The sequence below is a fragment of the Lygodium microphyllum genome, chromosome 11 (assembly GCF_053477565.2).
Source record: "Lygodium microphyllum isolate KBCC chromosome 11, Lygodium_microphyllum_v1.1.10, whole genome shotgun sequence".
NCBI lineage: Eukaryota > Viridiplantae > Streptophyta > Polypodiopsida > Schizaeales > Lygodiaceae > Lygodium > Lygodium microphyllum.
Genome location: NC_141145.1, coordinates 28,824,460 through 28,896,548, shown reverse-complemented (window position 1 = coordinate 28,896,548; position 72,089 = coordinate 28,824,460). Strand labels below are relative to the sequence as shown.

The 72,089-nt window shown below is 42.2% G+C and overlaps 1 protein-coding gene and 1 pseudogene across 1 annotated transcript; one reads left to right on the top strand and one right to left on the bottom strand.

Annotated features, from left to right (window-relative positions):
- Nucleotides 1–25,525: 25,525 nt before the first annotated feature.
- Nucleotides 25,526–57,525, bottom strand: LOC148028654 (putative L-ascorbate peroxidase 6, chloroplastic/mitochondrial). The gene is made up of 11 exons (XM_087687453.1): nt 57,204–57,525; nt 56,861–57,007; nt 55,354–55,474; nt 55,157–55,257; nt 54,984–55,071; nt 54,837–54,904; nt 54,648–54,734; nt 50,764–50,838; nt 50,573–50,650; nt 25,793–25,897; nt 25,526–25,679 (listed from the first exon to the last, which is right to left on the bottom strand). Exons 1-11 carry the CDS (start codon nt 57,378–57,380, stop codon nt 25,665–25,667), a joined length of 1,062 nt encoding a protein of 353 aa, XP_087543579.1. The 5' UTR covers nt 57,381–57,525; the 3' UTR covers nt 25,526–25,664.
- LOC148028655 (uncharacterized) lies at nt 28,820–44,072 on the top strand (annotated as a pseudogene).
- Nucleotides 57,526–72,089: the final 14,564 nt, after the last annotated feature.

The following is a 72,089-nucleotide window of genomic DNA, read 5'->3' as shown; positions in this document are numbered from 1 at the left end:
CAGGCTAGAGGATGAAGGGCCTTTAGCACACAATCTTAGTGTTTTACTTTCGCATGAGCCAAGCATAGAAATTTGGATTATATTCTAAATTAGCATAGCTATCCATGTCGAAAGGGCAGATGTCTACATGTGTAATGTAAGTGAGGACATCAAGCAAGGTCATGGGAGTCCACTATTCTAGCAATGTGCAGCTCCTCCTCGACAAGGATGCGATCTAAATTGGCTAATGTGTTCTTCTAGGGGTTGATTACGGATGGTAGTCAACACCCTATAGGAAGTTGGAGTTACATAGGTTGGGTCGTATTCTGATGCCTTGATTGGGCATCTCTGCTCACCGTTGGTCATTATTTGGCATCCCTCTAACTCCCATTGGAATCGAAGCGTGTACCATTTCTGCAAGAAAGAGGAATCGTTGTCAACAAGCTATTTCAATTCCTCGATTTCTTGGTCTATGGCCATGATTGTGTTCTTGTTATACGATGTAATGAGATGCTGTTTGATTGCCTATTCTCTGGATATCTTAGTGGCAATTAACTCCTCAGTTGCTTCAGAAGCCTTAACAAATACAAATTAAGAGCGAGTGTATACACTTCCATTGCTATAGGCTCTTCCAAAAGACCTAAGTCTAGTCAATCGTAGCTTTTGACCAATGTCATGAAAGTAGTGTCCAAGCATCTAAGGCAAGCAATCAAGTCATCCCCTATATTTTCAACTAAGTCTGCGTCTAAGGTTAGAATTGATCACTGCTCATAAGAGGGTCTAAGGTCGACAAATGGGCTAGGTTTGATAGAACTAGAGAGTTAAGCAACAGCTGATGGTTACTGCTTGGTTTGCTCCTAAGGTTGTGGCTTGGCCTCCTATTCAATGCATTTGGTTGGAGCTAGGGTGTCGCGCTACTAGGTACTTCTAAGGTTTGAGGGGCACTAGCATGACTAGATTTGGGTTGTTTGTTAGTAGTAGGCTACAGTTTTGGGCAATAGATTGGTTTAGGCCCTGGTGGTCTAGGCTTTGGAGGTTCTATGGACTTAGCAGCTTGATTCTCTTGTGGCTTGAGTGCCTGACTTGTCTAGATGTTTTGTGTGGTCAAGTTTGAGGGTGGCTTTTGAGGAGTGCCTTTGGCCGTCTTGGCTTTAGGTACCGAGATACGAGTGTTACCCTCATAGTAGCCTTGTGCTTGCAATAAGGTATTTGGGACCCATTGTGGCTTTTGACCATTCCTCGATATTGGTAGCTAAAGCCTTGCCCCAGGGCTTCAACTTTGGGTTCAACAGGTTGCCAGCATTGAGTCTTGGCGGGTTGTGATGAGTCACAACCCCCTCCTTAGACTCGACGATGGGTTTCTCTACCGGTGGCTTTGCAGACTTTGATGGAGTTACATAGCCCTTGCTGAAAGTTGTGACAATATTTATGTTGTGTGTAGCAAGGTGAATTCACTGGGACTCATAGTCGACATTGCAATGAGTTTTATTTTTAAATGTGCATCCTAATAGTGCTTTTGTACCCGCATCTGTAGTGTTTGGCAACACATAGAAGATCATGGGCATACTTTCAGACTCGATAGAGATGGAAACCTTGCACTTTCCCAAGAGCGCGTATGATATGCCCCCATATGGGCTGAGTTTGGCATTAGTGGGTTGTAGCTATGGTTTGCCGATTTGAAGCCAATGATTGTGAGTCAAGACATTAAAGTCGGCTCCCTTATCGATAAATGCATTGAAGGTGTGTGTTTGCTTGGCAGCGACCGTTATGCCTAGGTAAGCTCGTTCTACAACTTCCTAATCCTCGTCGTCTATCTCAGTGATAGTGGCCACTCGTACATTGGCAGGGGGTTCTAGCATCGGAGGCTCATGTATCAGGTGCGTGGGAGGGTAATACTTCTTGATGCGACCGCCATTGAAGAAGCCTATGCCATCTCCTTCCAGGGTTTCAAGTTCCACATTACCGATTCTGCTAATGGCATGGACCCTGAAAGACCCTAGCCCTCGAAACTTCATATTTTGTTTATGACCCTTAACAGAATACAAGAGTACCAAGTTGAGAGCGGAATTTAGGTGACGGGAAGTGCTTAAAAATAGCAAAAAATTATGAATATCAAGGGAAAAATATTCACCGTCAAAGGCGGCGGCTCGATCCAGGACGATTTTAAGCATAAGCAGTCGACGGGCGCCCAAGTGACACCTCCGGATTTTTAGTAATTTTTCTGTCAGTCAAGACAGGATGTGGGAGCTGCAGGCCTGTCCGGGATGCCGAGAGGGATGCCCAGAAATTTACAGCACGTCAATCGGAGCTCGTATGCGGAAGTTGGCCCGAAACTGGCCGGGGTGCCCAAAAAGGGGGCCAAATTTGAAATTCCAAAGGGTGTGAAGAGGGGGGGGGTGACCTTTGGCACCCCCCCTCTCAAAAAAAACGTGATGTAGGGGCGCGGGAGGGGGGGGGGGGAGGGGGGCTGTTTTCAGCCGCCGAAAAAAACGCGCCCCTCCCCCTCCCCCCAAATCGACATGATAGCTTGCAAGTAAGCTATGAAACAAATCACAGCAGGCCGCTACATTGTTCTCACGCTCCGCATCGCTCTGTTCCGCGCAGACAATGGCAGCCTGTAGAGGGAGAGAGAAAATCATTCTTTCTCTCTCCTCCCTCTCTCTCTTCTAAAGGCAAGTTCATGTGGGAAGAAGGAGGAAGAAGAAAGAATGATGGAGGCTTGTCCGGCATGGATCGGATTGCTCCACGAGCTGGAAATGGTGATTGGTGATTGTGCTGGACATGAAGTGCTGCTGATTTCCAAATTTGCAGCCATGGACATGAAACCCGAAACACGCAAATAAGCGGTAATTTAAAATTTTCAAAGGAAATTTGAGATTCTATAGCTTTCGATTGATGAAATGTTGTTCATGTGGGCTAAAAATTGTTTATGTTGCTGTTTTCTATGAGTTCTTGCTGGTCATAATAAAAAAAATCAGAAGAATATGCATCTTGTGGTTCAAAATAATACATTAAAACACGAAAAACATGAAAAATCAAGGGAAATTGAGGGTTTTTGGCATAAAAAAGGGAAAGTAAATAGGAACATCAACTAAACTTTCATTTTTCTGCAAGAAGGAACTAAGGGCCACAGCCCATAACCTGTTTTGAATTTTCAGTAATTAAATAATGTAAGAAAATAAGGAAAAATACAAGAAAAGGGTGAAAAAACCCTAAAAAATAGGGAAAAAATGCATTTTGGATTCCGAAAAATAAGGATAAATAAGAGCAATGGTTGCGAATGTTTGTGGGGACTGAAGCATGAGGATTTGCCTCAGTTCAACCCCACCTTCTTGTTCTAGTGTGTCTTTTTTCGTTTTTTCACATAAAATGATGTCAAAATACCCTATAAGCCTATCCAACGATGCACTATTTAAACGGGGAAGGGTAGAGGAGTTGAAATATGTCTAAATGCCGTGTGAGATTATGGGAAAGTTGCTGATTTCTATGCATAGCATTTAGGACGGATGATAATTAAAATTAAGAGCTTAGTAGCACGAGGATCACCTCAGTGCTAGGCCCATGCAACGAAGCACGAACGGTAGTTGGAAACCATTAAAAGAAGGTTTTTGCACTTGTGCACGATACTGTTTTGCTAAATGCTTGAGCACTAGGCATCCACCAAATGCATAGAGCATGAAAAGAATTCAGAAAGTATCAGTGATCAGCTCCTGGACATGCATTGCAATTGGTTTATTAGAACATGACCTACGATGAGAGGCAGTGAGGTACCCATGCTGTAGGTAGACGCAAGTCCTAAAGGGGAAATCAAGTGAGGAAAACAGTACATTCCTGGACACGCTTATTTGGTACCTTGAGCGACGTTTGTGCGAAATATTTAGATGTTGAGCGACGCACTGAGGGGCCAATCCCCAAGGTGTAGGAGAGTCGCAGAGGGTTGACGGCATTCAGCCGTAGGAGGAACCCCATGTGTATGTAATTCGAGCCTTTTGGCTATGTAAAAGAGACTCCCTTTGAGGAGTAATATTGGGTTAGGATCAGTTGGACTACAACGTATTACAAACGCAATGTTTAGGAAGGCAGAGATTTTGATAGACGCTCCTGGCTGCGAGGCCGAGGGGTTGTCTTGTGCGTAGTGACAAGGCCTGGTTAGTGCATAAGCCAGTGCCGGCCCGTTTTTAGGTCCATCAGTGGTGCGTCTGCCGGGAGCCGCTTAAAAGTGGCGGTTCTCGAATCCTGGTTGTTTAGGGACCAACTAGCAGTTTATGCCAAAGGATACTGAGATTGATCCGTTATTTAGTGATAAGCATCGTCTAGCAGAAATCCAAAAGCAAGAAAGAGACGAAAGAGCTAGGCGACATGCTGAAATTTTTAGGAGATATTCTCCTAAGCGTAGCGGTGCTGAACCCTTACGAGGGAGTGGATCTAGTGGTCTTAGTACCACAAGCAGTAAGTTAGGAGAAGGTGGAAGCTCTAGTGCTCCCCTTCCTTCTATAAGCCAGTCCACGTCAAGTACAGGAGGTGTAACCCCACCGTCCCCTATTCCTAGTGCAAATCCAATCCTTGTCATGGCGCAGCCTATTGCAATTCCAGCAGGAACGACGGATTTGCCGGCTCTAGGTTACCCGCTACCCATTTTTAATGGGCTAGTTGAGGAAGATGCGGAACTCCACATTAGGGAGTTTCAAAAGCTGATGTTTAACTGTCGCATCCAAGAAGAAGGGCATTTAATGATGTTCTTCAATATGACTCTCAAAGGAAGAGCCGCCATATGGTATCATGGTTTAGAAGCCGGAACCATATTGAATATTGATGCATTTTATGGAGCTTTTCGAAGGGAGTTTGCCCCTGAAAGGGGTGGGCAATATTGGTTGCGTGTACTCAACGTGACCCGCCAAGAACCACACGAGGATATTCGTGCTTATGCGAAGAAGATAAAAGAGGTTTTCCGTAAGTTGGACACCTCTATTCCTATCCCCGCAGCTTCCCAATTGCAATATTTCCTACATGGTTTGGACTTTAATATCCAATTGCAGTTGAGTAGTGTTCCCTTGGGGGATATAGATACTGCCATTACACGAGCACAAGAGGTGGAATCCCGACTACAAACAGCCTATGCTTCTCGAGGCAATTCGAATATGGATTTAGTATTGGGAAATAATGTGGCAATGGCCAATGGCAGTAGTGGTCAAGGGATGGCAATGGCTAACCCTAATGGGAGAGGGAACATGATGCAGAATGTGCCTTTATTACGAGCTCCCCCTAGCATATCGATGCCTATGGGCAGTCAAATGGCTCCAAGTGGTGGAGGCCAGGCGGTCAATTCTAACACCATGCCTGTGGCTCAACAACCAGTGCCTAATCGAATTGTTAGGCCGATGGAACGACATGGTAATGACCAAGGCTATGAGTCGAGTTCTTCTAATGTTCTTGGCGAGGTTAAGGACATGATGAAGCATTATACCGACATGATTATGGAGCAGTATCAGCAAACAGCCGTTGATGTCAACTTCCTTAAAAAACAACAAAATTTGATAGGAAGTAGATACCCAGAGGAGGGTGCACCTTCGAGGTTTAGTTGCAAATGGTGTGGTGGGCAGCACTATCCAAGGAATTGCCCAAATGTTAAGTGTGACATCTGTGGGAAATCCGGCCATTTAGCAGCTACTTGCTGGAGTAAGATCAGTTCCCTCAAGCGAGGAAGTCGGCAACCAGGGCATGTTAATCATCGTGCCCAAGGAAATGATTCCCAGCGAGAGGACGGGCCTAAACAAATACTTCAACGACCAAAGACTACAGTGGAGGAGCTACCAAGTGGTAGTGGGGTTAGTTTGATTGAGGCTATACGTGTTAACGATGTTGAAACCTCTAATTTGCGAGCTGTACTTACAAGAGGTCAAAATGGTAGAGAAGCTGACAAGGATAACCCTGCCGATGGAAACCCTAAACAAGGCGACAAAGGAATGCAAGTTTTGGATCCTGCCTTGGAAGGGGGACCTTTGAAGCCCGTAGAAAGTAAAGCCGATAAGGAACCACCAAAGAAGAAGGTGAAAGTTAAAAAGGAGGCAATAAAACGGGTTCAGCGACCTAAAGAGCGGATGGTTTGGCGTGAAAAGCGAGCTCTATCAAACTATCATGAATTCGATTTGGCGAGCTCTCTTTGCGAAGTCAAGCCGGATGTGAATCTTTTACAGCTTATTAAGATTTCCCCAGGAGTACGCAAGGAATTTAGAAAGATCCTACGTACCGGGTATATCGTTGAACCTTTGGGTATTGCGCGAGTTGGTTATGACTGGTTCGAGCATGCTGAGAAGCATTGCCCAAAGGTTGCAGCCTATATCGATGGGATATTAGTAGATTATGCCATTGTCGACACGGGATCATCGGTTAACATTATGAGTTCTGAACTGATGGAAAGGTTGGGTCTTGTGATCCAGAAAGATACCTCCACAATTCTCAGAATGGCAGATGATAGTTTGAGACAGCCGGAAGGCTGCATTACTAAGGTCCATGTCACTGTTGCAAATGTAGAATGCCTGTTGGACTTTAGGGTGATTCGTTTTGCAGGCCGTCCAAGTTACCAAGTATTACTCGGACGACCTTGGATCTTGCAAGCGGATTGCCAAGTAGATATACCCGCCGGTCGACTAATATTCGGCAGAGGTGCCCAGCGTGTGGTGGTTGATGCTTATCCTGAGTCCCCGCAGAGTGAGAGAGCTCCTCTATCTTCTACAGAATTGGAGACACTAGAAGATTCATCTGCCAGTGAGACATCATCGAGTGATGAGTCCAAAGAGGGATCCACCACGGAGGACATCTATCAGATCACTTTGAATGAGCCGATAGAGGGCCAAGATCGTATAAGAGATGCAGATGTTATCGAGCTAGACCTTGGTACGCCTGATGATTCGCGGCCAATCAAATTAGGTTCTATGCTCAGCTCAGCAGAAAGGGAGGACTATGTGGCCTTGATCCAGGAATTCCGTGATATCTTTGCCTGGAGTTATGATGAGTTGAGAGGCATCCCTCCTAGTCTTGCTGTTCATACAATTCCGTTGAAGGAGGGCAGTCGTCCTGTACGGCAGAAAGTAAGGCGTATGCCTTTCGAACTGAGGGACGACCTGTTTGAAGAGTTACAGAAGCTTCGAAAAGCGGGTTTGATTTTTCTTGTGCAAGACACGGAATGGTGTTCGCCGGTTGTGATAAGAAAGAAGAAGAATAATCAAATCCGATTATGTGTAGATTTTAGGGAGCTGAATAAGCAGACAGTTAAGGACTACTACCCGTTGCCATTTATTGACCAGATATTAGCGGGTAGGGAGATATATTCGTTTATGGATTGCTTTGCAGGATACAACCAAATGGCAATTGCAGAAGAGGATAGGTTGAAAACAACTTTTATCACTGTATTTGGTACTTTTGCGTACCATGTGATGGCCTTTGGTTTATGCAATGCGCCTGGTTCGTGGCAACGAACAGCAAATAAGACATTCGGTGACATATCCCCTGAAGAGTTGAAGGTGTGTATTGATGACTTAGGGGCCGCCACCGTGAGAGTGAGGCAGTTGATCATTTTGTGAAAATGCTTTGAGCGCTGTAGACAATTTTGCATCGCTCTAAACCCACGGAAGTGTGTTTTTGGAGTACCTTATGGGCTATTGCTGGGTCATGTGGTCAGTTCGGTAGGAATTGCGACAGACCCCGAGAAGGTCAAAGTTATAGTTGCCATGGGTCCACCACGCACTCCGAAGGAGGTTCATAGCTTTCTGTCTTCGGTTGGTTACTACCGTAGATTCATCAATGCCTTAGCAGAAAGAACATTGCCGCTTACAAATTTATTGTCCTTTAGCTGTTCGTTTGTATGGGGTGACCCTTGTAAGGTAGCCTTCGAGGATGTGAAACAAGAGCTAGCAAGAGCACCCGTTTTGAAAGCACCTAAAAGAGGTGAGATGTTCTATATATTTTCGACAGCCACCATGTATAGTATCAGCTGCTGTTTAGCCCAGATTTGGGAAGAGAAGTGGTACCACCCGATTGCTTTTGCTAGTCGGAAGCTGGGGGTATCCGAAATCAACTATACTTACATGGAGAAATTGTGTCTAGCGATGGTCTTTGGGACCAAGAAATTCAGGCATTATATTCTCTATGAGAAAGTCGTGCTTTATACGAAGGCGAAGGGACTTCGACTATTGATGAATAAGCTACAACCGCCCGATGGTCTAGCAAAGTGGTTAATCACTTTGCAGGAATTTGATTATGAAATCAAGAGTAAGCCACCAAGGTTGCAAGGAATCGTGGAATGTCTTGTGGACTTTGGGGAGCCGAAAGAATCTGTGGCTGAAGGTAGTGACATGGAGTTGTTATTTAAAATAGATACGGCATCTATTCCCTCCTGGTATGCTGCAATAACGCATTATTTATCAATAGGAGAGGCGGGTTCCGCATTATCTAAAGCTGAGAGAAGAAAAATTAAGCAGCAAGCGTTAAAATTTGCTTTGATCGCAGGTACATTATATCGGCAAGGGGTTGATGACATCTATCGCCGATGTGTGATGCCTGACGAAGTGCCATTCATTTTGAAAGAGTGTCATGATTCTGCTTGTGGCGGCCATTTTGCTGGACGGCTTACAGCACAAAAGGCTTTAAGAGCAGGTTATTGGTGGCCTGCCATCTTCCAGGATGCGTTTGTGTATGTTAAACGATGCGATATTTGCCAACGACATGATAGTCGAGAGAATAGGAAACGACCACTCAACCCTATTATGGCGATACTTCCATTCGAGAAGTGGGGAATAGACTTTGTGGGTCCTATTACTCCGTCATCGACTACGCAAAAGAGGTACATCATTGTCGCAACTGACTACTTCACAAAGTGGTCAGAAGCACGTGCAACAAGGAAAGATGATGCTAAAGAAACTGCTAGTTTCCTTTTAGAGCAGATAATATGCCGGTTTGGTCCGTCGAAAGAATTAGTGTCGGACCGCGGAACCCATTTCCTAAATAAGGTGATCAAAGGTTTGACAGAGTTGTGGCACATCAAGCATAACAAGACAACCCCATATAATCCGCAAGCCAATGGGCAAGTTGAAAGCACCAACAAGCAGCTTGTGGGCATCCTGTCCAAAATTGTGTCGGAAAAGAAACGGGATTGGGATAAAAAGTTATACGTGGCGGTGTGGGCTTATAATACGACTTTCAAACAAGGCATTGGCCATACCCCATTCAAGTTAGTATATGGGGAGGAGTGTGTCTTGCCTTTAGAGATTGAGCTGCCGACTATTCGGTTTGCCATCAATCATTCTTTGAGCGATGAAGATGCACTTTTTGAGCGCTTGACGACACTGGCACATTTAGATGAGCTTAAGCTGTAGAGCTTATTGCACCAAGAAGTGGCGAAGCGCCGAATGAAGCGGCTACACGACATCAAAGCCAAGAAATACATCTTCAAGAAAGGACAGCTTGTTCTGTATTATGACGCACCACGTGAATTATTTCCAGGCAAGCTAGAGCCTAAATGGGATGGGCCCTATAAGATCGTTAGAATAGGAAAGAATAATCCACAGTTTTGTTAGCTGACCTTGAGGGGATAGAATTTAAAAATAAGGTTAATCTTAATAAGATTAAACCTTATTATTTCTGATTGCACTAATACTATGACTGCCTTGCAGGTCTAGGAGAGATCGATCAAACATCTACAAGGAAATCGTGATAGGGGTTGATGGGTCGTCTGATCCCTTATTTAGAACACCCATATTTGGAACAAAGGTATCATCAGGGAAAGCTCATTTGGTGGAGCAAAGGATACAAGGTGATTGAGCAAGAAGGCGGGACATTTATTTGGGAGATCAAGGTCTTCTACCATCACTGCCTATAAATTTTGACGAGCATCCCTATTGACTTCAATGATGATGGAGGGATGGAGCCTACAGTCCACCCGTTGAATATGCTGAATTTCAATTACCATAATTACGAGTAGAGTTCAAGATGGCGGGATATGTAAACCCTGTATGGACGTACACCTTGTACTTTGATGGGGCGTCCAGGGGTGCATCCAAAAAAGGAAGTGTAGGAGTTGTCATCCAAGACCCCCGTCGACGCATTGTCATGAAGTTAGCTGCTTATCTCGGGGTGAATTTTATCAATAATATGGCAGAATACAAAGCCCTGATTATGGGTTTGAATATTGCGAAGAAGGGTGGTATCCGCTAGTTGTTGGTGAAAGGGGACTCTCAGTTGGTTTTAAATCAACTCAATGGGACGTACATGGTACGGAACCCCATCCTTTGTATGTACCATCATACTGCCATAGCCCTGCTAGACGAATTCGATAGAGTGTCTTTTCAGCTGATTCCACGGAATTGGAATCAGTTTGCCGATTCTTTGGCTAATTTTGCGTATGAAGAAGACCTCTTCTTTAATTGTGGCCCTTGTCCCGATATATCTATTGATGGTGAGACAGGACCTGGTCGTTTGTGGGGTATGCTTTCTGAACATGCCCTCTTTGGCAGACGATGGTTGATTTGGGTGATGCAGAGGGTAAGCGAGACTCATCTCCCTTTATTATCTAGGACCCATAGACTGGTTAGACGACATGTGATGCGAACACCTCTTGCGATATACGCAGGCGGGATAGGTCATAATTTAATGCACCTAGTTTAGGGCTACGAGCCCTGTTCCCCTACGAATGGTATGCTTTGATGTCTATCATGGTTGTTTCCAGGAGGATGTTATGCATAGTATTGTTTGATTTCATTAGGCCAAGAGGGCCGATTTAGTTTTGTAGTGAAGTGTTTTCATTTCATTAGGCCAAGAGGGCCATTTCCCTGTCTAGTGCAGGTGCGTTTAATTGGGTTTTTGTTTTAAGTGTTGTGCTGGACAGGTTTCGCAGTTCATGGACTTTGGTGGAGCCTGGAGGAGCCTTTGCTGTGATGGAAGCTTCTTGTGGCCAACCCAGGTGATATTTCTCCTTTACGAGTACCTTTCTTTCCTGTTATATGTGGTTTTGTACTTGTCGAGGGGATATCTTTTTGTTGGGGACTGTCAACCAAGGCATGAAGTCCCAGGTTTAGGCTACGTATGTTTGAGGGAGGTCGGAGTAGTCATTGCCTCCTGTAAAGACATTGTTAGACATTGAAAGACCTGTTTTAGAAGGAAGTCCTAGTGGCCCTGTCCTGCTAGCCTGCTAGGCAGCCGTTCTAGGAGTTCTTGTTAGTAGTGAGGCAGTTAGAGAAGTCTGCTAGAAGATAATAAAGATGATGCCCAGAAACTCTGTACATCCTAAAAGATGAATATAAATACGAAGGTGTGTAAAAAGGGATTCTAACCCCTATCCCAAGAAAAGAAAAGAAATGAAAATATATAAGCAGTTGATCATTGCCTTGCGAAGGCCTGGTAGGTTCCTGGGGACGAATCAGACCCAGGGCCGATACCTTGTCTTCCTAGGGGTGGCTTCTTGCTGGAAAAAAAATGACAAAACAAGGAAGGTTGGAGCGAAAATAAAAGTGAGCGTTAAAAAAGGATTAAGTGTCGCCTTGCGAGGGCTTGGTAGGTTCTTGGGTGCCGAGACAGGTCCTGAGGCCGATGCCCTGTTCTCCTTGGGTCACTACGCTCAGCTCCCTCCTTTTTACATGCCCAAGTATGTCAATCAAATAAAAATCCTAACAGAAGAACTATACTGAAAGGAAATATTCTTTGATCAGGCTATAGGAGACCTCGCCTTGTAGGAGCTCCTAGTTGTGTTGTCTTTAGTTGGTAAGTAGTGCAGACTACCACTTAGGGCAACCTCTTCGATAGGTTTTTTTTAGTTTGGCTGTGTTGGAGCAGTTGGGTTGTGACTCGCTTCGGATCTTCTATTAGATGATGCTAGGCCTACTCCTTGTGGATGTCCTGCCTTGGTTCTATCCAGGGGTAGGGGGAGCATTGTGCTGAGTTTTATTTTATATTTGTTTTGTATCAGTTTGATGCTTCTTTGGTTGTTTATGTGCAGATATGTTCGTGGATTCGACGGGCTGAGTCGCCCTATCACGTGGTCGCCAATGAGAGCGGAATTTAGGTGACGGGAAGTGCTTAAAAATACCAAAAAATTATGAATATCAAGGGAAAAATATTCACCGTCAAAGGCGGCGGCTCGATCCAGGACGATTTTAAGCATAAGCAGTCGACGGGCGCCCAAGTGACACCTTTGAATTTTTAGTAATTTTTCTGTCAGTCAGGACAGGATGTGGGAGCTGCATGCCTATCCGGGATGCCGAGAGGGACGCCCAGAAATTTACAACACGTCAATCGGAGCTCGTATGCAGAAGTTGGCCCGAAACCGGCCGGGGTGCCCAAAAAGGGGGCCAAATTTGAAATTCCAAAGGGTGTGAAGGGGGGGGGTGACCTTTGGCACCCCCCCTCTCAAAAAAAACGTGATGTAGGGGGGGGCGGCGGCTGTTTTCAGCCGCCGAAAAAAACGCGCCCCCCTCCCCCCAAATCGACATGATAGCTTGCAAGTAAGCTATGAAACAAATCACAGCAGGCCACTACATTGTTCTCACGCTCCGCATCACTCCATTCCGCGCAGACAATGGCAGCCTGTAGAGGGAGAGAGAAAATCAGTCTTTCTCTCTCCTCCCTCTCTCTCTTCTAAAGGCAAGTTCATGTGGGAAGAAGGAGGAAGAAGAAAGAATGATGGAGGCTTGTCCGGCATGGATCGGATTGCTCCACGGGCTGGAAATGTTGATTGGTGATTGTGCTGGACATGAAGTGCTGCTGATTTCCAAATTTGCAGCCATGGACATGAAACCCGAAACACGCAAATAAGCGGTAATTTAAAATTTTCAAAGGAAATTTGAGATTCTATAGCTTTCGATTGATGAAATGTTGTTCATGTGGGCTAAAAATTGTTTATGTTGCTGTTTTCTATGAGTTCTTGCTGGTCATAATAAAAAAAATCAGAAGAATATGCATCTTGTGGTTCAAAATAATACATTAAAACACGAAAAACATGAAAAATCAAGGGAAAATGAGGGTTTTTGGCATAAAAAAGGGAAAGTAAATAGGAACATCAACTAAACTTTCATTTTTCTGCAAGAAGGAACTAAGGGCCACAGCCCATAACCTGTTTTGAATTTTCAATAATTAAATAATGCAAGAAAATAAGGGAAAATACAAGAAAAGGGTGAAAAAATCCTAAAAAATAGGGGAAAAATGCATTTTGGGTTCCGAAAAATAAGGATAAATAAGAGCAATGGTTGTGAATGTTTGTGGGGACTGAAGCATGAGGATTTGCCTCAGTTCAACCCCACCTTCTTGTTCTAGTGTGTCTTTTTCCATTTTTTTCACATAAAATGATGTCAAAATACCCTATAAACCTATCCAACGATGCACTATTTAAACGGGGAAGGGTAGAGGAGTTGAAATATGTCTAAATGCCGTGTGAGATGATGGGAAAGTTGCTGATTTCTATGCATAGCATTTAGGACAGATGATAATTAAAATTAAGAGCTTAGTAGCACGAGGATCACCTCGGTGCTAGGCCCATGCAACGAAGCACGAACGGTAGTTGGAAACCATTAAAAGAAGGTTTTTGCACTTGTGCACGATACTGTTTTGCTAAATGCTTGAGCACTAGGCATCCACCAAATGTATAGAGCATGAAAAGAATTCAGAAAGTATCAGTGATCAGCTCCTGGACATGCATTGCAATTGGTTTATTAGAACATGACCTACGATGAGAGGCAGTGAGGTACCCATGCTGTAGGTAGATGCGGGTCCTAAAGGGGAAATCAAGTGAGGACAATGGTACATTCCTGGACACGCTTATTTGGTACCTTGAGCGACGTTTGTGCGAAATATTTAGATGTTGAGCGATGCACTGAGGGGCCAATCCCCAAGGTGTAGGAGAGTCGCAGAGGGTTGACGGCATTCAGCCGTAGGAGGAACCCCATGTGTATGTAATTCGAGCCTTTTGGCTATGTAAAAGAGACTCCCTTTGAGGAGTAATATTGAGTTAGGATCAGTTGGACTACAACGTATTACAAACGCAATGTTTAGGAAGGCAGAGATTTTAATAGACGCTCCTGGCCGCGAGGCCGAGGGGTTGTCTTGTGCGTAGTGACGAGGCCCGGTTAGTGCATGAGCCAGTGCCGGCCCGTTTTTAGGTCCATCACAAGTCTCCTTGTTTGAAATCTCATTGTTTGACATGCTTGTCTAACCAGCTTTTGTGTCTTTCCTTCTTGCATATTAGTGCGTGGGTGGCTGGGAGTCAAGTTTCTGATAGGCATTCTAGCTCAACTAGGCGCTCTGTCCATGCCTCTGTTCCATCCCATCTTTCTTGATGAGCAATTCTCAGGCTAGGAACAAAGAACTCTATAGGTAGAATTTCTTCAATTTCATAGGTCAACCTGAAGGGAGTCTGACTGACTACCATTTTATAAGCCGTACGATAGACCCACAAGGCTTCCATGAGTTATCCTAGTCGTTGCGCAAAGCAGAGACCACCTTGGTCAGGATGTTCACTAGGATTTTATTAGTAGACTCAGCTGACCACTCGCCTGAGGGTAGTATGGCGAGGAATTTCGATGGATGATTAGAAAGGTGGATAGGAGATGAGCTATCACTTCATTGATGAAGTGTGTGCCTTGGTCCCTAACAAGTTCAATGGGGTAACTAAATCATGAGATTACCTACTCCCATAAGAACTTACTAGTGGTCCTAGCATCATTCTTTCTCATAGCTCGTGCTTCTACCCACTTCGTGAGATAGTCTGTGGACAATGATGTACTTTGCTTGTGAGTATTGTGCTACAAGATTGGCCCAATGAAGTTGATTCCCCATTTCTCGAATGGTTGCCTTGCAATGATTGGACTCAACTCCATTTGGTCGCAAACTGGTACCTTGGTCCTTTTGCACTCATCACAATGCTTCACGAATTGTTTTACATCTCACAAAAGAGTATGCCACCATAGCTGAAACTACAATACCTTACGGGCTGTTGTGTCTCCGCTGAAATGCCCTCTCGCTATTTTGTCGTGTGCCTCTGCTAGTGTGTCATGTATTTCATGCTTGCACACACATCTTGCCCTAGCCAATAGAGTTGGCCTGCTATCAACTAATAAGGTTGGACTTTGAGAATGAGCTGCCTAAGTCAGCGGGCTTTTTCTATTGGTCATTTAGGAAGTCCATGCTCAAGCACTTAGACTATCCCAATAAGGTGTCAAATTAGCTTTAAACAAATCTCTTTCGCTGGATAGACTAAATAGATGTGCATCAGGTAGTTCGTCTGCAATGCCTTGCCCAACGGCTTCTCCTGTGGGGATGCGAGACATGTGGTCAGCCATATAATGATGCTTTCCTTTAAGCATGACCACGGAGAATTCGAATTCTAAAAGTAGAAGTAGCCATCGAGCTATGTGTCCTGTAGAGTAGGGTTTAGTAACAAGGTAAAGTAGGGATTGATGGTCAATAAAGAAGGTAAAGGGCATAGCCAAAAGATAATGCCGAAACTTCTTTACAACAAACACCATGGCCAAACCTTCTCTCTCCATTGTCGCATATTTCATTTCTATATCTGTGATTTGTCTGCTAGCGAAGCTCACATGATAGTCTAAGTTGTGTTCACAAGGCTGGCAGAGCACCGCTCCTACAGCGAACTTAGAAGCGTCAATGTGAACATGAAAAAATATGTATCTAATGAGTTTGACATATACTTAGCTTTAAATGGCATTCGCAAGCAACTCACATGTAGTTACACCCCACAGTAGAATGGTGTGGCTAAAAGAAAAAATAGAGTGCTTATGGAGGTTGCTCGTACCATGCTCAATGAAAAAAACATGCCACTGTACTATTGGGATGAGGCTATTATGACAGTCATGTATGTGTTGAATCGAACCCCTGCTGCAAGTATACATGACATGACTCCATACCAAAAACTCTATGGGCACAAGCCTGACATAAGTCACATGAAATTTTTTTGGCTGTATTGAATATGTTCATATCCCTGATGAAAAACATAAGAAATTGGATCCTAAAGCACACAAATGTGTGTTCATTAGTTATGCACAAGAGACGAAAGCATATAAATGTTATGATCCATCTACTAGAGAGATATTTTTCAGCAGAGATGTCATATTTGATGAAATGGCTTCATGTAGGCATCATCTACTACTGTGCCTACTACTAGGCCTTCAGACTCTGGTTCTATTATTTCACAGTAGACTGCTTCTGTCTCCAAGCATACAGGTGGTGGATCCTCTATTGTATCTCCGTGGATGGGCAGACTGAAAAGCTCTGCATCACCATCCATTAACACCACTATGTCAATGAGGGGGAGAAATGAGGTAGAAAGTAGAGAAAAGAAAAAGTTACTGATGATATTTTTGGCATGATGAATCCTTGTATGATGACTTCTGGTTATGATTCAACTGACAATCTTGATAGTGAACTTGGTATTCCATCTGTCTTTACACCTGGTGCTCGGCAGAGCAGGTATGTACCACCTCATGAAAGAGGGAAATTAAGCAGTGCACTATAGTTGAGACACTCGTAGAGGGTCAGATACCCACTGGATAGACTCACATATATAAAACATTATGCATATATGACAAAGATTATGGAGTATAAAGAACCTGCTACGTTTGTTGAGGCAGTAGTGGATAACAATTGGTGCAAAGCCATGGATGAAGAAATGGCTACATTGACTAAAAATCAAACTTGGGATCTCGTTGTATTACCTGATGGTAAGAAAACCATAGGCTGCAAATGGGTGTATAAAATCAAATGCAAGTCTGATGGTAGCATAGAGATATATAAAATCAGGTTGGTTGCAAAAAGGGTGTGCTCAGCAATATGGCTTAGATTATGAAGAAACTTTCAGCCCTGTGGCCAAGATGGCAACCATTACAACTATACTTGCAGCAGATGGATGTAAAGAATGCATTCTTGAATGGTGACTTAGAAGAGGATGTATTCATGGATCAACCTAAAGGGTATGTACACCCACATTTTCCTCATTATGTCTACAAGCTGAAGAAAGCCTTGTATAGGCTGAAATAGGCACCAAGAGCCTGGCATGCACGAATTAGTAGTTACTTGCAAAGTCTTGGTTCTATGGTTGGAAGGGCTAATCACAGTTTGTTTGCAAAAAATACAGGTAGAGGATTGGTTGTTGTAGTCATCTACGTGGATGATCTCATCATTATAGGTGATGATGACATTGGAATATAGAATGTGATGAGTATGCTAAAATCTGAATTCGACATGAAAGATCTAGGTGAGCTGAAATTTTTCTTAGGCATTGAAGTGATAAATTCAGCCAATGGACTGTGGCTAGTGGATTGTGGATAATACAGAAACATTATGCCTCGGAAATGCTAAAAAATTATAGGTGATAGAGTGTAAACCACTTAATACACCATTGGATTAGAATATCAAATTGGACATTGATACTAGAGCCGAGATTGCAGATGTCACTATGTACATGCAAATGGTTGACCATGGGTTCTTTTTTGAGAAAGATAAGGCCCTAAAGCTCACTAGCTACATTGAAGTAGATTGGGCAGGATGTCCTTATGATTGCAGATCTACTAGTGGCTATGCATTCACTCTTGGCAGTGGGATGATCAGCTGGAGTAGTAAGAAGCAACCGACTGTTGCATTATCAAGTACTGAAGTGGAATATAGAGGTGCAGCTTTGGTTGCATGTGAGATTGCTTGGTTGCTGAAATTGATGGGCGTAGATTTAGATATGTAGATAGAGGCTCCAGTGACACTATATTGCGATAACCTCAATAGTGTACTTCTGGCAACAAATCATGTTTATCATGCCATAACAAAACATATTGAAGTACACTATCATTTCATTCGTGAGATGGTACTTGCAGGAAAGGTTGAACTCCTACATATGAAGACAGATCAGTAAGTAGTAGATATCTTTACCAAGTCCTTAGGTAAAGATAAGTTCACTCACTTCAAACAACTACTTGGTGTACAGCTATTGTCTTGAGCTTGAGGGGGAGTGTTGAGACTTCAAGCTCAAGTTGCATGTATGCCAACATGACAGCTAGGTGTCCAATTGTTTCTAACATGTGTGCATCACCAAATAAGTCGGGTTATGACTTAGATGGAGTTATTAGAGCAGTGTGGTTTTGACCTGCCTAGATCAAGATATATTAGGCTGCTTCAATAGTGTGTGACTATCTGAATAAGAAGAAAGGGATCATATGACAGATGCTTGCTCTATGTTATGAGATCTCTCTCTCTCTTTGTCTCTAAACAATCGAGATTTGTTTTATGGTTTACTTTCTTCAAACCACAATTAAAACACCTCCTAAATTAAACTTTTCTAAGATTTCCTAAAACAAAATCCTCTTCATTATAACACATCCTAAAAATTTGTAACTTATAATATATATTATCAAAAGGTTTTGGAGGAGTGTCACGTGGTGGGTGCTTGGCACCCCTTCCAAAAGCTTTGCTTTATTTTATATTTTCAACTCTCTTTTTTTAAAATTAACCAAATTGCTCTCTTTTTCTCATGGTCTCATGGGTCACTTTGGCATTTTGAAAACATTAATAATTCAATTCATTCCATTTCTCTCTTGCTACATAATCATACAAAGACCAAGAGCTCTCTCTCTCTCTCTCTCTCTCTCTCTCTCTCTCTCTCTCTCTCTCTCTCTCTCTCTCTCTCTCTCTCTCTCTCTCTCTCTCTCTCTCTCTCTCTCTCTCTCTCTCTCTCTCTCTCTCTCTCTCTCTCTCTCTCTCTCTCTCTCTCTCTCTCTCTCTCTCTCTCTCTCTCTCTCTCTCTCTCTCTCTCTCTCTCTCTCTCTCTCTCTCTCTCTCTCTCAATGATTAGGCCATCCACCAAGAAATACATGTTGAGATATTGGCAATCACACCTAGCTTAGCCTCTTTGCATGGAGCAGTGTGGGCTCAGGATGCAAAATCCCATATGCTCAATGGTGGAAAGTGCAGCCTAGTCTATCCCTATAAAGCATTGTACTTGCTCTCTTTTTTAATGCAATGTCATAGTACTTTTCCATGTCCTAGATCCATGCATTCGGGCATGGCCTAGCTCATCTCAACTTTTTTCTCTGCTCTTCCAACTTTCTTCATCATTGCTCAACTCAAATCCCAGCTAAAGGTCTCATCTTCCACCTTTATCTCCACTTGACCTTTCTTGGTAGTCATAGCCAGCCTATACCTACCTTGCTTGGAGCTTTCATATCTCTCAAATCAAGCCATATCTCACTGAGATTCCTTCTAGAGATATCTTCCTCTGCTCAAGACGTTTCTTCCTACTGGCACTTCAAACCAAGACACTGATGATCATCTAGCTCAGCATTGCGTGAATTCTAGCTCGTTGCCCTGTTTGTGCCCTTGTCTGATCGTACAATTCATTCAATCCGTACACGCAACAATGTTTATCATTATCATGGGGCTTTTGAAGCTATACATCTAAACTCTCTCCCCCTCATAGGGTTTCTCAAATGGCTACCTCTGTGAGCAGCAATAAGCAAAATACCAGTCACCTATTCTTATAAATACCAATCGTTTGTTCTTGAAAACACACTGAAGGTCCTGTCACTCAAATTTGAAGGTCCCAGCATCAAATCAAGGAGGGGAAGATTTGGATTTGGAAGAACTTGAAGGATTTTTCATATTTGGAAGACTCAAGGAAGAAACATAGAGTCCATTGACACTCATTTAGTGCTCTTAGCACTTGTGTCTTTTGACACATCTCAATCAACTCTTCTACTACTCAAATCTAATAATTTTGGATTTGATTTACTATTGACTCTGCCGCTCCAGCATGGGCAAAGACTCTCCTAATTTTTGATTCAACGGAATCAAGTTTCACACCTGGCAAACCCACATCAAACTCATCCTGATGAAGAAGGGCCTATGGGCCAATATACCAATGGACAAGAAAAGAAGCCTTGAGATGCAACTCTTGCAACTACTTGGCAGAAGAATGATGACAAAGCACATGCCATCATCAAATTGGAGTTGGATAACAGCTACATCCATCATGTAGATGCCTGTGACATGTCCCATGACACTTGGGATAGATTAGATACCTTATTTGGTGCACAATCCAAATCCTCAAAGTATGGTTTACTGATTGAAGTTTTTCAACTTGATACGAAACCTAATGCATCCATGGCATCTTATTTGAACTACATGGAAAGTCTCCTAACCCATCTTGCAGGGATAAATATCAAGATAGATGAAGATATTTGTATTGGTGTGTTGTTAAAAATCATGCCTTCTAACTATAATAATGTGTGAACTACATTAATCAACATGCCTAGTCCTAAACTGGTTGACATGAAGGCCTCCCTACTAGAAGAAGAAAAGAAGATAAAATCTAAAGAAGAACCAAGCACCTCTAAAGATGAACAAATGCTATATGTCGGTAACAGGTACAAGGGCAAGAAAGATCAGCTGGTATGTGACTTCTGCAAAAGGATCAGGCACACAGAGAAATTCTGTCATGCTAGGAAGAGGTCTCAAAAGGCCTATCTAGCTGCTGTTAAAGAAGAACAAGACCATGGAGCAAAAGAAGAAGAAGAAGAAGAAGAAGAAGAAGACCACCAGGAGAAGGACAAGCCTCATCAGTCCTTCTACTCCTATTCTGATAGACTTTTTTAGCCTTGCATTGCCTACCCCTAATGCTTCTAACATAAGCTTGTAAACTTCTCATGTAACCTTGTACTATATCCTATGTACACTTTGTGATGCCCCTATTACAACCTCTGGATGTCCACCATGTTTTTGGTACCCACACTTAGCCTTTTCTGCGACATCCTTTAGTGTTTACCATGTTTGTGGTGTGCCCGCACTTTGCAGGTGGTTGCTCACTAAAGCCTCTACACACTTTGTACTTTTCTGGTTGTGATTGAGGAGGGGTGTTGAGATATTGGCAATGACACCCAACTTAGTCTCTTTGTATGGAGCAGTAGTGGGCTTAGGATGCAAAATCCCATATGCTCAATTGTGGAAAGTGCAGCCTATTCTATCCCTATAAAGCATTGTACTTGCTCTCTTTTTTAATGCAATGTCATAGTTCTTTTGTTCTTCCAGTAAAGTGTATGTGTCATTGTCAACACAAAAGATTGTGTTTATGAGTCGAAGTCTCAATCTTGGAACCTAATTTACTTGTGTGATAGTTAGTCTTAATGTCTATGTCCTCATGAGCTCACTCTTCCTCTTTCAACCTCCATAGCAATGTCCTAGATCCATGCATTTTAACAAGATGCAAGTAGTGGATAAGAGTTAGTATGCAAGTGCGCAATATGGCTATTGGGATGGCATTGTTGTGCCTTGCCTCCCAACTAAGGTAGGTGCCTACAAGCGATGAGGCTTTGGTAGGACAACATAATCTGTTTTGGGTGGCAATGGAGGTTAGATCTAAGATGTGGTGCACTAGGGGCCCATGAAGACGATGAGATCAAAAGCAACACATCTCAAAGGTTTCTTAAGGCAGTACACAAGCAGTTAGAAACGAGCAACAAAGAGAGAAAGATGTAGCCTTTATGATAGACAACACGTGAAATGCAAAGGTGGGGCAAGGTAGCACTCTAATAGGCTTAATGAGGCAATGGTCAACTAAAGGGTAGTGGTTACATGGAAGGGTGTAGAGTGGCTTCACAGCATGTGCAAATGCCTATCTAAGAGATAGTATGAATGGTGGCAACAATGGCACTTCTTGGTGGTGATAAACAAGGCAGTGTACTAGGCTAGGGAGAACCTCTCTAAGATAGGTGGCACAAACAATAGGTCGACTACAACTTTGATAGCCTTAAATGCCCCCATGCATGCTGGCCTACCCCTATGTATCCAATCACTAATACAAAGCATCTACTTGATGCCACACTGTGCGGCCTAGGTGCAAATGGTCTACTTAATTATGAATTTTCCTTTATATGTTTCACACACAATGGTGGTGTGCACTCAATGGAGCTTAATGACATCAACATATCGTTTAAGCTTACCTAATGGCACATACTTTTCTATCACTATGTTTCTAAATGAATCAATATGGGTCCAAGCATGGAGAAGGGATCATTGGGAGAACCAAAGTCATTGCCTTATAATACTTCTACATTAATACTATATATGATTTGATATGGGTTTCAATATGGATAAGGAATAATTGCAAGTTAGTTTAATAAGTTTGCTTCACTAACAACAAAACTTTACTCACAAAGTGAGCAAGCCCATGTGCAACTTGGTTGCCATGTGTAAGGAGAGCTATAGTTCTATACAAGTTTCTTGCAAGCCAAGATTAGACTTGAAATTTACATGAGTATTCATCTACAAGTAATATCACACATCCAAAGGTGCCATATATTTGTAAGAAGATTACTCTCTATACAAGTTTGCATTATGGAATTCCCCTTAAAAACAAGGATTTCCATCATATGCAAGAGCATTGCCCTTTTTTTGTGTTTTTATGCTTGAAAGAGTGTTTGAAGCAACTTGATTTTGATTTCTTGTTGCATGTAGATGCTAGTTAATTATTTCAAGTACTTTTTAGATACCACTAATATCCAGGGCTATGAACTAAGCAATGGAATATGCCAAGCATAATGTTGCTCCATCACCATAGGTGTTCAGGAGCTTAAGAGAGCTTTGGATTATAAATGCCTTAAAACAACCAAGGATAGAGATGTGATAGTTTCATGATCCCCACTACTTGACTTCAAATAGAAGACCTCAACTTCTACATGAGACTTGATGAGACCTGATGGGAGTCAAAAATCCAAGTCAAATGATCATAAATGTATTGTCAATGAGAAGTCGATGAATTTGACTTATCAAAATAAAACATTCTTGGGATCCTTGTTGTATAGATGTTGCCTTAGCTCAAAATGTTGTTCCAACATAACTAATGTATGCTTATTGTTTGCACCTAAAGACGATTTCAATGTAGTCTAGTTTAAACCATCTAAATGGTTTTGTAAGCATACATTGTTGTTCGTGCTTAATATATTGCTCCCTTATAGGTAATAATTGTGATTTGTTAATGTAAGGAGCAAGATGACATCCATCATAGAATATTCTTGGTTTACAATCAACCACCTTTATATAAAGGCATTCACTAAAGTGATGGAATGAAAGTAAACATAGTTTCTTACTTGTATATTGACAATGAGAGATCTAATAGATTTAAAATGGATTCAAAGCATCAAAGAAAAGGTTACAAAGCTATGTAGTTCAAACTTTCAAAGGTTGCCTCACCTTCATTGGCCTTGGATATCTTTGAATTTTTCATGTGTGGTACAATTGGCTAAACATGTGTAATGTCAATGTCATTTGCATCTGATGAGTACTTTGTTGATGCTTTATAGTGTTCAAGCTCTAAATACATTGAACAATCCTTATCTATAAGATAGCATTCAATGGGAAACTACTTTCTATTATGGAAACTTGTCTATTATAGTGAGGCTCATGCATAGCATAAATGAATTTTTTACCTTTGTTTGACTAATATTCTACCTTAGCTGTTTCGAAGCTCATCTTATTAATGAAAATAGAGGACATTTAGTTTATTGCATGTGTATCAAGGTTGTAAATTTGAATAAAACTTCATATATGTTTGTCTTTCCAATAGCTTGCCTTGCTACTAAAAGTATTGAATACTTAGAGACACATGATAAATCAACAATTCCAAGCTCTATGAATGTCCTCGTCTATCTCAAATGGAAGAAGAACAATTTAAAATAACCATCCCATGAAGTTACTACTACTATATTTTAGTAGTGATGTGCATGAACACACTTAGGATTGCTTATGCACTTGTTTCCCTATTTAGGAGGGCTTTTCCCCCAACCTTGTATATATACATATTCACTTTTAGAATACACTTAGTCTTCTAAATCTTCTCTATTGATCCCTCTCAATAAACTTAGAGTTGTGCTCTCTCAAGCTTCTTCTTATCCAAGCTATGTACTTGCATTCTTGCAATCCAAAATCTAACCATTGGTATCAGAGTGGGCTTCGACCTCTTGGGCAGAGTCACCAACGCCCTTCGCTTGATTTCCTCAAATTTCAATGAGGGCCTGATATTGTTAGATTTTTTATATGGCTTTATTCTAGCCTCTATTTGCACTATTGCCAATATTGCAAAAGCTATTTCATCTTTTTTTTGCGAAATTTTTGACCACTCACTTTTGCAAGTAAGATCTCTTACAATCTTCTTTATACTATGCTACATAACATAAGCTGATTTTGTGCATATTTTCTTCTATACAAGCAACTTTTGCATCAAGTACAATTAATGGCTATAATTGAAAACAATGATATATTTTGTATATTTGTTGTTGAGGATAAGCCGAACAAAACTATCTATTGTGGTCTTATATGATGCATCATATATTGACTACAAAGGGACTTTGGAACATTGTACATGGAATTGAAAGACATCCTAGTGGTGTTTCAAAAGTTACAAGTGCAACAAAAGTAACAGAAACATGTAACATAGAGAATGTTGCAAGTTTAGGTTTTACACCAACTAATGCTAGAGCACCACCACCACCTATTAAGCAAATTTGTTGGAATGGAAAGATTCAGTCTAATCCCTTGATAACATTACTTATTAGATATACCACAATCCCACGTATTTGATTCTCTAAGATAACTAAGGATGCTTGGGATACTCTTGTATATTTGTATCAAGGAAAAAATGAGGTTCATGTTGCTTATATACATAAGCAATTACAAAGTGAATATATGAATAAAGACGACTCCATGGATAGTTTTTCTGACAAAGATCAAAAGTCTTAAGGAGTTGTTAATTACAGATGAGACTTTATCAAATAGTTCATTTATGTAAATTGTTTTCCATGGTCTTCTTGATTCTTATTGGAGTTTTTCTCTACCCTTCATTTAAGGATAAAATGTGATTAGAATGCTTTTTCATTTGATAAGTTGGTTTCTGTTTTGCTACAAGAAGAACAATCTAGGCAAAACGGAACCATTATACTTGTTGCAAATCAAGCATGGGCATGGCATTTACCTATATACATGTATATCAACTCTGGTTCATCACCACATCACTCCCGAGGGGAATTTGTCACTATATTTTGGTAGTGATGTGTGTGAATACACTTACGACTGTCAAGGCACTTTTTTTCCTCTTTAAGAGGTTTTCCCCTCGACCTTGTATATATGCCTATTCACTTTTAGAGTATGCTTAGTCTTATAAATCTTCTCTATTGATCCCTCTCAATACACTGAGTTGTACTCTCTCAAGCTGCTTCTCCAAGATGTGTACTTGCATTCCTGCAACCCTAAATCCAATAGTTATTGTGGTCTTCATGGTGTCTCTATATCATATAAAGTTTCTTTGTTGACAAATAAATACATGTCTAAAGTCACGTTAGTGTGAATTAGAAAATGGTTTGATAATTTTGTAGCATAATACAACAAGATCAAGAAGGGATTTTCCTTTGAAAATAAGTTTGAAAGGGATATCATCCTTATTTTCCCTCTTATGCTTCATTATGTTTTCCCATAAAAGAGGGCCACATGGAAAGGGTAGGGGCAGAGCTCAAAGGTGAATCACGAGAAAAACATGAAATGTTACTTAAATAGAACTAAAATTTCATAAAGTGCCTTGGCATGCCATAGAGCTATCTGTTACAAGCTTAACAAGCCCCTAAAAATGGGAGTTACATGTATATTCTTTTCAAGGTCTCTCAAATGATTATTCCCTGCACAAACAAACAATTATGTAAAGATGATGTTATATGTTTAGTTTGACCAGCTTTTTGGGAAAGAAATGTATACTATCTTCCAAATGTCTGATAGTTAAGAGGGTGGAAACCTGAGGAGGTTCAAATTTTGCACCCAACTCACTAAGTTTGGCATGTGCCTCTGCATAGTCTCGGAAAAATGCTTCCTGATCTTCAGCGTACTTTCCAGCATAAATCTGATACATCCAACCACCAATCTCAAATTTTTTCACAAGTGTATACAATATTCGTAATGGATGGAGTGGCCAACACGCAAGTCCCATCTCTCTCACGACATACACAACGTTTATGGACAAGCAAAAGGGAAAATATGGTGAAACATAAGACACGTATTCACACAACTGTATGTACACACTGCAATACTCTAACAGAAATATGCACTGCCAAGAAGATGACCTCCACCTGTCTTCGTTTGCAAACCATAAGGTTGCATAAACAACCATAAGTTTGCTTTTATAAATAGCTCAGTAACCATAGAATTGTGTACAAAAAACACTTAATTCTTTACCAACAGGACCATTACCTATGAGACTCTCTAATTTGGAGTTTAACAACAGCACAGTAGAATGACTGAATAACTGAATAACAGACTTGCACCCGATCAGAGTTCCACACTACACTTAAGACTGGTTGTGCACAACATTATCTAGAACTTGCACCTCTTTAGAGCCCCACCATGATGCCAAATACACCTTCCATCATCTGCATGACTCATGGCTCTGATTCCCCAACCCCCATCATCTGCATGGCTCATGGCTCATGGCTCTGATTCCCCAAACCCACCCACCCCCCCCCCCCCCCCCCCCCCCCCCCCCTGCCCACTCTTTTGCTTGCATTCTTGCTATCCTGCTCAGGCATATGTAGCTACTCCTGCCACTTTCTTGCACGTGTCACTACCCCCAAATTTTGGATTTCATGGCTGATCTGGGACCGTTATACCTATTAGTGATCTCAAACTTCTTTGATTTGGCATTCCTGCATTTTGGGCTTCATGTGCCCTGAAATACTCCCGCAATCAGGCATGCAGTTTATATGAAAAAATCGCATCAGTTATGAGGCTTAAAACTGTCATCAATGTCAGTTGATCAGTCAAACACTGACCTGCACCAAACTGCCACAAGTCAGCAAATCACTAACCCAAAGATGCAGAAACAGGATTCTGCACCAGCAAAGTTGGTAATGCAGTGTGTCAGTTCATACCTGGTCAACTAAATTGGTGACTGGTTGAACTTGGTCAACACCTGGGCAAACAGATCAACACAAAGCTTCTAATCTATGTTCTTGCAGAGAGAGATACAAGAACAAAGGGGAAGCTGCTGCTCTGACACCAATGTGACATGCTTGGATGTTAGATTGCCATTAATGCACTAAACAAAAGTGGAAAACAGACAAAGGATGAGACAAAAAATAGACTTGCACCCTTTTTTCTGTAGGAAAAGGTGTGGCTAACTAGGTCCATATGCTCAACAGTCTAGCTGGAGTTGTTTGCAAATCAAATCATATATACAAGGCCTCTCAAGGCAGCCTAGGATGATGGGAAGAGAAGCCATGGTGGAGTATAACACCACTGGGGTTCACCATCCTGTAAAGTGAAGAGCAGGCCATGGCAACCCCAACTGTGAAGGAACTGCTGCCAATGCTCCTGTTGGTGTCAAGAGTCCCCCTAAAGCTGCTTCCAACAGCCTTTGAGAAATGACTAATGGATGAGCAAACATAGCCAAGGTGGCATACACCCAGAGGCTCTCACTGCTAAGGATGAACTGGCAATGGACCTTCCAGATATGCCACCCACCCTATGAGGCTGCCAATACTCTCCCACACCTCCAGTCATGATACAATAGGCTCCAGTACCTAGCAGCTAGGAAGAGCCTCCCAAACCCACTACTACACATGAGCCAACCTCAATAATGGAGATCAGATCATGCATCTTGGCCTCATGGAGTAGATGATAGCCTTGATCAACTGCTAGCACAAAGCCCCCCCCAGAGACACACCAAGGCACACCAGCTGTGCTACCTCATGGCCATAGACACTACTTCAAAGTCTCCACGTGCTATTGTGGGCAGGGCTATCAAACCCTGCCCTGTTGCCAACTACCATCTGGTAGGCCCTCATATGCCTCATAGGTAGTAGGAAACCCTCCTCGGTGGTCAACTACCCCATACGCATCACCAAAATACCAATCTAAAAGAGTCCATGGTGCTATGCTCTGCCTAGTGCTGCCTATTGTGTGATGGACCCCAATCCATGTTATCCTGCATCAAGATATGTCGGCCAATTCGGTTATATAAGTGAAGAAACTAATTGGTTTCTGTGATTAACGAGGCAGCCCAGCTCCAGTCTCCTAGATTGCAGTCCACCTCATCCAAGGCCTACCCTCCCAAATCCAAAGTAGCCACTTTTGGATATTTAATCTAGCAATGTTGTATGGTTCAAGTTACCACAACTTCCCTTATAGTTCTACAACTCTCCTCCTCCAAGGGATGTTTGGGAACACTAGGCACCGCTGCCCTCTAGTCAAGGCTAGTCTTCTTGATAGCAACCATCATTTTGAAGAGATTTCATCTTCTTCATCACTAATAGCTCCTAAGGACTTCGTTTCGCTCCCTCTACTATTGTCATTCCATTGCATCATCCTAGCAATACCATTATCTCTCTTCCCCCTCCACTCCTTCACAAGTTTGACACACTAATGCTATGGCTTCTCAAAGGTGGAAGCACAGACCACCGGTTGTTGATGGGGGTAAAGGCACCTGTGCCTAGCCACCCATATATTAGTTCCACTCACAGTACCCGCACACCTATACACTACAGGTGGTGGGCGCCCATCACTATCACTTTATTCTTTATTCTTTCAGTGACATTTGAATAAAGGGAAGGCTGGTCACACATTGTGACTGTTGGAGTTCCCACATCTTGTGTGTGTGTCTCTCTCTCTTGCTCTTGCTCCTACCATAGCTCTTGCTTTCACTCTGTGTTTCCACTTCAAAGCTCACTCCTTCAACTGGTATCACAGCCATCTTCCTCGAGAGCTCAAGCATGCTGACCGACCCGTAGCTTATGGAGAATACCTTCAGCTCATAGTTTTAATGGCAGCCATGGCTCAACTTGAAGTGGTATGTATTGTTGCTTGCTTACTTCCCAACTTATCAAGGCAAGTTCCGAAGCTTCATTGAGCTCCCCCTGAGCTTCCCTTGAGCCCTATTGACCCTAGTCCGTCCAGCATTGAGCCCAAGACAGTAGATGCAATTTGCGCTAATTGGGTTACCCCCATCTCTAATCAAAGTTGCTTCATCCCACCTCATCTTCAGCTCTTGCATTGCTCCAGCAACCTTGTAAACTCTTCCCTGGCATTGGTATTGTGATTCTAGGCATCATTTGAAGCTCCCAGAATCAGCCATTGATTCACAGTTTTCATGATAGTTTGCTGTCATACAGTTCAAGACAACACTTAACAATGTATTGGAATGCTATAGGATTAATTTGAGCACTCATTTGCTCAGTTTTACAGAGGTTTTTTACTGCTGTAATAAGCAGGCCTGAATGCTATTTTGTCAAAGAAACCTCATGTCTATTGCTTGTTGATGCTTCCCGAGCACTCTGGATGCTACGCTAGGGTATACCATTGATCTTCCAGGCTCGGTTATGCTTCCAGAATGCTTTTGACCTGAGATTGGAGTGTTGACTCTTGACATTGGTTGTCATTCACTGTTATGTATGGTCATTTGATGCTACAATAAGCACTTTGCAAGTTATTTAGGTCGGATACTCCCGGATATATGCTACTTGGATCTTGGATGTATGGATGCCTTCTACATGATATTTTGGGCTTTGTTTGCCCATTTGGTATTCGACTCTTGTTCCAATGGAAGCGGCTACTTGCCACTTGGATGTTACATTGAGCACTTGGTTATACAATTGAGCTTGAAGGTCTTATAGTGAAACCGTGGGACTTGGCTCTCATCATGCTTTATCTACGTAGTTGATGCTTAGTGGGCTGATCTAACATTGCTTTTAGGCCAGCACCTATCTCTATTATCTTGTTGTTAGTGATGTATGCATCTTGGTTTGCTATGTATTGAGCTTCAATTACATTGCTCAATCCGTTGTGCCTTTGGTTGGTCTCTTCTATTACCCATGAGACCTACTCTATGCATGATGGTTATGCCTATGGGATGTATCTCAATCTAACACATTGATCCGTTGACATTTCTCAAAGCCACTAGCATATTCATTCACTGCTAGTTGGAGCTATTCCTTGGCAGTTGCAGTTTGTCTTGTATCAATGATTGCCCCTCTTTAGCATTGATTTCTTGTAGTTGTATTTCATTTTCAACATGCTGTAATTGCAATTTACTGCACTATTTATGCAAGCAGTCACCTCCATTTGACAGTTCTTTGCATTGAGTTTGTGGATAGCTCCTTAGTTAGTCAGTACCCCTTGTTTTCAGCTTGATCTAGCAAAGGTTTTGGGGCTGATTTACAAGTTATTACAGCAGCATGTTTTGCCCTTTTGTGCATTTGCTTGGTCTCACTATGGCTGGTGATTCCAATGACAGTGCTATCTTTAATATTGACAAGTTTTAGATGGCACAAACTACAGCTATTGGAAGGCCCAAATCTAGCAAGTTTGCCACAAGTCCTCATTGACTTGTCATTGTTTATATGGCAAACAAACACGTAATACATATAAAAAGTCTGGTATGAAATGCATGGGTGAGCCTTTGGCTCTTGTTCATTCAAATGTATGTGGTCCCATGCCGCCCTGCAAGTCGTTAGGTGGTGCAAAGTATTTCGTTACCTTCATTGATGACTATATACATAAGGTCTAGGCATTGCTTTGGTTAAGAATCAATCCAAGTATAGGCTGAAATACCTAAGGTCAGATAATGGGGGTGAGTATATCTTTAAAGTCTTTGAGTAGTTCTGTAACAAGAGGGATATTAAGCGTCACTTAATTGCCCTGTACACCCCACCCCAAAATGGTATGGCTAAAAGCATGGATACGACAATTCATGTGCAGTTCTGTGACGAGAGGGATATTAAGCATCAGTTGATTGCCCCGTACACCCCACCCCAGAATGGTATGGCTAAGCGCATGAGTAGGATAATTCAAGAGCGAGTCCGCAATATGCTTAGCCAAGCAGGCTTACCACAGCATTTTTGGGCTAAGGCAATTACTACTACCATACACTAGTTTATGAGGAGAAAATGCATAAGCGATCTCAGCATATCGTTGAGGTACGCAAGGTGATATGTCAAAAGGAGCCTCTTGCTACTGTACAGCCAGCTAAACAACCTACAAGGTGATATTTCAGGAGGAGCCTCCTCCTACTATACATCCTGCAGCAGCAGTGGCTGATGCTCCACTGGCCCAGGTTCCTAATGCTCCACAACATGTACAGGCCCCAGAGCATGTTTTGAGGGGGTCTACTAAAGATAGACAACAGCCTGCACGGTTTGAGCCCTCTATGGATTATGTTATGGTGACACATGCCGGTGGGTCTCTTACTTATGATGAGGTTATGCACAGAGGTAATAGTCACTCTTGAGAGAGGACCATGCAATCAAAGTATGACTCACTACAGAAAAATCATATATGGGATTTGGTTTCTTTACCTAGTGGAAAGCGTGCTTTGCCATGCAAGTGGATGTACAAGTTAAAAAGTACCCCTGGACGCTCCAAGCCGGCATATAAAACCAGATTGTTTGCTAAGGAGCTTTGGTTGCTCAGCTTGACTTGGATCTTTATCAGATGGATGTCAAGACAGCTTTTTTTCATGGAGACTTGCATGATGAGATTTACATGGAGCAACCTATGGGCTTCGCAAAACCTAGCAAGAATCACCTAGTTTACAAATTGAGAAAGAGCCTTTATGGCCTTAAGCAAGCACCTAGGGAATGGTACCACAGGTTTGATGCTTTTATGCATTCACAAGGATTCCGGTAGTGATATGGATCCGTGTTTATACACGAAGAAGGCTGGTGATGGCAGCCTTATGATTTTGATCCTCTATGTGGATGATATGTTGATTGCTAGGAGCACTCATGATGAGCTAGATGCCTTGAAAGGTTAGCTCAAGAACAACTTTGAGATGAAGGACTGGGATAAGTCTCATATATTCTTAGAATGCACATTACGTGCGATCGCTCTAAGGGCCTCCTTTACTTGTCACAAAAGGAGAACATCCAAAAGGTCATTGAGTGGTTTCATCTATAAAATGTTAAGCCTATTGACTGTCCTTTACCTTCTCATGTGAAGGTTAGTCACAATTATCGGCAATTTGATAAGCGGAAGGCCAAGATGGCCAAGATCCCTCGTGCATCCACAGTGGACACTTTGATGTATGCCATGATAGTCACTCGCCTTGACATAGCATTTGCAGTATGAGTTATGGCACACTATATGGCTACACCTGGCAGACGGCATTAGGATACCGTCAAGGGTATCATGAGGTACCTAAAGGACACAACAGCTATGTGCATATGGTAGCTAAGATACAAGAGTCGTGGGGTATACTAACTCTAATTATACAGGACATGCAAATAGTAGAAAGTCCACCTCTAGCTATGTCTTCACCTTTGCAGGAGATGTTGTTTCTTGGATGTCCAGAATCCAAAAATGCACGGCCCTATCTACTAAGTAGAGTATATTGTAGCCACTGAGACTTGCAAGGAGGCTCTCTAGTTAGACTGGCAGACCTTGGTATTACTGATGAGGTCCCTACACTACATTTGGATTTTGAGTGCTATTCAATTGGCCTCCATACAAAGACAAAGCACATTGAGATGCATTACCACTTTATTAGAGAGGTCATTGAGGATAAGTCCATTGAGCTTGTTAAGATCTCAAGTAATCAAAATCCTACAGATCTGCTCACTGAAAGTCTCTCAACGAAGCATTTTGCCTTCCTTAGGAAGTTGATGGGCGTTAGATGAGATGATGTCTTTCCTCATCCTGTTGCACTTATATACATTATACTTTGTCACTTTTTTCTTGTTCTCTCCTCACTAGGAGCACATGCCTTTAAGTGAGAGGTTATTAGGGGTAAAGGCGCCTATACCTATCTGCCTGTATATTAGTTACACTAACAATACCCACACCGTGTATTAGTTACCTGCACACCTGTACACTGCAGGTGGCAAGCGCCCACCATCACTATCACTTTATTCTTTATTTTTTCAGTAAAATTGAATAAAGCAAAGGTCGATCACACATTATGACTATTGGAGTTTCCACATCTCTTTTTTTTTTTTCGTAAAAGGTAATTATATTAATTACGAAAAAAATACAAGGTTACTGGATTACAAGATACATGATGACACAAAGCCATCATGTGAAGAGGTTTTCTCTTTCTCTCTCTCTCTTTTTTCTGATTACAAGATACACGAGGACCCTAGGCCAACGTGTGGGAAAGCCCCGTAGTAATGCACTGAAAAAGTTACACCAATCATGGCAACGACCCAGAGGCAATTGCCATATGCCACGGATGCAAATCCTCTCGAGGGAGCAAGTCGGAGTGTCGGATGATATCCAGCTGCCAATGCAAGAGCCCTTTAAGCCTAGCAATATGTCGGGGTACATTAGAGGCCGAATCAAAGAGAAAAGCATTGCGCGTGGTCCAAATGTGCCAGCATCCCCAATATCTGAAAAAGTGAAATAAGATCTTCTCATGCAACTGTGGCAGTGCGGAATACTTCGGGCGCACAAAAACCCAATCGAAAGGAGTTAGCGAGGAGCCCACCACCGCGCGCCAAATGTGCGACAAGAGTGACCAGATATTCTTGGCGAGCGGGCAAGAGAGAAAACGATGTCGGGCCGATTCCGCCGGTGTGGTACAGAAGAAACAATTGCCATTCGAGATGCGACGCTTGGCAAGGGCCGAGGCCAGAGGAAGACCACCAATCATTACCCGCCAAAGAAAAACCTTGCATTTGAAAGGTGTCTTATTTTGCCAGCCCTCCATCAGCGTTTTGTGCCACCATGACAGCGATTTCCGCAGTCCCCAAACAGTGTTAGCTTTCTCTCCCAGCCATTGGTGATCTTGAACAAGAAGATGATACACCTGATTAGTGGAGGCCTTTTCCAGACTCAGGCGGCCTGCAAGATCCCAGTCCTGCCAAGGGCGATCCACCGTCAAGGCAGGAAAGGGTTGCCGACCCTGAAGCTTCGACGAAAGCTGCTCCCACAAATGACGGTATCCACGCGGGATCTTAAAGAGTCGCCGAGCAGTCCGAAATGAGACGAGGACATTGCGAGTAGCAAGGGTAGCATCCGCAACCGACATCACACCTAGACGGGCCATGCGATTAAATTTTGGTCTGAGTTGATGTTTATCTTCCCATGAAAGGAGTCTCGATACTGCCAACAATTCCAGCTGAAAGGAGTTAGTCTGCAAGCGGTCCCCCACTGGGTGCCAGCGGGCCTTCTGGAGCACCACTTTCCAAGAGCCGACCAAGTGCAGTAACAAAGAGGAAGAGGGACTGGAAACACGAGAGTCAGCATTAAGGACATGCCACCAGGAGGCCCGAAGCCGTGTGTTGCCATGGCGGAGCCCGCTGTCCTCAAGAAAATAACGGGCTATGATGGACCAAGGGTGGTGATCCACACACATGGCACGAAAAAGGGACCAACGGAGAGCTAACATATGAGTGTGTGCATCCAAAATCGCTCCGCCACCCATGCGCTTAGGGGTACATGCGTGTGACCAAGAAATCCAGGAAATGCCGGCCTGCAGTGAGTCCTTCTTCCATAGCATGAAACGGATGGGATGAGTGAGGGCCTTCAAAGTAGTAGGAGTCCATGGCAACAATGGCAGGAAATACGTTAACATTGGAAGCATGATTGTCTGGGCCACTTTGAGGCGGACATGGAATGGCCACGCTTGCGACTTCCAATACATAAACTTTGCTGCCAATTTTTGTGAAATCCACTCCAGCAGGGCTTTTGGCCGTACATCCACCCCCAATGGGTATCCAAGATGCCTGACAATGGAGCCACGGGAAACCACCTGGCCTTGCCAGCCTAAGGACTGCAAATCAAGCTCCGTACAACTGAGAAGGGCTGACTTAAGGGCATTGATGCGGAGCCCAGAGGCCTGACCAAAGAGTGTCCAAACATCTAATGCCCTTCGAATGTTGTCCCTGTCCGCCTGCAAAATCATAAAGGTGTCATCCGCCAAAGATTGGCTAACGAAGTGCTGACCCAACGGAAGAGACAGACCGGCCAGCTCGGCAGAGGCTGCCATGGAGGATAACATTGAAAGGACCGCGTGAGTCGCCAGGGCAAAGAAGAGAGGGCTCAAAGGACAACCCTGTCGGACCGAGCGTGCAAGGACAAATGGCTCTGTAACTCCACCATTAAGCATAACTCTGGAGGAAGCCTCAGCACTGATGGTGTAGATCAATCGGGACATTCGGGTACCAAAGCCCATAGCCGACATGAGGCCTGCAATGAAAGACCAGTCCACATAATCAAATGCCTTTTCCAAGTCCAATTGGATCAATACCACTTCCTGGCCGGAGTGCCGCGCATAGTCAATGGCCATTTGCACATTTAAGATATTATGCAGAATGTTGCGGCCCTTAATGAAACCATATTGGAGAGGATGCACAATAGCTGGAAGGTGCTTGTGGAGCCGATTCGCCAGCACTTTGGAGTAGATTTTATACATGGAGCCCATCAAAGAGATTGGTCGCCAGTGTTACAACTTTGACGGCGAAGGGACCTTTGGAATTAGTTTGATAAGGCCTTCTTTCCATGAGGAGGGCATGACCCCCGTTTCCCACACCTGCTGAAACATGGCCACCAATGGCTTCGCCAACTGCGTGGCCGAGGTCTGAAAGAATTCATTAGTGAGACCATCCCAGCCAGGGCTTTTATCATTCGGTAGGTGCAACAAAACGTCCATAACCTCGTCCTCGCAAATATCCGTCTCCAAAGCGGCTTGCATATCAACTGGAACCTGCTGGCGGACCAGATGATAGAAGACCGCACGGGCATGCGTAACCTGGCTAGAAGGCGAGGAAGAGGAACCAAGAAGATCCATAAAATAGTTTCTGCACATAGTGACAATGGTCTGCGGATCCGTGACCATGCGACCTTCCGAATCCTGGAGTCTGGTCATATTTTCGCGGGGCGGAGATGCATGCAAGGCGCGAAAGAACTTATGAGACTGGCAGGTGCTATCTTGCATTGTGTCCATCAAGTTGTGCAGCTTGGCCTGTTGATAAGATTTCAACTGAAACACTTGAATAAGATGGGCCACCCGCCTCTCCAGAGACAGCAGAAAATCATCATCAGGGGAATCCAGGAGCAAGGAACGGACCAAGGCCAGTACGTCTTCTGCTGCATGTCGACGTCGGCGGCAAAGCGAGGCATGATGGATCCCATACTGGCGAGCAACCCGCTGCACATTAGAGAGCAGCCGTGCAAATGAAGGCCAGCCCTCAGAGGCGAAGTCCAATAAGAACCTCTCAATCAACTGCTGCATATAGCCCTGGAAAACTGAATGCTTCAGATAAGAGGAGTTGAAACGTAAAGGGAGCCTGTCCAGGAATTGCACAAAAGGTGCAATAGAGTGTGCCCGCATCTCAAGCTGGAGGGGGAAATGGTCCGACAACGCATATTGCCGCAAGACCTTCATTTCCAACATGTCGGGAAGAAAGTCATCGCCCTGCATGATATACATTCTGTCCAGCCGCGACCAGGTAGTTGCATATTGTGCGGAATGAAAAGTAAACCCCGAAAAAGAAGGGTGAAGCCACGACCAAAGATCTTGCTTGAGCACGTGCAAAGCAAAAGAACTCCACACCCGGCTTTCCGGCGTATCCATTACCGAATGCCCTGAAGTGGACTGAGAAGAGTCGACACACATATTGAAATCTCCCATCAAGAATCCCCTTCGGCCGAGTGACATGGAGCCCTGCAAAGTGGACCAAAGATCCCGCCGGGATGCGGGATCATTCGGAGCATAGAGGCCCAACAGCCATAAAATCTCGCCTTCAAATAAGACTTCGATCACCAGAAAGCGGCCCTGCACATCATTTTTAACAAGGACAGGCTGATATTTCTCATGGACAATCATCAGCACGCCCGAATAGTGCGTAGCATGGGTCCCTGCATAAAACAGGCGGAATCCATGACAATCCATCACTTTTCCTGCTTCACCGTGACTTTTGTGCTCAACTGCACACAATACATCCCACTGGTTCTCGTGCAAGACGGTCCACATGGCATGTTGCTTATGGCGAGAGCAAATGCCTCGCACATTCCACGTGGCTATCTTCATGTATCCTCAAAGAAGGAAGTCAGGAACGAGGCACCTGCTGCCTCGATTTCACCTTTTCCGCAAGAGCATCCAGGACACCCTCATCCAGAAAATCAGCCAATACTGCAAAAGAATTCTGGCGACCTGCGTTGGAGGTAGAAGGGCAATCCACTGCCTTGGGAGAGGGGCGGGGATAACGCCGATCCCAGGGTGTAATAACATTTCCTTTGGCATCGAACGCCAGCTTGGCAGGTGGGCCTCTGGGGCCGTCGGTATAGGCTCTCCTTGGAGACTGATTGCGGGGGCCCGACGGGGCCCTAGGACGCGGAGCCTGCTGTGAAGTGGCCATTTCTTTCCGGCGCGTATACGTGCGCACGGAATCCTGGGAAGCGGGAGGCCCAGGATCCGCCAAGCCTGTATCCAAGTTTTTACCTTTTTGAGGACGTGCCTCAATCCAGTCAGTACGACGGGAATCCACACTTCGGACCTGTTGTTTGCCTTTGTCCATGGCATGAGGAGACTGAAGGGCTTCCTGGGGCGTGGCATCAAGTACCATGTCGTCCTTGGGCAGCACAACCTGCGCATCATCCGAAGACGATTGCTTTTCAGGGCATTCGGCCATGAAATGCCCCAATTTACCACATGAAAAGCAGTGGCGCGCAAAGTTGCCCCATTTTAAGCGAAAATACAAAGGATGCATGCCCGAACAATTGAGGCGAAGCCACGCGGGCCTTTTCCTGGACGTGTCCCATAGCATACATAAACGGTTGCGGTTCATCGCCCTGAGGCTTGGGGGAACCAGCACTGTTCCCACAACTGCCATCGCATCCTTCAACAAGGGCCAATAGACCGCCGGACAGTTTTCCACCTCTACCCACACCGGGCATTCGCGTTGAAGCAGACGCTGGAAGTCGGCCATGGGGCGCCATGGCACAACATGAACCAGGCGGCGATCAAAGAATAGCGGCAACTTGGACAGGAGCTCAGCGCGATGCGTTTCCGATTTCAGCAGGACCTCATAAAACCCGCGAGGTCCAAGGAAAATCTCCTCAACCGACTCCCCTTGCAATAGATGGTGCAGCCACTGGCGAATATGCGAAAGCATTGGGATCCTGCCAGTGAAGAAAAGAATAACTGCACGGTGATAGAACACCGAGAAAGATCGCAAGACTGATTTGGGGTCCACCGTGGCTTCCAGCACATCATCCGTTCCCGCAACAGAAAAAGATTCGGTATTATGCTGGACATAATCGCCAAGCAGAGTATTGGCGAAGTCCAGCAAATGCTCCCAGTCGATTTCCTGCGAATCCACCGGATCAGAGGCCACTTGCGCATAGGAGCGTTCCGGAGGACTCATTGGCTCATCAGGCGTAGGCTTGGAGCGTTTGCCGGCAGGCGGCTATTCAGAACTCGCCGGCAACTCCTCCGTGCATGGCACCATATCTTCCGGCTCCTCTGCATCGGAATCAGGACCAAGGGCTGCCACCGTCCGGTCAAGAAAATCCAAATCCAGGCCAGCCATACTACTGTCTTCACACAGAGGACGAACTCTCTCCTCTCTGACGACGGTCAGGTTCAGGGTTTTCACAAGAACTGGGCGCCTCTGCACGAAAGGAGGAGCACACGCAGGCGGCGCCTCGAGCCGCAGCAGAGGTGAAGTTGACAGGGCGGCTTCAGATGATTCAGCGAGACAGGCAGGGGCGGATCCGCTGACTCACGGCCGCAGGGGCAGGCTGCCGTGGCTAGGGCGGCAGAAACAGGGCGGCGGGACGGCTGTGTGAGCAGGCGCGACCGTCAACCAGAGGCGGCGATCTCTCTCTCTCTCTCTCTCCGAGGAGGGCGACCCAGAACAGCAGGTCGCACGGCAGTAGGCTCTGAAGAACGGCAGGGTACTTACAGGTTGGCAGGGCGAGATATTGTCGTCAGGGCAAACCCCATGCTGGACTGAGGGGAGATCTCCCGCAGCGCACAGGTCAGGACGCGCATCACCAGGTCAGGCCCCAGCCAGTTCCGCCATCGCTCGACGCTTCCTCTCTCTCTCTTGAAGGCGAAACGGGAGGGTGCAGGCACCGACAGCAGAGGAACGTGCGCGTCACCAGGTCAGGCCCCAGCCAGTTCCGCCATCGCTCGACTCTCTCTCTCTCTCTCTCTCTCTCTCTCTCTCTCTCTCTCTCCCTCTCTCTCTCTCTCTCTCTCTCTCTCTCTCTCTCTCTCTCTCTCTCTCTATAGTTTCCACATCTCTCTCTCTCTCTCTCTCTCTCTCTCTCTCTCTCTCTCTCTCTCTCTCTCTCTCTCTCTCTCTCTCTCTCTCTCTCTCTCTCTCATGTCATTTCATCTCTCTGGCACGACGCTGGTGTGACGGGCGTGACGCTGGCGTAACGAGATGCTGACGAGACGGGCGTGACGCTGGCGTGACGGGCATGACGGACGAATGCTGATGCGATAGGCGTGACGAGACGGATGCGGACGAGACACACGTGACACTAGCATACGTGTCTGGCAGAGCAATGTACTGTGACGAATGTACTGTGGCAGCAATGCCGAATGTACTGTGACAAATGAGAATGCTATGACGAAGGTACTGACGCAGGAGCACTGAGAATGCTGTAAATGTATTGACGCAAGAGTACTAAGTGAACAGTGACGGGATGTACCTGCAGTAAACAGTGGTGGGCCTTGTGAACAGTATCTGCAGGGATGCGCAGTGACTGATGGGACAGTTTTGGGTTGTGACTATGACTGTATAAGAAATCTGTTGACTCTCTCAGACTGATGTGAATGCAGACCTATGTGAATGTACTGAGATTGCAGATGTACTCAGAGTGATGTGAACCTTGCCGTGCTGTGTAGACTGGAGACCTGCGTGAATTCAGACTGACACACATTAACATTTCATGCTACAGTGATAGTTTAGGTGAGATTGACAGTTCTATGCTACATTGACAGTTTATGCTACAGTCATATCTTATGATGCAGTCACATTGACAGTTTATGATATACTCACAGTTCATGCTATAGTGATAGTTTATATTACTGGTTTACTACTCTAGTCAGACTGTAAACAGTTTTATGCTATAGCACATACTATAATCATGATGGAAAAAACTGACAATGAAGAAATCACAAAACCAACCATGGAAACAATGTTTCATACACCGCCAAAGAACACGAGATACAAAACCTATGGGCGTAAAACCCGAGATTGGAATGTCTCTCCAGGGTTAAGTAGATATGGGAAGACATCCCGCAAAATTAATGAAACACTATATGAGGAGATGTTGACCATACTCCGTGCTGAAATGCGTATCATGAGGAAAGAAATGGAAAATGATATACAAGAGTGGGTTTGAGCTGAAATGATGGAAGAACTAAAAAAGGAGATGCAACAAACATTGGATGTACACATGGCAGAGAAAGACTCAATGATCCCTAATCTACAAGAAGAACTAGAGGAATGCAAAAAGAAACTGGACGCACAAAAGGAACCACAAATCACACCGGAACTACAAAAAGAAATGGATGTTTTAAAAAAGGATATGCACACCTATGCAAGTGTGGTGGAAGGCACCCAAAAGAAAATGGAGAATGTTGAGAATACTGTCAAAGAAAATGCAGAATGGATAGATGTGGCAAAAAAGAACAAAGGAATGCATGGCAACGAAGTGGAAGTTATGAATGCCACCTTGGAAAAAGAGGCCAAAAGACGGGCACACGCACTCCACGTAAGAGTGGTTGGACTAGATGAGAAAAGCTCCCCAATTGAAGATGCTACAGCTCTTGCCACCAAAATTGGGGCTACAAATGTATCCATCATTGGGGCTTGGCGAGTCGGGAAAGCTAACACAAAAACAAAAGTCCTCATCTTGAAGTTTGGAGACTTCGAAAAGAAGAGAGACTTCCTCTCCAAGAGGATCGCTCTCAAAGGAGAAAAGATCTACCTAGATGAAGACCTCACTTTGAAATCTCAAACAAACCAATTGGATTAGCACCAAACCATGCTATTCTAGCTTTCACAATGCAATATGGGCATATACACGAAGCACAGCTACACATACCAAAAATACCACGCTATGATTTTGTGGAAACGACCTCACACATATACAACACTACTGTACGAGATGCATTGAGGGAGCTAGACACACAGGCCTCTCTGAATGAGTTTACAAGACAGTTGGCCGAGATAATACACACTTCAGCAGCTTACGCTTTCCCACACACTACACCGTCAGATAAACCTCCACGAGGTAATGCCCCACAGAATGGCTGGTATGATGATGAGTGCAGAGAGACACGAGCACGTTTTCAGCAAGAGATGGCACTTGGCATATGTACACATAAGCATGCTCGAACAATCGTCTGTGCCTGTAGAGATACAGTCAAGTATCTATGCCTTGTATGAGACAGTGACGGGCAAAGTACGACACCTGAGGCCATCTCAGATACAGTCAATAGCACCATTGGGGTGGAGCAAGGCTGTCCACTTTCACCGACACTATTTGGGTTGCACATAGATGAAATTTAAAAATATGTGGACAGAACTGGTGGAGCCGGAGCCAGCCTAGCTAGAGTGTTGATACCATTACTGCTTTATGCCGACGATATTGTACTTATATCTGACTCACCTGAGGGACTAAATAGACACTTGGATGCATTATCAGCTTTTTGCAGAGATAGAGATCTTAAGATGAACCTTGGGAAAACTAAAGTTATGGTATTTAACACTTCAGCTGCTTGGGTGACAAGAGCTGAGCACCAGTTTACTTTTGATGGAGAGCCAGTGGAGATGGTTAGGCAGTACGTCTATTTGGGGGTCACATTGAAGGGACCACAGTTCTCTTGGAGAGAGACATCAGAGGCTCATTTGGCAAAAGCATATGCAGCCTTAGGTGCATTGGAGAGGCAATGTGCTCACATACAATTTCATGAGCCGCGCACCAAATTGTTGCTTTTTGACACCCTGGTTACACCCACACTCCTATATGGGGCAGCTATTTGGGGTCCGAGTCTCTTTCACACGAGGAGACAGCCTTTGGGAGACCAGGATGGACCAGAGAAGGAATACTATGACGAGTGGGAGCATATGGAAAGACCACTGGTCATGAAGATCTCACGTATGATACGAGCGAAGAGCTCGATCCCACATGAGATTATCAGAGCTGAGTTGGGAGCATCACCCATGGTGGCTGAGGCCTTGGTCCAGGCAATGACTTTCATACATAGACTATGGGAGCTCCCCCAAGATAGATACCCACGGCTAGCCCTGGCCTCTTCTAGACAACTAGCAGCAGATGGTGACAGACATTGTTGGTATGCTCAGATGAGTACATGGATGAGTCTACATGGCCTGCAAATTGACAGACTACCCCCCTTTGACAAGAGCCTAGATTGCCCTACACTTTACCTAAGCCGATCAGAGCTAAATCATGTGATCAGAGCAGACATACTAAAGTTAGATACGGAGAAGACCTGGATCCGACCCCCCCCCCCCATGGCACGAGGATGGCACACTACCAGACCCACTTCCTTCGGGCATCTTAGGATGGTTTCATCACCCGACCCAATTACATGGACACACAGCTGCCTCATGGACTACGCACACTTATTGGTCAGATCCGCACCTCATCCCACCACCTAAGGATTGAGACAGGTAGATGGGAGGGTATACAGACAGAGGAACGCATATGCCCACTATGCGACAGAGAGCCAGAGACAGAGGAACACTACATCTGCCGATGCACTGTATATTATGATATACGAGGTAGATACCACTGTCTGTTTCAAGAGGGTTTTGGACCCCTGAGACGGATCGTGCAGTTTGAGGATCAGAGATGCTTGGGATTCTTTCTCTTGGAGCTCCAGAGGCGCAGAGCAACAATTCTACGGAGTAGGAGGCCCCCACAACTCGGCTCACATAGACAGAGAGCAGCCACTGACTTTTTCACTAATACACGACAGAGTATAGCAGATATCACTACTACTACCACACAGCCTACAGGAGTACATCATCATTGGACCTCATCTTCTGTAGGTGTCCCTTTGGATAGAGCAGTGGCACTTAGCCGGTCTAGGCGCCCACGTCCACCCGGACGAAGGCCTAGACATCCACACCACAGACAAATTAAAGCCATCATTGAGCGCCACAGGAGACAGATGCCGAGACGCCTCGGCCATGCAGAGATACACCTCCTTAGAGGATAAACATATCATTGATGGAGAGTTTTCCTTTTTCTACTTTCACTTTTAGATCATTGATGTGTTTCCTTTTTATAGGACACTATTTCATTTTTTCAGTCTTTTAGGCATGTTTTTCATCTTTTCTCGTTCCAAATGAGAAACACACCATCATTGTATGTATTGCTTTGGTCTCATAGGCCACATTGGCCTTTTAGAGACGTTAGCGCAAGCACATTTAGTGGGCAGGCTGGGAGGCGGTCCCTACCCCCTCCATCAAGGTTTGGAGAGATACCTACAAGGATGCAAACTTGGAGGTCCTTCAACAGCAGGTAGTGGGATGGCAAAGGGGCATAAGTGCCAAACAATGGGAGATTGATGTAGGGATCTCCCAAGAGTGGTTGGCCCTCCCCATCGAGAGCATTTGCACCCATGCCATTGGTGAGTAGCCCAATTTTCACCTATGGGTATCCTAATGCAAGTTGCACAAAGAGTTAGAGCCTCTCCTTCTCCCCCGTGTGGCCATTAGTAGAGATGTGTTGTGTATGGTCATCACCTAGTGTATGGAATCCTCATTGATGCTTCATGCTGTGTATAGGGGCTGACTGATTGCAGACTTGTACATTCATGTTCAATCAGTTTCATTTGTTCATTTCCACTACATCTCTCGTCTCCATCTTCTCTTCTCAGTCCGAGTTCTTGTTATTTTTTGTTGCGCATTCTCACATTATATCATTCGTCAAAGTGGGAGCTGGATATGACTGAAGTGGAGCACCCCTTCATGCTGCAGCTTGCTGCGCGATATCATTTGAGTGGTGCATTTACTGCATCATCATCCAAAAGTGTGTTCCCTTGCTGCATTTTCATGAGGCTTGGCCTTCAAAAGCTGCATTTTCTGTCCCAGCGCTGAGCCTTCTCTAATCCTTGCATTTTGTAGCCATCACCCTTCCTTTTGCTGCAACTGATCAATCTGCCCCTTCCCTGCTTGTGTTTCCTACTAAAGTCAACAGATCAAGCCGTACAACTGCCAGGAGCATCATGTCAATAGGTTTATTTTGTCACCTACAATAGCAACCTCTTAGCTTGTGTTTTATTATGCAAGTAAGGACATAGATGGTAGACTACTATGATTGGTAGGATCATGTGGATTGGGACCTGTTGAGCTAAAAAGTGCAATATAAACCAATTACCACTTTATTACAGCCCCAAAACTCAATTATTGCCAAACGTTCATTAAAAAGAAATGTGTTCCATGGAGAATTGTCTGCCCTACCACAATAAAACATTCTACCTGTTTCCAAAGAGCTAGATGAACCAATTACTCTCTCTTGACATACAAAGTCACGGGCATCCTCAATATTTTTAACCTATGAGAGTTTGTTTAGCTTTGCTCATCATCGGCCTACTATGATTTTCCAAATTGGAGCAACTACAGACATCCAAAAAAAAAGTATCATTTTTATTTATTTGCATAATCAATTTTCTATTAATTTTGTTTCCTTTGAGATTATTAGATACCTAGAAAAGCATATTAGACATAGCCACTATTGAGTGGTTATGGATTATTGTGAACCCATGTAATGGGTAAGAAAAAGGATAGCACACACTTCCACCTCATGACTCACTTGGGCACCTGTGACCAAAACTTAGCCATATCACAGTCAAACTTGCACACACAAAGAATTAATGCATTTCAAGTGTGGACTAGATCCTTCAAAAATAAAAAGTTACAATTAGCAAGATGGCATGAGTATGAAAAGCTTGTACAATATGCATATGTAGGCTAAAAGTTTAAAATGCACATGTCTTTGTGCATTTTAAAACTTTAGCCTACATATGCATATTGTACAAGCTTTTCATACTCATGCCATCTTGCTAATTGTAACTTTTTATTTTTGAAGGATCTAGTCCCACACTTGAATACGGGACCTAATCCTTTGTGTGTGAGAGTTAACTGTATCCTAAAAAATAGGAAAGGCATTCTAAAAACAATAAGTTTGTATTCTTGTAGTGCTTACTAAATTTGGTCGTTTTTATACTTAACAATTCTTAGCTCAAAAAGCAAGGCCATACAAAAGAGACAAGTATGAAGACACTTGTTAGACAAGGTTCAAAGTATCCCACTTGTCACACCTCATGACATGTAGCTGGATACTTGTCTTGTGCTACTCCACTTTCTCGCTTTGCCCTAAGTCTCCCTTTTTCCTATAAAAAGAGCTCAATTTTATCCCAAAGCTGCCAAGCACTGTGCTTCCTCAACCACATTGTAAGGCACCTGTTCAGTGAGAGACAAGATGAGGGTGGACTTGCATAACTCATCAAGCTCATCCCATTCGTCATCAATCATAATTTCAAACTGCTCGCCATGCATCCTTGGTGGTTTTATCTGCGATTTCTGCACCAATACCTGCCAAACTTGGCTCTTCCAATAGACATAATTCGTACCATCAAGCTTAATGATGTTGAAGATAACACTGTCAGTGGAAGAAAAACCCATAATGCAGTCCAAAACAGTGCAAAAGTTCAAAACTGCTTGCTGTTTTCAACTGTAAACAGCCAAAATACCACCAAAACTGAGGCAAAATGACCACGAACTGATAGCTAGTGATGATGCCCACCAAGAATATGAATCATCATACAAATAAGAGAACTGTAGGCTTGAGAGAGAGGTTGAGAGAGAGAGGCTTAAGAGAGAGAAAGAAAGATATATTAACGTCTATAAAAGGCCAATGTGGCCTATGAGACAAAACTAAATTACATCTCTATCCAATGTCATCTCACCACAAAAGTGAAAGAAAAATGCATCCTAGTATAAGGCTAATATCTAAAGATCTCTATGTCTAAAAAACTGAAGGTATAAAATGTCCAGCTATAGTAGCTCCTCTCTAAATTTCAAGATCAACACATGATCCCAACCATGATGTGATCCAAGGCCGCCCTTCTAATGTATCAAGGGGTGAGTCTTGTGTCTCATAATGATGGCTCCGATCTAACTATAGTATGGGCCCTCAATCATCAACCGTGTGGTCAAGGTTGCCGTACTCGACAAAGTGCAATGGCTCTATCTAGTGTGACTCCGCGGCATGGAGTAGGAATAGTCCGGTGAGATGGATATATGTCTACTGAGCTAGTAGTGCATGTGGGGTCTAATCTATGAAAGAAATCCGTCACTACTCTCTGCCTAAGTCCCTCTGGGGGCAAGCTAGTCTCCTATCTCGTAATAGTGTTGTGCGGCGCCTTTGAAGCTCCAAGAGGAAAATCCCTAGACATCTCTTGTCCTCATACTCCATGGCACGACGAAAAGGTCCAAAGCCCTTACAGAAAAGGCGATGATACCTTCCCCATGTATCATAGTACACTATACATATGCATATGTAGTGCTCCCCCGTCTCAAACTCTCTGTTACAAAGCTGGCATATCCTATCCTCCGCTAGAATATCTATCCATCTACCTGTCTCTATCCTCAACTCATGAGAGGAGGTGCACATCTGTCCAATAACAGTCTGCATACTGTGGGAAAGGTGTGTGTCCATATACTACGGTTAGACAATAAATCCATCCTCAAAGAGGTGTAGGAAGTCTTTGGTCCTACAGGGAGAGGTGGTTGGATCCAAGTCCTCCCTATCTCAACTCTCAAGACATTGGCCCTAATGACTGAATTTAGCTCAGATTGACTAAGAGGAAGTGTAGGACAACCAAGCTATAGTCAAAGTGCAGAAGCTAGTTGATGTCTAGCCCATGTAAGCTCACCCAAGTGGCCATCTATGAGTACCAACAGTCTCTCTCACTTGCCTCTGCTAGCTGTCTGGAGGAAGTCAATGCCAATCTTGGATATTTGTGGCATGGGAGCTCCCATATCCTGTGTAAGAAAGTCACTGCTCTGCCTCCACAACCATAGTTGCTGCCCCTAACTCTGCTCCAATGATTGATGCTTGAAAAAAAGGGGGAGGGGGGGAGAGAGATGCACAAAAAGGGCCTATTTTTCCGAACGAAATCATTGAAATGATAGGTCTTTACATGTGCCAAATGCATCTACTATGGTCACTTCTAATTCTATGCTATCTGTACATTTGTGATCACATGCTAAGTAATCCTAGGATCCACCTATGCATCTTGTATTTGATAAACAAGGTAAGATGAGTACACCTTGGGATCACAAATACCTACGCTTAACTTCTTTAAATAAGGATAAACCCTATTTATCCAAGTCTAAGTATCATGGGCGAAATTCCTTTGCAGTGCTCACTGATTTTCTTGATAATGGGGTACTTGAGGCGTTGGAAGAAAAAGTTCAATCAACATATTGGTTTTGCAAGTATATAAAGATTGCCACTTTGAATGTTCGTAGGGTATACTCTCACAACAAACAACATGACACACGGCATGACTTGCATGAGAATAAATGAGATGCATTATGTTCTGTTGAGCATAAGAGTCATAGGAAAGTAAGTAGAACTGTTGAATGCTATGGGTTTAGATTGTTTTACATCGAGGACACTCCACTACATTACTCTCACATCCTAATGGCCGCTCATGAAAGATCTTAGCTAATTGTTGTCGAAAATGATGTATTTCGCTAAATTATGTTTGAATTTGGAGCTAGTTGGGATCTATGTACAGAAGGATGCCTCACATCGACGTGACATATACGATAGTCTAAAAGCAAGCATGTCCCTTGGTAGACCAAGCTTGCCGATGGGTGACTTTAATATGTGTGTTGATCCTTTGCACTCTACCTTTGAGCGCTTAGTGATGAATGCACCAAAAGATCGTGCTTGGGATGATTTTGCATTGGCAATTCTCAAACAAGATTTCTGATTCTGGCTCTATCCAATCGTTTTGGAATTTACCTTTCATTCTACTTAGCACACTGGGACATGGAGTTGCTTGGATCATATGTATGTTATGCAGAATTATGCTTTCTTATCGGAGATTCTGGAAATGAGGGTGTTACAACAATATGCTCTATCTGATCACTTCTCTCTCTGCAATTTGGCATGCTTAGACAGCCCAATAGCCTGTTTGCACAATTTCTATGCAAGCTTCCTTGGCACTTTAATTCATCCTTTTTGAGCCATCTGTACAATATTTTCAAGATCTTCTTGGTTCGAGACAAACATCTTCTGATCACACTGCCCATGCTCATTCAATATTTTATGCCTTGATTAGGGGTAAAGTTTCTCCTAACATTCATGTTGTTTTGGAGGCTGATATTCATGAGGATGCGGTTATGGATGTCTTATTGCACTTGTCTAGGGATAAAAGCTCCAGTTGGAATGGTCTCATGAATAAATTTTTGGAGACTTATGCTATTTGCTTGGTGAAACTTTGACAGCCATGTGTTAAGAGGTTTGGGCTACTGGAATCATGACAGCATCCAAGAAAGAAGGGGTTATCAAGTTGATCCCCAAAGTCCCTTCCTCTTTGACGCTCAAAAATTGGCAATCGATTTCCTTCATGGGTACTATATACAAGATATTCTCCAAGGTGTTGGCTAATTGCCTTCATAAGCACCTCCCTACCATTTTGCATCCGCATCAGTATGGATTCATCAAGGGCACTAATATTTTGCATAATATCTCAAATGTACAGATGGGCATAGATTATGCAGAACACTCCTGTCCTATTGGATTTGGAGAAGGCCTTTGACTATTTGGAATGGTCTTTTCTTGTGAATCTTATGCAGATCATGGGTTTTGGGCCATGCATACCTCACTTGATATACACTATTAGCAACAATGCTTCTTCGAATGAGAGTGAGAGTCGAAGAAAATGTTGGGTGGCCCAATGCTCTATGCTAGATAGTCTTCTAGGAGTAACTGCTTCTACAACCTTGTCATGACTCTATAAAGTACACAAGAGACCAACTGCAACAGCGACTACCAGAGTAACTGCACTGCAAAAGCTGCCTGAGAGTAACTGCTGGCTGCAAAAAGGTAACCTCTTGGATTTGCTAAAGCTCAGGCCTTCCAAAAAGTAACAACAAAAAGCCTCCTCCCAAGTAACAGAAAAAGGCTTGTTTCCAGGTTTTGCTCCTGCAGCTTGCTAGAGCAAATCTGCAACACCACTGGAGCTACACTCTGGCCATGCTAACATTTTGCCCACTATTTCTCTCGCCAATAGCACACTAATACAACAAAAATATTCCAACTGCATTCTAACAGGCACCAACATGCATTTCCATGATCGCATGGCCCGTCAATATTGCATGCATGCCCAAATTCACAACTCTAAGAAACCCTGGACAGCCCTGATTCAGCATATTCACAACTAGAAAGAGGGCAAGAAAGAGTTTATCAGCCCAGACAGATCAAATCAACAACATGATTCAAAAAAGAGATGGCACACAGCAGATTTGCTGATCCAAAACAGCAAGACAATGTCATTCACATAGCACCAGAAAGCTGCCATGTTGGCCACAATGCTGTCATGATAACCCAGATTGCAGGTCTTGATTCTGCTCCTCAATCCATCATAGCAAGGAATGGCCTCTCACCTCCAGAATGGAGACTGTCAGTCTTCACTCAGCCTAGAAGGGCTGTCTCAACTTGTTTGCAGCACCAAATGGAAAAAACAGATGAAAAAGACAATTCTCACTTGCCTAACTGGCCCATGCTAAAATAAAACTCCAAATTCGTTAGGTTGCCAAGACTTTAAGATGGCCTGCCCAAACATTAAATTTTAAGTGGCTGCCCAAACTTTGGACAAAGTGTAAAATTTAATGTTTAGAATAATCAAATGTATCTTTGCTATTCAATTCTATCTGTGTCACTCCCTTTAGCAGCAGGAAGTCAAACTTCATCAGATATATGAGATTTCGCAATAGTATAGGCATCACTGATTGCATATGTACTCGGCTCCTATGTCTCATGCAGAGGTTATTTTGGGTATGCTTGACAACCACTATGTTCTAATGACTAGAGATTGTGCAATATAATTCATCAACCAAAATACCCACCCTCAGATATACATAGGATGCCTGCGTGCACATCATGGCATTATTCAAACCATACCAATGACTTCCCTTGCCCAATGCCTCCCCAATATACAGCCAGCAGCCCCTCTCAAAAACAGAGACAGACTCCAATTCTGATAATTTTTTGCACGGAATGATTGCTAGCCACATTCAGCCTAGATAGTGGTTTCCCAAACATTCACAATTTGGAAGGCTCACTTGTGGCTTCCCAAAACCAGCTTAGCTCTTTGCTCTAGCAAGAAAGCCACTATCAGTTGGTGCTGCACTCCTACTCCTCCAACATCCAGGGACTTCCAACTTTTAGCAATAGAAAGACCAGGACTGGAGTATATGTTTCATGACCCAAGAATTAGTTCCAAGACTGCTTCACCACAAGACCTGTATGCTAAAGCAGTTATAAAGTAACTGTATGTAGTTTGGAAACATAATGTCACCTTAAATCCGGAGTCTTCAAAGAGCGCAGCATCTGTTGGCAGTACTAGCAAATCAGCATCCTGTTTTGCTTTGATGTCCTGTTAAAAATTGAGCACCAGTGACCAATTCCAAAACCCAACAAAGAAACAATCAGAATTTTAACCCTATAGTAATCTTCTCTCTGAAAGTTTGTGTAAGATCTCTGAAGTACCTTAAAGTATGAGTTGTCAAACTTCAACCATTTTACAGTCCATGATTGGCCTCCAGGATTCCCTGGTCCATCTTTCTGTCAACAAATGCACATTTTAAGTTTCGGACAGATAATAGCAAGTAGAAAACATTGGGACATCTGCAAAGGAATGGACTATGATATACTGAAGCAATTAAGCCACCTTGATGATGCTGCTCCATGTAACATTTTAAAATCAGCAAATAGAAACAGTTCAATCATCCAAAAGGCTAAAGAGCAACTACAATGGCAACAATAAACATCTATGAGGTACCTTCCCCATGAGGGTGATCAAAGCAGGATTTGGCAGCATTTCAAACTCAATAGACAAAGTTATCTTCTTCATTTCACCTATCTCTCGGTCTTTTCTTGTTCTCCTTATGATTCTCTAGCCATCCCATCACCACCTACCTTGTTATGAGCTGGAAGCAAGATTCCACTCCTATGTGGACCACAAAAATCTCAAGACAACTTGTAATGCACACCCCCACACTTAAAGCATACTCTTTGGGTATATTATTATGCCATGCTCCTGCTCTACTTTCTTGGTAATAAGTCTTGGCTCCATTGAGAGCAACCTATGCTTAAAGCTGAAATTTCTTGCATACCATCCAAGAGATTTCAAGCCTAGCAATACTGGGTTTTTGTCGACTGAAACATGATCAACGATCTAGGATTCACATCTATATGTAGCATTTCATTCGCTGCTCTTGAAACAACGTTTGCTTTCCAGGACAGTAAATTCTACTAAAAATGCCTCAATAATAAGCATCACTAAGGTGGACTACTAGACAAACAATACAAAAATTCCAAAAGTGAAAAGAGAGAAAGCATGGGCCTAGCTGTCTATACTGAAAGGAGATCAGTGATTGTCAACCTACAGTGCCAAACCATATAAGGAATTTCTAATTGGGAAAAAGGGACAGACTCCCAAGTATGTAAGGACTCCTCACAGTTCCTACTCATGCACTTTGTCACTTTGCGACAAAAAATAAAATACGTGGGCTCCCAAGGGAAAATAACCATCACCTCTATAGTCTTGGTAGATTCTTGGGTAGCTGAAAAGCACCCATTGACCAATGCCCTAGCTACTTTAGGGTGGGACCTCTAAGGTAGAATAGAGGTACTTCCTCATCACCTCTGCAATCTTGGTAGGCCATTGGGAAACCAACGTGCACCCCTTCTCTGATACCCTGGTTTCTTTGGGGTGAGACCTCTTGGTCGAGCTAAGCTTTGCAATCCCTCTCGACTTGAGTTATTGGGCTGAGAGGGGGTGTTAAGCAACAAAGGATTAATTAACTTCAATCCACTTTTTCAACTCATTAAACATCCCCAAAACTCAAAATTTAAATCTATCAAAGGTGTCCGGGTGCCCACATTTAATGCACTAAAAGTGTCCAACCATCGTGGTAGACAACCCAAGCACCAAGCTAGCCAGTAAAATGGTTCGTGTGTCTATAAATAGGGATCTTTCCAACCACTTTGCACATTCTGAATCCCTTTTTGCCCTCCATCACCATCACCTCTATTAGCCTCCATGATTGCTTCAGCACCTGTTTTAACACACTCCAGCTATTGTTGCCATCCTTCAGACTGCCACATTTTCTGTCTAGAGCAGGCCAACCTACTATTGCCAGCCCTTGGCTGTCCTCTATCGCTACATTTGCTTTATCCTAGAGCCAACCAGCTCTGGTCAGTTTTGCAGCCAATCACCATCATTAGACCAGGCTGCATTTACAGTTTCCAGCTGCTTCTCAGCTTCACCCAGCTGTTGGTCTACTTCCAGTGACTTCTAATCAGGCTGCCCTAATGTCACATCATCACTTTGACTGCTAGTTGCTGCATTTCAGTTTTTCAGCACTTTCTGGCGTCAGCTTGATTCGCATTTCATCTACAGCAGGTTGTTTTTGCATTTTCAGCACTTTTTTTCATCATCCTCTACTCCAACTAGTAATTACCACACTTGAGATCCATCTCCGATGGGCAACACACATCAACATCTCCCTCAACCTGTGAAAAGATGACATACCAACGAGACAGTAGGGTTTGCGAGGAGGAACACCGAGTGTGTTAAGAAGACTGCTAGGGTTTGCACTAAGGACACACAGAGTGTACGACCACGACAGAAACACAAAGACACAGATACAGACACAGAGGGAAAAACTCAAACCCTAAACGCAAAACTCCAAACTCAAACACAAAAACTCAAAACACAAACAAAAGAAGGGAGAGAGAGAACACAACTCTGAAGTGAATGAATGTTGTAGATGAATGTAAGAGTGTATAGTGTGCTGAAGGGCATCAACTCCGAATAGTATATGATAGGCTGGAAACAGGCGCCAAACTATTGTAGACAGAAATGGCCAGCTTGGACCGCGATGTCCTCCGCATTTGGGGTATGGGCAGCAAGCTGAAATACCTGAAATCTGCAAAAACGAGATTGTTTTCTGAATGGAGAGTGATGAGCAATAGTCGCTCTGCTGTAAACAGCTGCAAACTGCAGATGCAAGGCTGGAAACACGTGCTAGATTGTAGATGACAGCAAGGGACAGCTGAGACTGCGATGTCCTCCGCGAAAGGGGTGTGGGCAGCAAGCTAAAAACACCTAAGACCTGCAAAAACAAGAATTTGATGCAGCGGAAGAAGAAGAGAAGTGGATGCCGAACCCGCCATCGGTCTTTGCCTTCACTAGAATGGAGGATCTTTGCCGCTGTTTGAGCAGATCCAAGTTTGATACCATGTCAAAAGATGACATACCAACGAGACAGTAGGGTTTGCGGGGAGGAACACCGAGTGAACTCGGCAAACATGGAGAAGGGAAGAGAAGAGAGAAGAAACTCTGATAAATGAAATGATGAAGTTCTGAATCATGGAGTGAATGTGATACAAGGGAATAAGGGTGCCATAGCACAAGAAATATAATGAAAACAGCCACGAACCACGAACCGCAATGTCCTCCTGAAGGGGTGTGAGGGTAGTGGAGAGGCTGGAGAGAAGAGGTGACGGACTGAATGAATCAGCCGTAAAGAAAGAATGAGAGAGTGGCCTATAAATAGACACAGTCAATTTAGGATGGCGCCCCTTTTTGGGGCTGCAAACCCTAAACGCAAACCCTAAACGCGAAACGCAGAAACGCAAAAACGCAAACTGCAGGTGAAGGATGAAGGGTTTCTCAACACAACCTACTCCCACGAGAGTCATCATCAAATGTTGAACTGCTCTGCACTTGAACATTGTATACATTCACTCATTTACATTCAGCATTAATTCATTTTCATCAGATTCTCCTCTACCCTATTTTTGTGGTTTTGCATTTTTAGTGTTTTTGTCTAAGTTATTGTGTTATAGTTGTGTTGGTACATTCTACGTTTTCTCAATGCAAACCCTAGCATATCTAGCCTTACCCTATTGGCATGCTTTGTGTCCCTGGTTATTAAATTCATTCCATTGTCCATTCCTAAGCCATCTTATGTCTATTTCTTTATCTTTGTTCATGTGTCTTTGTGATCTTGTCTCGCATGCTTATGACTGTCCATTCTCACAGTACAGGCAGCTCTCCAATTGCAGTTTTAGTTCATTCTTCTATCTGTTTGTTAAGTGTGCTCGCACATAGACTTGCTTAAGGTATGCCTATAAAAGTTATAAAGCTCGCATTGATATTAAAACAACATTTGGACTGTACTATGGGAGCTTTGAGGGGCAATATTTTTGCATTAAGTTCAGGGGGAGCTTGCTATCAGTGTGGAATGCTGGTGAAATTCTGAAATCAAAGTTAAGTGAAATTCAAGCCACACATTTGCAAAACAGCAAGATAAACTCTAATGTTACCATGCACCTAGTCTTGAACATGTCATGTTTCAATTTACCGTATACTTTGTTTCAGGCTTGCCCCAGCCACTCCGTTCTGGCCTTGACCTACCAAGAGTATGAGCACCAGACAAGGCCACAATTTCCTGGATTCAAAAGTCTCAAGGTATTTGTTGTGTGATCAACAAGACATCACGCACAGCAAAACAATGGTTCTCAACAGAAATTTATAAAATGGTGTAACTTGCCTTGTCCGTTAATCCCATCCTGTAAAACACACTGCGAAGGTGGTCGGCAGGTGAGGCAGGGCCCGCCTCTATGAAAATATGATTAGCTTAGTGATCATGAAGGTTTCAAATGAGCTATCCATCTGTATAAAGAATTCAACAGCATACCTGGAAGTTTGCCTTCTGGTGGGCATCCATCTGGACCAGTGGCATCAACTCTGCCATACCTCATGGGTATTTTCGGACCTCCAGCCTCCTGAAAACAACACAAATCAACTTGAACAAACAATATTAATGGTTGCAAAAGGACAAATGCATGGTAGAAACCCTTTAGGGTGAACCTCGATGGCTGTGGCACTGGCAAGCTGAAAGAGGTCAGCCCATGTGATGGTGTCATATTTGTCCTTTATAGGTTTAAGCAAGTTCAATGCCACTTGTAGACCTGAAACAAGGCTACATGTAGTTCATTGCCCAATGGATCACTCTTCTTTTTCCTACTCAACTCGATTTTGTCCAAGCCCAACAAGCAAGTGCATACCTGCATTTGCAGCATGTGCTAGTTCAATGTCAAAGCGCAAGCTTCCATTTGCACCCCCCCTGGATGGCCAATCCTTTATATTCTTATCATATGTACCAGCATCATGCCAGCCAAGCCGGACCTGCATAAGTTGGTATTACACAATTCCTGAGTTGTTAGACAGACTTGCTGAGACAAAGATGCTCTTCTCTTTAGAAGACAGATCAAAACCCACTTAATTCTAACAACGTATGATGTCAATCGGCCCTAGCCAATTCTGAAAGGTTTACTAGTCCAATCACAACATGCTTCATGTAAGGTTATATCTGAATATCTTATGCCTTTGGATTCTGTTCATATAGGCCACTCCCAATTCATGGCCTAGTGCTAAGTGGAAGGCTCTTGGGGTGAAGGCCAATGACCAAAGGCCAAGTATGCATCCCTTGTAATTGTACACATTATATAGCCGTATTGAAGTGAAAAAAATGAAGAATAAGGATAACTGAGTATTCATATAAACTTTGTGTTCTCTTTGTCTCTCTCCCTCTCTGTCTCCCTCTCTCTTTGTCTCTCCCTCTCTCTTTCATTGACTCTACATCCCACCATCTCTTTCTCTTAGGGACTCAAAGTTAACACACATAAGAATGAGGTCTCTTTTCACGTTTACACCCTATATATGTTAGGGTTAGGGTTAGGGTTTAAACTTTTTTGTTAGGCACCCTCCCCTTTACTATTGGTGCATGGCCAATCCTTTTCCTTTAAGCATACGTTATATTCTTATGGACACTCTCGATATTAGAAGTAAATAGAGACTTTCTGCAACCTTCTCATCCAATATGCTACCTTTTTATGGACACTCTCAATATTACAAGTATGTAGAGACTGTCTGCAACCTTCTCATCCAATGTGGGTCTTTTAATGTAACTTTGGGAATGATTTGCAATTTTCATGTGCCATCTACAAGATTGTAGCTGTATTTTGCTATGTTGTGATTCTCATGAAAAATGTTGCCTGTGAGGTGTGCTGCCAACTGGCAAGTTGGTAGTTGAAACTTGACTGCTGACTACCAGGGAATTACATGTCTATATATACTAGGGCAGCTATTGATGAAGTGTCACTAGAAGGACGATAATCTGCTTGCAAAGTGGATCACCCTGTGAAGGGCACGGTTGAATGTTTGGGTGGCTTTAACACTATCGTTTTGATGTGAACGCTGTTGGGGGCAGGGGTTTGTATAGTGCTTCACGGGCAATAATCTGCTAAAATTTGTTGTAGTTTTGCATCATGCATAGTCAGTACGGAAGGGGGGACACTTTGTGTGGAGTTCTACAAGACAGCTCCTTTCTGGTTAAAGGGAACAAAATTTATGATCTCCATTTCAAGATCAGGGCATGCATGTGTGCATGGCTGAATTATATATTCGGTTGAATTTTTAGGTTACCGTTACTGGAACCTTGATCTGTTCCTTAACACAGACTTTGCCTAATCTGGAAAGGAAAAGAAAAGAAGGAACAGTGGTAATCATTACCAATATTGGATTACAATGGGTTTTTGCAATGAGATCCCTGATATCATCTCTGGCACTCCTCAGCTGTCCAGGATCTGATGTTTCCTTAGTGGCAACATCAGCATTGACTTTGCCATTGGCTTTGACCACAAGGCTCCTTTTATCAACCTGTACAATAAACAAGCAATAGTTCAAAATGAGGCTGAGATTCAATGGAATTACACCTTTGTAAGTTAAAGGGCCATCAATCGAAAGAGGAAGCAACAATGATGTGCTGCCGCAGGAAAGAAGCATGAGAGGTTTTGAACGATCGGATCATTCATGGAACTAAGGATTATAAATCTATTTTGTTCCAAAACTTTACCAGTTTTGGCATGGAAGCTATCTGGGGCTTGAATTTGGCAGCTATGGAACTAAAATGGATCTTCCCTTTGGCAACAAGAATGCAAGAATTGATGCTTCGGACTCTAGTGAAGACCCCACTTTGAGTAGCAGTGTGAGACACCGACGTGCAAGCAGCCTTCATGAAAGATGCAGCCATAGTCAAGGAGAGGGGTATGGAGGAGATGAAATTTGATGATGGGTTTGTGAGAAGCTTAATAGAGCAATAGCTAGCAAGCAAAAGGAGAGAGCAAGGTTGAAGCTGATCTATGAATGTGGCAACACCCAAAAGCCCGATACAAAAGATGGAGAGGCGTGCTTATTATTACTTACATTCGTTGATGTTGATCGCGCCTCTGTGTGTGTGTGTGTGTGCGCAACAGCACTTCGTGTCTGAGGAACCGGAACGAAAAAGCGCAATTCTGTTTGAAAATTATTTTCGTCGTAATGTTAATATTAGTCAACTGAGGAGCGTCACCCATGATGCTGGTTTGCACTACCCACACACACACACACACAGAGTTAACCTAGTTTAAGAGGGCCAAATGTGGTCCTAACCTAGTTGCTGTTTTGAGTGTGGGTTAAGTGCATGAGGCCGGTTACACACGCACGGGCGAACATTTGTACTTTTTTGATGTGGCAGCTTCTAATTTGCTCTATGAATCACGCCGACGGACAAGTACAAACATGTTCATTCAAAGAAGTGATCCATGCCTATCAGATTTTGAAATTTTGACCAGTAGGCACATAGTTCACAACACTTACCATTAAGACAAATGCTCTTTTTTGACAAGTTTGTATGTGCCCTATGTGTAAAGAACGTACCAGACACTTTTGAGGCTAGGCAGGGCCTTGCCCCTAGAGTGTAACAGGCCTTCACAATTCGAGGGATCTCACATGGAAAGGTGTATAGGAGTGTTTTTAACAAATCCATCATCATTTCTCCTTCACAGGAAGAGCAGTGATCTGATCATTAAGAACTCGAATTTGGAAGTGTTCTCGCTTGCACGCACGTCACAATCACCTTCATGCACAATTCTCTTTGTTACTTTAAAGGCATAAAATGCCAATGAACTCCCACACTCTCTCTCTCTGAGACATACATGGGAGGTATCCATACAGCTGGTTTCGCCAAGCAAGCACCATCACAAGGATAGAATCGAGAAGAGTGCCTATGATGCACATAAGAGAGAATGGAGTATCTAGGCATGGATATGACAAAGGTGGAGGAAGCTTTCCATCATGATCACCTAAAGTGCCGAATGAAGTATTGGTCTAAATTTAGGGGTGTGGTCATCTCATCTAGGAAGCTATGGATGCCCTCATCATTTTCAAAGAAATGGTTAAATACAAGTAAGGATTTTGGCAAATATTTTGATGATTCATAAACTTATAGAAGTGAGAATGGACCTAATGAATCCTCATTGAATGAAGTTAGCAAATGTAGCACACTTCGATTTAAGCACATTCCTTTCCATAGTGGGCATGCTCATTGTGATGGGGAGTCGATATAGCCACATCAAACCTAGCTAGTTGATGGATTTGCAATTAAAGGAAACAATACCAAAGTTATATCTCTCTTAAACAGCTTGCTTACATACATTTGGTTGACATAATTATATTTACTTCTTTGGGGGACGAGGAAAATGACGTTGGATACTCATATGGATAGGCTCGCTAGGAATATTCATTTTTATCATGGAATGTTAGAGGTTTGTGTTTGGCTAAGAAGAAGGCAATTTGTAATAAAATCTTGAGAAGCAAACAACCTAATGTTCTTGCTATCCAAGAGATAATTTAATTTTTATTGATATTCTAAAAGGGGGTTTTCTACATATTTGTGCTTTCCAACTACTTGTGGTAGATGTCAACTAGTACCTAATCATAATGAAGGGATCTTTGAGGCATCATGGGATATGGAGAGACTATTATCGAAGTGTACTAGTATTGTGTTGATGATCTTGTTTATGATTTATTCAAGTGAAGTGCCACTCATTTATGTGAACACTCCCAATTTCTTTACCAATCAAGCCAAGGAATGGGATCTCAAATGAACATGCCTTTTGTTTGGGTGATTAGAATATGATCAATTCTAAGAGTGATAGATCACATGGGTCTTCTATCATATTGTTTGGAAGAAAAACAGAGCCAAAAATATTTATATCACCTTCATGATTTAGCGGCTATAGTTTGGATCTCTAGAAATCTTACTATGAGACATTTTGCATATCATAATTATTAGTTAAATAAGTCTATTCATTGTCCTATTGAATTTACATATAAATTGATTCATGTAGGTACTCATGATTATTGGTTGCCATCCTTTTGACTTAACACTTCCTCTTTCAAAGACTTTCACTTTGTGGAATTGTTAGTTAAAATAAGTCTATTCATTGTCCTATTGAATTTACATATAAATTGATTCATGTAGGTACTCATGATTATTGGTTGCCATCCTTTTGACTTAACACTTCCTCTTTCAAAGACTTTCACTTTGTGGAATTGTTAGTTAAAATAAGTCTATTCATTGTCCTATTGAATTTACATATACATTCATTCATGTAGGTACTCATGATTATTGGTTGCCATCCTTTTGACTTAACACTTTCTTTTTCAAAGACCGCATGAAGGACTGGATTACATGTCAATTGTCATAGGTTCGACAATGTAGGAGTTATATTTGTGATGCCAAGGTCTACAACCAAACGGCCTAACCATAGGGCCTCCTTGCAAGCCTTAGTGGTTTCAATGTACTCTACCTTCATAGTAGACAAGGCCATGCATTTTTCTAGACCTTGGACATCCAAGAGACAGCACCTTTAGTAAAGATAAAGACATAGCCCTTGCATAATCAGAGTCTATGTAACCTATGACTCCAGTGTCCTAGCTACCATAGCAAGGGCATAAAGTTAGCAATACTCTTCAGATATCTCATGATACCCTTCGCAATATCCCAATGTCGCCATATAATGAGCCACAACTCCTATTGCAAATAATTTCTGGTCTAGTGGTTATCATGGTATACATCAAGCTGCCCATTGCGGATGCATACGGGATCTTGGCTATCTCGGCCCTCTCATCATCTAACTAGGGACAAATTTTCTAACTCACTTTCATGTGAGAAGGTAAAGGAATGCCAGTTGGCTTACCACCCTACTCTGCTCAAGGACTTTGTGAACATATTTCTTCTATGATAAGTAGAGGAGTCCCTTAGTGTGATTATGCATGATGAGCATACCAAGTATGTGGGAAGCATGGCCCATGTCCTTCATCTCAAAGCTTTTCTTGAGCTGAGTCTTCAAGGCATCCTGCTCATCATGAGAACTCCTATTAATCAACATGTCATCAACAGATAGTACTAGGATGATAAGGCTACCATCACATGCCTTCTTCATGTAAAGACATAGATCTATATCATTGCAAGAATATGACTATGAATGTATGAAAGTATCAAACTTGTGATACTATTCCCTAGGTGCCTCCTTAAGTCCATAAAGACTCTTTCTCAACTTGCACATTAGGTGTTCCTAATGTGAACTCTTTCTTGAATAGGGCAATCAACTAGCAAATTAATATCCCTCTCATCACAAAATTGCTCAAAAGCACATGAGACATATTCACCCCCATTGTCAGATCTTAGGCATTTCAGCTTATGCCTAGACTGATTCTCAACCATAGTAAGAAAGCATTGAAAGGTGAGTAAAACTTCTAACTTTTACTTTATAGGATAGGCCCAAACTTTATGCAAATAATCATCAATGAATATAATGAAATACTTAGCACCACCCAAGACTGACAAGGTATAAAACCGCAAACATCCGAATGAACAAGAGCCAAAGGATCACTCATGACATAGAGCCTAACTTTTTATGTGTGTTATGAGTCTACCTACCATGTAAACAATAATGATAGGAATCAAAACATGAAAAGTATAGGGCCAAGAGATACAACAAAATGAGTCAAGACTTTCATTCGTTTGAGGTACATGTAATACATCATTTAAAAAGAATGAAGTACCAATAGCAAATTGCAAACGAACATCACTAGTGCCAACAATATATCAGAAACATGATCATCTCCCTGTCTCACAAAACTTGTCATAGGATGATAGGTATAGAACCAAGCATGATGCAAGAGCCACATGAAAGGAAGCCCCCAAATAAAGCAACCAACACTAAGAGAAAGGCGACTTAGTATTGGTCAACTGGACATCAGGTGAAGAAGTAGCCAGAATATACTCATCAAAATTATACTTCAATGCATTTATCTCCTCAATCTTACAATAGACTTTGTGGTGCTATGATCATCCATAGTCTTGTCATTATCCTACACATTTTTCTTACCTTTATCTCGCTTATCTTGGTGCACCTTATGGAGCCAAGATCTACAAGGAAATGCCAAGAAAACACATTTAAAATCTCAAAGGAAGCTCAATACATAAAGCTCATAGCATCCAGGAATCTCGAGTACATCAATTATACATCTAGGAGTATATACATATAATATGCCTTCAAGCCTGTGACTAAGAAACCAATGAATCAAGTAGCCACTTCAAGTAGGTATGTAACCAAGCTCAATACCAAAGCTCAAAGATTAACAAGAGCATAACCATATATGTTCATTAGTGGCAAGCATCCATATACCCACATGCAACATCCACAGGTAGCATGTAGGAATCAAATGTATCAAATACATAAGCATTCACGTTATATCCTTGTTGTCCACAAGGTATTACATCAATAAATCTTCCAATGGCTAAGCAAAGTAAGCTCTAACCAATAAATAAAGCCTTCTTGCACATCATCTTAGCATTGAATCTTCAGTTTTGAAGCTCTCTTTCACAGGGTGAAGAGGAATGGATGAAGCTTCACAAATGCCTTCTCTAATACCAGTTGATGGGTGGAAAGGATGAGCAAGAATAAGAGCACAAGTGGAAGGAAGAAGTAAGGGCTATGGAGGTTGGAGTAAGAAGAGAGAGCAAGACTGTATGTGGGAACTCCAAAAGTCACATTGTGTGACCTGCCTTTCCTTATTCTATTGTCATAGTAAGAATAAATAATAAAGTCTCCGTGATAGGCGACCACCACTTGTGGTATACAAGTGTGTAGCTAGTAAGTACAATATAAATATAGGTAGCTAATCACACGTGGCCTTTAACCACCAACATGTGTTTCAAGAAATCCACAGCCTTCTCATGTACTAACTAAATCCTCCAATTGATATACAAGATCTTAAGCTAGGGGAAGAAGAGATTCAATGGCCCTCGTTATTCATTTGCAAAGTAAATTTACTAAATGGTATTGCTCTTCATCATTCTGATTGGAGTAAATCTACTTAATTATATTGCTCTTTATCCTTGTGATCTCAAGCTAGGAGAAGAAGAGATCCAATGGCTCTTATTATTGATTGCAAAGTAAATTTACTTAATGGTATTTCTCTTTATCCTTCTAATAGGTACCTTATATTTCTCTTCAAGAGATTGAAGATTTCCTTAAGGTTCAAAAAGGTTATAAAGTTGCTCATAGAGTTAAAGGTTGCTAGGATTGCCACGATATAATTGAAGGTAAAGTGGGACATTGGTGGTATGCTCCTTGTTCTTTTTTTTCCAATCCTTAAAACTAAAACAAAGAAAGGAATAGTGGTAACAATTCAAGATCATGAGGGTTTTGTTAACTACATTTTTGGAAGGACAAAGTCAAAGCACAAATGCCAAGATGTATTACTTTTTGGGCTTCATTATATTGTTTTAGGGCATTTGTGATCTTATGTATATAGTGAGAGTCGAGGGTCACTTCCATGCAAATTATAATATTTCCCATTGATGTATTTGTCAACTTGCAACACTGTATTGTATTCATTTTTAGCATGCACTAGACTCAACAACCTTAGGAAGAAGCATGAATTAAGAGGATCGGTCATGAGCCCAAAAAGTGGTGGAAACCCTAATTTACAAGGGGAACTAACCAATACTCTAACTTTTATGTATAAAAACATTGAAAATGAATTGAACAAGCTTTTCATATGTGTGCAAACTTGAGCTACTCCTCTTCTTATTTTCCACTTCTCTTGTGCAACCTTGTTATTGAGAGAGAGAGAGAGAGAGAGAGAGAGAGAGAGAGAGAGAGTATGCAAGAGTGAGGGACTTGGTGAAGTGAAGCTCTTCTCCATTGCTTTCTTTCCTTCTCTCTAGAGTTGAGGGAGTCAGTATTAAGTTGTGAGAGAATAATGGACTTGTGAGTGAAGCTCTCTTATATTCTTGTTTCTCTCAACCCTCGCACTCCATAGTGTCTAGCCCATATTCCACCATTACTTTCCTCTCAAAATGAGGAGTCGATTTGCACATGCTTGGATCATGGAGCTATTGTGGAGACTTCAAACATTGAACTACAACACAAAAGGTAAATTGATAAGTTCACTACATCTCAATGCTAGCCTTGTATTATTTGCTTTCAGGAGCTAGGAAAAAGGACAAGTATTTAGTTTTTAGTGGAGTGTGAGAAAGTACATGAGAGCTTGTCAACTAAGGATATTGAAACTCTTGAAAGAATAAGATTTTATCTAATGTAACGATTATTATACATGTAGCCCAATATTTTGGTTTTGTTTGTTGGGACAGAGAATAGAATCTATCCACCAAGATTCTCATAATCTTGCCATCTAATAGAATAGGAGGCTTGTCCCTAATGTTCTTATTCCCAAACACGCACTACTAGATTAGGAAGATTGGATTGATATAGGAAATGAGTTTGACACATTGAGATTGAGTAGAGTACAATAGGTTTGGAGAGGAAGTGGCAAAAAACACAATGCAAAAAAATACTAAAAATCTTGAAATACATCAAGCTTTTGTGTCTATTTACATCTTTATGAGTAGGGCATGGACTCAAGACTCATAGAGACTTACTTACATGTTAGAAGACTCACTTATAGGCTCACAAGCACTCATTCGCACTCAGTCACACAAGCAGATAGGCATTGTATGTGGAAACTTAACTTTTTGACTACCCAAGAGTGGAACACATTTAGCTAGAGGTCACACAACAAAAAGAACAAGTTGATCAATAGACACATAATTAGTTGGGCTGGGAAAGAGAAAATGGCATGGATCAAGAGGGATGTTGGTTTAGAGTCAACTATTTGTCCTCTTGATTAGATTTCTTCTTTAAACATATCCAACTTGGCAAAGGCATCAATCACACTCGTGTGGACTTTTGGGAAGCACATAGGCATAGGAGAAAAGAAAATGCAACGTTTCACTATATAGCTAGAAAGAAAATATGCTCTTTGTATTTGTGAGGGTCTAATCAGGTGGAGCATTCAATTTATTGTCATAGCTAATCACAAATGGAAGCATGAGAGAGTAAGGATCAACCATCAACCTTATCAACAACACTATAGGGAGGTATGCTTCAAACTATCATTTGATTTATTAAAAAAAGCTAGCTGATTTTATGACATTGCTTACAAGCATTAGATGTGATGAGGTATTGTCTTAGCATGTTCGAGAAGTAGCTAATGTTTTTGCTTTGTAGTTTGATTTCAATGTAGCATTGAAAGCATGACTCATGGCAATGATATTTACATCACATAAGGGAAAATAAATCTGGGCTTGTTCACTCTGATTGCACTAATCAACGCAAATTGATTAGGGTTTGCATTATTTAGCTAAGGTTTCTATTATTGTATTACACGTGTGTTTACTATCTTTAGTAGTATTGTATTTTTTATTTGTGGAGTTGCATTGAGTAGGGCTAGGTTGACCTTCATTACACACATGACCACTCCACACATGCACAATCACACACATCATACTTGTGCACTTGGTCACATGGTTGATTTGAGTCAAGCACACATTGATTGATCACCACCTCAATTGACCACATCGTCACCAACTTAGCTACACCCACACAATACCATCTTACTCAACCACATGGCCACCAACTTGAATGCTCGCATGCATGATTAACTCTACAAGCACTTAGTCATACACTCACTCGCTCTTCACATAACACACTCGACCACATAGCACTTGACTGCATCTGTCACATCAATTATGTCGTGGGGGAAATTTCTTAAGCTACTATACTAAATACACACCATATAGATAAGAGGAAGCTCACTTAAGAATATAAGAAGAGAGATCGAGACCAAACATGTTTTCTTGCTGGTTTTTCTTCCTTCTTTTACACAATGTAATGTACATACTATAAATAAGATACAACATAAAGGAAAGTAGCCTATTAAGTTAGACTATTCATAATTGACTATACTAATTGATTGGCACTATAACTATGCTAGGTGTAGGCAGCTGTAACTAATCAAATATAATAAGTAATAAGTTAGTGGCCATGTGAGGATCATAATGACCATTGATGTACTAAGTGTAGATGTGTGGACTAATCTAATTAGGTGGTCCATCATCAATGTTTCCATGTGTTGAGTTTGCCATCTCAACACTCCCCCTCAAGCTCAACTAAATCTCTACAACTCCAAGTAAGCATCAAAATTTTTGAAGCTTCTTTGCACCCAATGTTGTTGTGAAAATATCAACGATTTGATCTTGTGCTGATATATACTATATAGATCTCTCCTACAAGGATCTTCTCTCTTGTACAATGGTAATGAATCTCAATTTTATCACACTATGGAACATTAGGTTCCTAGGTAACTATATACTGCTCATGTTGTCATAGTGAATGACAATTGGACCATCTTCTTACACATCCAAATCACCCAATAACTTTTGTAGCCATACCACCTCATATGCTACTTAGTAGCACCTCTATACTTAGCCTTTATATTGGATAAAGCAACCGTTGGTTGCTTTTTCCTGCTCCAAGTAACTATTGCGCTACTAAGGAAAAAATGAATTTGCTGTTAGATCTTCTATCAAACTACCTCATAAAAAAGTCCATAATACAAGGTGGATTGCACATATATTCAAATGAAGCTTTCTAGGTACTTGCATAAATTAACTCACAAGTCCAATGACATATCTCAAGTTTGGCATTGTGATGGTCATGTATATCAAATTGCCTACTATCTTCCTAAATGTAGTAGGGTCTTCTCTCTCATCCCCAACATTAACACTCAGCTTACATTTTACTACAATGGCTTTGAAAGAGGCTTACATGCAATTATACCATACTTGGATAACATATTAAAGCCATATTGTCTTTTGGGATAGCCAAATACCATTTGTACATCACCTTAATACCAAGAAAGTATCTCAACTTACCTAAACCTTTCATCTCAAACTTTTGTTTCAAAAGCCCCTTGACATTACCAATCCCTCTATTACTACCCATGTGTAATAATCAAGTCATCCAATAGATGACTATAACAACCAAACATGCATTACCCTTCCTCACATAAAGTGAATGATCTACATCTAAAACATAAAATACAATGTTGACAAGATACTCTTTGATCTTGTCAGATCATGCTCTAGGTGCTTGTTTTAGCCCATAGAGCACCTTCTTTAACTTGCACACATATGTGGGATGCTCTAAATCCTCATAACTTGGCGGTTGGTCCATATACATATTTTCTTGCAAATCACCATGCAAGAAGGCATTCTTCATATCCATTTCTTGTAAACTCCAACCTTTCGCTATTGGTAAAGCAATTACACATTTAACAATTACCATCCTAGCAATTGTATTGAATGTCTCTTTATGATCTATGCCATATGTTTGTGCATAGTCTTTTGCAAGTAGCCTGGCCTTATACCTACTAGCAGAACCATATGCATTATGCTTTATTTTATAGACCCATATTTTACAATTAATAGCTTTCTTGCCCTTGGGAAATGATACTAGATCTCGAGTCATATTGGCCTCTAATGCAGCCATCTCCTCATCCATTTCTACATCCCAATGAGCATGACCAATACCTTTCTCGAAACAAGTGGCCTCAACATCTTCAACTAACTTTACGATATAAGCACAATGGTGAGATGAATAACCATCAAAACTTAATCTTTTAATAGGTTGTCTCACCTTGCTAGACCTCTGTGTCACTGGATCACTCAATAGAGCCATTAAATACCAAGCTCATCATCTGAGCTCTCTAAACCACTAGAATCTCCATTAAGAATTGCATGACTAGTAGATGGATATTTCTATATGACACTTTCTTCTTTCCTTTTTTAGTACTTGCAACACTAGTAGATGCACTTGAAGATATTGGATTGCTCATTAGTCTCCCAGACTAAGGATTAACTATAGATCTACTACTAGATGATGTCTCTAGTCCACTAAGAGTTCGGTGATCCTTGCTTTTTTGTCTCCACATGATTATCAAGATCATCAACATCATGAAATGCATCTCCACTAGATGCACACCAACTGCTCATCTCATAAAAAATAACATCCATGCTCACCCGAATCTCATCACTAACACAATTATAACAATGACACCCTTTATATTTAGTAGAGTGTTTAATGAAAATATATGGCTCCAATTCCCCCCTTAACTCATTAGGCACATGAACATATGTAATAAACCAAATAATTTTAAGTGTGATATATCAAGTTTCTTACTTGTAAAACCTTCTTTAGGAGTCACACCATGAGTTACAATTGTGGGAGACTTGTTTATAATGTAGACAATGATATGAACAACCTCAAACAAAAAATACTTGGGTATTTTTTTAAAAGCGAATCAATGCTTATGCATCTTTTGTAAAACTTTTGTTTTTTCTTTTTGCAATCCCATTTTGTTGTGGAGTATATTAGTATATAAATTGTTGCTTTATCCCATGAGACCTCAAAAAATCATTGAACTCATTAGAGAGGTATTCTCCCCCTCCACTTGATCTCAAGTATTTAACTTTCAAGCCTATTTCTATTTCAACAATAGCCTTGAAAGTTTTGAAGTACTCAAACACTTCACACTTTTCCATCATAAAATATACCCAAAGATTCCTAGAGCAATCATTAATGAATATAACAAAATATTTATTTCCACCAAGAGATACATTTTGGATAGGCTTCCAAATATCTATATGCACAACATCAAGTATATTTTTGCTTACTCTCTATTATGCAAAAATAGTTGCCTTTCCTGTTTCCCAAACTGATATGCTTCACAAAATTTATGTAATTTTGCAACTCTAAATGTAGGCAAACATGTAACTAACCCTTTGGACTACATTAATATCAACCTTAGCAAATTTTCATGTCCAATATGTTTGTGTCATATTTCAATGTCTACAACTATACCTCTGCCTTTAGTATACATAACACCATTTATAGCATAAATTCCAATATCCAGGATAAACATATGGCCAACTCTACTTCTTTTTGTAATAGACTTGTACTTATTATTGAAGACTTCAACAAAATAACCCTTCACATTAAATCTAACTTGCAACCCTTACTCTACCATTTGACCAACATATACCAAAATATTTGTGATGGATAGCACATGTAAAATATCTGACAAACACTTTGTTTGACCATTATGTAGGGACAAAGGAACATTTTTAATATGTGAAATTGGATGACATGAATCATTACCTATCTCTAAATAACCTAGAGCACCCAAATCAACATACTATACATCATCACATGCCCCCTTTCTTGTAAGAGCATTCATTATATGTACATGACAAACAAGCACTCATTTTTGTCATCATTTTATCTTGAAGACAATGTATCGTTTTCTTGTTGCAACTTGCTGCTATGAATGCCATCCTTTTTATCAAAAGAATGGGCTACAATATGACTTGTTCTTTCATAGTAATGGTACGTAATAATAGAATTGCAAGAACTTTTGTTCTACCATTCATCTCTTCTTCTAGAGCTTCCCTTGTCATTAGGCTTCTTGTCTAGCTTCTCAATAGTTGGATTTCCATTGTTCTCAACCATTATGGTATATGTGAGTACCAAACTATAAGCAAAACTACTGTAACCCTTCACAAAATATGCACAACAATAAACTAGGTAGCCTTCTCCATTGCTTGCTTCATAATGCATACAATCTTTAACCTATTTGTAGAGAACCTTGTGTTTACTTCTTGGCAAACACCTTAGACTTTTTACAAATTTTATAACTTATGCACTAGAGAATGACTAAAATTTTAGTATGCCATGACACTATTGTTTGCAACCTTATGGAGCTAAAATAGAGCCTGGAATGATCTCAAAATAACAAAAAACACAGTGGATAAGCCCCAAAGTGATTTTTTGCAAAATATATACCATTCTATTTGCTCACTTAATCTCGTAGCAATCTAAGATTTTTACTCCACCTTGCTTCTAGTACCTCCACCACACAGGCACTATACAAGGGAAAGAGAGAAAAAATGAGATAGCTTCTTACTACTAATTTATTGCTTGCTTGAATCATTACTCCTTCTTCTTCACTTCAACCGTGAAAACTAGCCTCTCTTAGTGGCCCTACTCTAATATCATGTCACAAATCTTATGGTGGGGGGATTTGCTTAAGCTACTGCATTGAATACACATCATATACATAAGAGGAAGCTCACTCAATAACACAATAAGAGAGATGGAGACCAAAAATGTTTTCTTGCTAGTTTTTCTTCATTCTTCCACTCACACAATGAAATCTATACAAAGGATAGTGGCCCACTAAGTCAATCAATGCATAATTGACTATAGTAATCAACTAGTACTATAACTATACCAACTATAGGTAGGTGTAAGTAACCAAATATAATAAGTCATATGTTAGTAGCCATGTGAGGATCATAATGACCACTAATGTGCTAAGTGTAGATGTGTGGACCTATCTAACCATGCAAGCATCATCAATGTTTGCACATGTTGAGCTTGCAATCTCAACAACATCAACCACTTATATACAAATTAAACACACTCACATCCACTTAGTTGTCCACCAGCGTACACTTACACAATCACTCATGCACATTCAATTGGTTGCATACTCGGCCACACCCACCACTCCAAAACACACTCCTACACACTTGCCCACAATCACTTGACCATGCAAGCATCGCCACCCTAATCATGCACACATGATCACTCGTGCACATAAGCACTTACATGGTAACATCAACACCTCATGAGTACTCATGCATGTGTACACTTAAGCACACATGCCCTTAATCAAACACTCACATATTTTCACTCAATCATATAGGCACACTACCACGCATGTGGTATTATATGACATACTCACATATATTAGAGAACTTAAGCACATGCATAGGTCACACATACACTAATCTACACCAACACAATCGCTCACACACTTGCATACACTAACACTCACTCACATACACTAGTACACTCACACACTCAATCACACACACGCACATTCACTCACCTATCAACCCACTAGATGCTCGTGCACATAATTTAGCATTCAATCACACACCATCACTTGGACACACCTACTTGTAGACATAACTACTGGGAGACACACACACACACACACACACACACACTCTCTCTCTCTCTCTCTCTCTCTCTCTCTCTCTCTCTCTCTCTCTCTCTCTCTCTCTCTCTCTCTCTCTCTCTCTCTCTCTCTCATAGACTCCCACTCACCCAAATAAATACTAGTCACGCACTACTTGTGTACAATACTAGCAATCGCTCATAGATAGGAACTTGTGAACATGATCCACTCATGTACATATAAGTTGTGCACATACACTTAGCTACTCACAAATTCTTGTGCGCATAAACATTAGGATACACACACCTCCACTTGGAGATAGTTACTCAACCTAGTCACATACACATAGGTTTAATTCCCATGTACTCATGCACACACACATCCATCACACATTCACATTGAATATACACATATATGCATACCACATGGACACATTTTAGGGTAGGCCATGCATGCATGCACACATAATCCCTTTGGCTCACATAGGCACTCATCTTCACACATGGCCATACACACACTAGCCTTAGGTATAGGAACCAAAATCTTTTTGGGGCATCCACACCCCCTTAAGGTGCTACCTCCACTTAGGAGTGCATGCACTATGGTTGAATGCACACCCCTCAAAATAGTTGTATAGGCATAGCCACTTATACTCATGACCTTTCACCACATACGCACTCATTTTACAAAGATTTGGGTATCTTCTATCAGGCACATACGCCATTCACCTTCACATATTCGAGTTTAGGCATATTCATCCACTACTAGAAGGGCACATTTAGGTTGCCTAAGCACTGTCATGCACAATCTTAGGTCAAAATATTCACCCCAATACCATAGGTTAGCTAGTATAACACTTGTTAGTTTGACACATAGGTGCATATTCCATAAGTCTAAAGCCCTAGAAGTCTTAAGAAACCCATAAATCTTCACCCTTAAGCATTCATGACCCTTGGAACCTAGACATATGATGGTCACAAGGCCCATCCTTAGGTATTTATAGACCCTTAAATCCTCTACTCATACATCTTTATGTATTAACCCCATAGCTTTGGACGCTTTTCATAATCACCCTACTTAGAGTTTTTGAGCTTCCAAGTGGTTATACACCACAGTTTCCTAGTAGGACATTACTTGAGCATTCAAATTGGGATCACACATCCTCTCATTCCATACATGCCATACATGCAAAAATAGTCCTAGGTTAGGCTTCACCATTCCTTAAGTGCACACTACATCCCTAGATGCCTTGTTTCCACCTTCTAGGAGCTCCATCCACATGTGCACACACATTAAACCTAAGATAGATTTAGAGCACCCTTCTTAGTCTAATCCTCTTGCATGCCAATTTGGTAATGCACTTTACCTTAGGACACTCCACTTAGGTAATTCATTCTTAGGCCATCTACATGAACCTTAGTTGGGGGTTCCTTAGCACCATAGGCAATCCCTAAGTCACCCTTAGCTTGCACACTTAGAA

Bases quoted from the DNA above. Each gene is read 5' to 3' on its own strand.
- LOC148028654 (XM_087687453.1), bottom strand. From the start codon at position 57,380: ATGGCTGCATCTTTCATGAAGGCTGCTTGCACGTCGGTGTCTCACACT. The intron at 55,258-55,353 runs GTATGCACTTGC...GCCTTGTTTCAG, and splicing joins AGCACATGCTGCAAATGCAG to GTCTACAAGTGGCATTGAAC. The intron at 50,651-50,763 runs GTACTTCAGAGA...AATTTTTAACAG, and splicing joins TTGACAACTCATACTTTAAG to GACATCAAAGCAAAACAGGA.